This window comes from Salvelinus namaycush, chromosome 39 (genome assembly GCF_016432855.1).
Source record: "Salvelinus namaycush isolate Seneca chromosome 39, SaNama_1.0, whole genome shotgun sequence".
Taxonomy (NCBI): Eukaryota; Metazoa; Chordata; class Actinopteri; order Salmoniformes; family Salmonidae; genus Salvelinus; species Salvelinus namaycush.
Genome location: NC_052345.1, coordinates 5,699,865 through 5,771,953, shown reverse-complemented (window position 1 = coordinate 5,771,953; position 72,089 = coordinate 5,699,865). Strand labels below are relative to the sequence as shown.

Below are 72,089 nucleotides of genomic sequence, written 5' to 3'. Positions count from 1 at the left end.
TGACAGAGGTGTTACAGCCTGATGACAGAGGTGTTACAGCCTGATGACAGAGGTGTTACAGTCGGATGACAGAGGTGTTACAGCCGGATGACAGAGGTGTTACAGCCTGATGACAGAGGTGTTACAGTCGGATGACAGAGGTGTTACAGCCTGATGACAGAGGTGTTACAGTCTGATGACAGAGGTGTTACAGCCTGATGACAGAGGTGTTACAGTCTGATGACAGAGGTGTTACAGCCTGATGACAGAGGTGTTACAGCCGGATGACAGAGGTGTTACAGCCTGATGACAGAGGTGTTACAGCCTGATGACAGAGGTGTTACAGTCGGATGACAGAGGTGTTACAGCCTGATGACAGAGGTGTTACAGTTTGATGACAGAGGTGTTACAGCCTGATGACAGAGGTGTTACAGTCTGATGACAGAGGTGTTACAGCCTGATGACAGAGGTGTTACAGTCGGATGACAGAGGTGTTACAGTTGGATGACAGAGGTGTTACAGCCTGATGACAGAGGTGTTACAGCCTGATGACAGAGGTGTTACAGTCTGATGACAGAGGTGTTACAGCCTGATGACAGAGGTGTTACAGTCTGATGACAGAGGTGTTACAGCCTGATGACAGAGGTGTTACAGTTTGATGACAGAGGTGTTACAGCCTGATGACAGAGGTGTTAGTCGGATGACAGAGGTGTTACAGTTTGATGACAGAGGTGTTGCAGCCTGATGACAGAGGTGTTACAGCCTGATGACAGAGGTGTTACAGCCTGATGACAGAGGTGTTACAGCCGGATGACAGAGGTGTTACAGCCTGATGACAGAGGTGTTACAGCCGGATGACAGAGGTGTTACAGCCTGATGACAGAGGTGTTACAGCCTGATGACAGAGGTGTTACAGTCGGATGACAGAGGTGTTACAGTCTGATGACAGAGGTGTTACAGTTTGATGACAGAGGTGTTACAGCCTGATGACAGAGGTGTTACAGTCTGATGACAGAGGTGTTACAGTCTGATGACAGAGGTGTTACAGTCTGATGACAGAGGTGTTACAGTCTGATGACAGAGGTGTTACAGTCTGATGACAGAGGTGTTACAGCCTGATGACAGAGGTGTTACAGCCTGATGACAGAGGTGTTACAGCCTGATGACAGAGGTGTTACAGCCTGATGACAGAGGTGTTACAGTCTGATGACAGAGGTGTTACAGCCTGATGACAGAGGTGTTACAGTCGGATGACAGAGGTGTTACAGCCTGATGACAGAGGTGTTACAGTCGGATGACAGAGGTGTTACAGCCTGATGACAGAGGTGTTACAGTTTGATGACAGAGGTGTTACAGCCTGATGACAGAGGTGTTACAGTCGGATGACAGAGGTGTTACAGTCGGATGACAGAGGTGTTACAGCCTGATGACAGAGGTGTTACAGCCTGATGACAGAAGTGTTACAGCCTGATGACAGAGGTGTTACAGTCGGATGACAGAGGTGTTACAGCCTGATGACAGAGGTGTTACAGTCGGATGACAGAGGTGTTACAGTTTGATGACAGAGGTGTTACAGCCTGATGACAGAGGTGTTATAGCCTGATGACAGAGGTGTTACAGCCTGATGACAGAGGTGTTACAGCCTGATGACAGAGGTGTTACAGTCTGATGACAGAGGTGTTACAGCCTGATGACAGAGGTGTTACAGCCTGATGACAGAGGTGTTACAGCCTGATGACAGAGGTGTTACAGCCTGATGACAGAGGTGTTACAGCCTGATGACAGAGGTGTTACAGCCGGATGACAGAGGTGTTACAGCCGGATGACAGAGGTGTTACAGCCTGATGACAGAGGTGTTACAGTCTGATGACAGAGGTGTTGCAGCCTGATGACAGAGGTGTTACAGTCGGATGACAGAGGTGTTACAGTCGGATGACAGAGGTGTTACAGTCGGATGACAGAGGTGTTACAGTCGGATGACAGAGGTGTTACAGTCGGATGACAGAGGTGTTACAGCCTGATGACAGAGGTGTTACAGCCTGATGACAGAGGTGTTACAGCCTGATGACAGAGGTGTTACAGCCTGATGACAGAGGTGTTACAGTCTGATGACAGAGGTGTTACAGTCTGATGACAGAGGTGTTACAGCCTGATGACAGAGGTGTTACAGCCTGATGACAGAGGTGTTACAGTCGGATGACAGAGGTGTTACAGCCTGATGACAGAGGTGTTACAGTCGGATGACAGAGGTGTTACAGCCTGATGACAGAGGTGTTACAGTCGGATGACAGAGGTGTTACAGTCTGATGACAGAGGTGTTACAGTCTGATGACAGAGGTGTTACAGTCTGATGACAGAGGTGTTACAGCCTGATGACGGAGGTGTTACAGTCGGATGACAGAGGTGTTACAGCCGGATGACAGAGGTGTTACAGCCTGATGACAGAGGTGTTACAGTTGGATGACAGAGGTGTTACAGCCGGATGACAGAGGTGTTACAGCCTGATGACAGAGGTGTTGCAGCCTGATGACAGAGGTGTTACAGCCTGATGACAGAGGTGTTACAGCCTGATGACAGAGGTGTTACAGTCGGATGACAGAGGTGTTACAGCCTGATGACAGAGGTGTTACAGTCGGATGACAGAGGTGTTACAGTCGGATGACAGAGGTGTTACAGCCTGATGACAGAGGTGTTACAGTTTGATGACAGAGGTGTTACAGCCTGATGACAGAGGTGTTACAGTCGGATGACAGAGGTGTTACAGTCGGATGACAGAGGTGTTACAGCCTGATGACAGAGGTGTTACAGCCTGATGACAGAGGTGTTACAGCCTGATGACAGAGGTGTTACAGTCGGATGACAGAGGTGTTACAGCCTGATGACAGAGGTGTTACAGTCGGATGACAGAGGTGTTACAGTCGGATGACAGAGGTGTTACAGCCGGATGACAGAGGTGTTACAGCCTGATGACAGAGGTGTTACAGCCTGATGACAGAGGTGTTACAGTCTGATGACAGAGGTGTTGCAGCCTGATGACAGAGGTGTTACAGCCTGATGACAGAGGTGTTACAGTTTGATGACAGAGGTATTACAGCCTGATGACAGAGGTGTTATAGCCTGATGACAGAGGTGTTACAGCCTGATGACAGAGGTGTTACAGTCTGATGACAGAGGTGTTACAGTCTGATGACAGAGGTGTTACAGCCTGATGACAGAGGTGTTACAGCCTGATGACAGAGGTGTTACAGCCTGATGACAGAGGTGTTACAGCCTGATGACAGAGGTGTTACAGCCTGATGACAGAGGTGTTACAGTCGGATGACAGAGGTGTTACAGTCGGATGACAGAGGTGTTACAGCCGGATGACAGAGGTGTTACAGCCTGATGACAGAGGTGTTACAGTCTGATGACAGAGGTGTTGCAGCCTGATGACAGAGGTGTTACAGTCGGATGACAGAGGTGTTACAGTCGGATGACAGAGGTGTTACAGTCGGATGACAGAGGTGTTACAGTCGGATGACAGAGGTGTTACAGCCTGATGACAGAGGTGTTACAGTCTGATGACAGAGGTGTTACAGCCTGATGACAGAGGTGTTACAGTCGGATGACAGAGGTGTTACAGTCTGATGACAGAGGTGTTACAGCCTGATGACAGAGGTGTTACAGCCTGATGACAGAGGTGTTACAGCCTGATGACAGAGGTGTTACAGCCTGATGACAGAGGTGTTACAGCCTGATGACAGAGGTGTTACAGTCTGATGACAGAGGTGTTACAGCCTGATGACAGAGGTGTTACAGTCTGATGACAGAGGTGTTACAGCCTGATGACAGAGGTGTTACAGTTTGATGACAGAGGTGTTGCAGCCTGATGACAGAGGTGTTACAGTCGGATGACAGAGGTGTTACAGCCTGATGACAGAGGTGTTACAGTTTGATGACAGAGGTGTTACAGCCTGATGACAGAGGTGTTACAGTCTGATGACAGAGGTGTTACAGCCTGATGACAGAGGTGTTACAGTCGGATGACAGAGGTGTTACAGCCTGATGACAGAGGTGTTACAGCCTGATGACAGAGGTGTTACAGTCGGATGACAGAGGTGTTACAGCCTGATGACAGAGGTGTTACAGCCTGATGACAGAGGTGTTACAGCCTGATGACAGAGGTGTTACAGCCTGATGACAGAGGTGTTACAGCCTGATGACAGAGGTGTTACAGCCTGATGACAGAGGTGTTACAGCCTGATGACAGAGGTGTTACAGCCTGATGACAGAGGTGTTACAGCCTGATGACAGAGGTGTTACAGTCGGATGACAGAGGTGTTACAGCCTGATGACAGAGGTGTTACAGCCGGATGACAGAGGTGTTACAGCCTGATGACAGAGGTGTTACAGCCTGATGACAGAGGTGTTACAGTCGGATGACAGAGGTGTTACAGTCTGATGACAGAGGTGTTACAGTTTGATGACAGAGGTGTTACAGCCTGATGACAGAGGTGTTACAGTCTGATGACAGAGGTGTTACAGTCTGATGACAGAGGTGTTACAGTCTGATGACAGAGGTGTTACAGTCTGATGACAGAGGTGTTACAGTCTGATGACAGAGGTGTTACAGCCTGATGACAGAGGTGTTACAGCCTGATGACAGAGGTGTTACAGCCTGATGACAGAGGTGTTACAGCCTGATGACAGAGGTGTTACAGTCTGATGGCAGAGGTGTTACAGCCTGATGACAGAGGTGTTACAGTCGGATGACAGAGGTGTTACAGCCTGATGACAGAGGTGTTACAGTCGGATGACAGAGGTGTTACAGCCTGATGACAGAGGTGTTACAGTTTGATGACAGAGGTGTTACAGCCTGATGACAGAGGTGTTACAGTCGGATGACAGAGGTGTTACAGTCGGATGACAGAGGTGTTACAGCCTGATGACAGAGGTGTTACAGCCTGATGACAGAAGTGTTACAGCCTGATGACAGAGGTGTTACAGTCGGATGACAGAGGTGTTACAGCCTGATGACAGAGGTGTTACAGTCGGATGACAGAGGTGTTACAGTTTGATGACAGAGGTGTTACAGCCTGATGACAGAGGTGTTATAGCCTGATGACAGAGGTGTTACAGCCTGATGACAGAGGTGTTACAGCCTGATGACAGAGGTGTTACAGTCTGATGACAGAGGTGTTACAGCCTGATGACAGAGGTGTTACAGCCTGATGACAGAGGTGTTACAGCCTGATGACAGAGGTGTTACAGCCTGATGACAGAGGTGTTACAGCCTGATGACAGAGGTGTTACAGCCGGATGACAGAGGTGTTACAGCCGGATGACAGAGGTGTTACAGCCTGATGACAGAGGTGTTACAGTCTGATGACAGAGGTGTTGCAGCCTGATGACAGAGGTGTTACAGTCGGATGACAGAGGTGTTACAGTCGGATGACAGAGGTGTTACAGTCGGATGACAGAGGTGTTACAGTCGGATGACAGAGGTGTTACAGTCGGATGACAGAGGTGTTACAGCCTGATGACAGAGGTGTTACAGCCTGATGACAGAGGTGTTACAGCCTGATGACAGAGGTGTTACAGCCTGATGACAGAGGTGTTACAGTCTGATGACAGAGGTGTTACAGTCTGATGACAGAGGTGTTACAGCCTGATGACAGAGGTGTTACAGCCTGATGACAGAGGTGTTACAGTCGGATGACAGAGGTGTTACAGCCTGATGACAGAGGTGTTACAGTCGGATGACAGAGGTGTTACAGCCTGATGACAGAGGTGTTACAGTCGGATGACAGAGGTGTTACAGTCTGATGACAGAGGTGTTACAGTCTGATGACAGAGGTGTTACAGTCTGATGACAGAGGTGTTACAGCCTGATGACGGAGGTGTTACAGTCGGATGACAGAGGTGTTACAGCCGGATGACAGAGGTGTTACAGCCTGATGACAGAGGTGTTACAGTTGGATGACAGAGGTGTTACAGCCGGATGACAGAGGTGTTACAGCCTGATGACAGAGGTGTTGCAGCCTGATGACAGAGGTGTTACAGCCTGATGACAGAGGTGTTACAGCCTGATGACAGAGGTGTTACAGTCGGATGACAGAGGTGTTACAGCCTGATGACAGAGGTGTTACAGTCGGATGACAGAGGTGTTACAGTCGGATGACAGAGGTGTTACAGCCTGATGACAGAGGTGTTACAGTTTGATGACAGAGGTGTTACAGCCTGATGACAGAGGTGTTACAGTCGGATGACAGAGGTGTTACAGTCGGATGACAGAGGTGTTACAGCCTGATGACAGAGGTGTTACAGCCTGATGACAGAGGTGTTACAGCCTGATGACAGAGGTGTTACAGTCGGATGACAGAGGTGTTACAGCCTGATGACAGAGGTGTTACAGTCGGATGACAGAGGTGTTACAGTCGGATGACAGAGGTGTTACAGCCGGATGACAGAGGTGTTACAGCCTGATGACAGAGGTGTTACAGCCTGATGACAGAGGTGTTACAGTCTGATGACAGAGGTGTTGCAGCCTGATGACAGAGGTGTTACAGCCTGATGACAGAGGTGTTACAGTTTGATGACAGAGGTATTACAGCCTGATGACAGAGGTGTTATAGCCTGATGACAGAGGTGTTACAGCCTGATGACAGAGGTGTTACAGTCTGATGACAGAGGTGTTACAGTCTGATGACAGAGGTGTTACAGCCTGATGACAGAGGTGTTACAGCCTGATGACAGAGGTGTTACAGCCTGATGACAGAGGTGTTACAGCCTGATGACAGAGGTGTTACAGCCTGATGACAGAGGTGTTACAGTCGGATGACAGAGGTGTTACAGTCGGATGACAGAGGTGTTACAGCCGGATGACAGAGGTGTTACAGCCTGATGACAGAGGTGTTACAGTCTGATGACAGAGGTGTTGCAGCCTGATGACAGAGGTGTTACAGTCGGATGACAGAGGTGTTACAGTCGGATGACAGAGGTGTTACAGTCGGATGACAGAGGTGTTACAGTCGGATGACAGAGGTGTTACAGCCTGATGACAGAGGTGTTACAGTCTGATGACAGAGGTGTTACAGCCTGATGACAGAGGTGTTACAGTCGGATGACAGAGGTGTTACAGTCTGATGACAGAGGTGTTACAGCCTGATGACAGAGGTGTTACAGCCTGATGACAGAGGTGTTACAGCCTGATGACAGAGGTGTTACAGCCTGATGACAGAGGTGTTACAGCCTGATGACAGAGGTGTTACAGTCTGATGACAGAGGTGTTACAGCCTGATGACAGAGGTGTTACAGTCTGATGACAGAGGTGTTACAGCCTGATGACAGAGGTGTTACAGTTTGATGACAGAGGTGTTGCAGCCTGATGACAGAGGTGTTACAGTCGGATGACAGAGGTGTTACAGCCTGATGACAGAGGTGTTACAGTTTGATGACAGAGGTGTTACAGCCTGATGACAGAGGTGTTACAGTCTGATGACAGAGGTGTTACAGCCTGATGACAGAGGTGTTACAGTCGGATGACAGAGGTGTTACAGCCTGATGACAGAGGTGTTACAGCCTGATGACAGAGGTGTTACAGTCGGATGACAGAGGTGTTACAGCCTGATGACAGAGGTGTTACAGCCTGATGACAGAGGTGTTACAGCCTGATGACAGAGGTGTTACAGCCTGATGACAGAGGTGTTACAGCCTGATGACAGAGGTGTTACAGCCTGATGACAGAGGTGTTACAGCCTGATGACAGAGGTGTTACAGCCTGATGACAGAGGTGTTACAGTCGGATGACAGAGGTGTTACAGTCTGATGACAGAGGTGTTACAGTCGGATGACAGAGGTGTTACAGTCGGATGACAGAGGTGTTACAGCCGGATGACAGAGGTGTTACAGCCTGATGACAGAGGTGTTACAGTCTGATGACAGAGGTGTTACAGTCGGATGACAGAGGTGTTACAGCCTGATGACAGAGGTGTTACAGCCTGATGACAGAGGTGTTACAGTCGGATGACAGAGGTGTTACAGCCGGATGACAGAGGTGTTACAGCCTGATGACAGAGGTGTTACAGCCTGATCCAGCTGAAAGGTTCCTCCAGCAGCAGTTTCAACAGCCAGAGGAAGTCCTTGGAACTGACGACCCATTGGTTGGTAAATATCATAATGGGATCATTTGCATGTCAATCTCTTTCTCCAGACAGCAGCGCTTAACTTTGGGCCTCTTCTTCTCCCTCCCTTACACACCTCCCCACACACACCCACACACACACACACACCCTAAACACACAGCCAGGCAGGCTGCTTGCATGCTCGTCCTCCCTCTCCTCTCCCGCTGGGCTGAGTCTTAACCTAATGGGATAGCCATGGTGGAAGTCTCTCCCATAATGGAATAATGAAATCAGAGAGGACCCAGGGAAAGGTTACCCCTCTACAGCATCCTCAATCTGCAGACTGCAGAGTCTGTCCTTCCCCGGGGAAAGAAGGGGGGGTGGGGGGATTAGGAGAGAGAGATATTGGGAAGGAGGAAGAGGGTTGTTAGGTGCGACTTTCTGTCCTGTGTTTCAGAGAGAGGGAGAGAGTAGAGAGAGAGAGAGAAAAGGTGGAATGGGGGAGGAGGAGGAGCTACAAGCTCTCACAGTCTCACTTCAAAATTAGACGTTTATACCATCTTTCTCAAACGGAACATTTCTAAGTTTTTCCAAACGTTACATTTCTCAGTGTTTAAGGTTACGTTTAGGCATTAACTCTGAAATTTTTAGGTTAGGGTTAAGTTTAGGCATTAACTCGGAATTCTTAAAGTTAGGCATTAAGTCCGAATGGTTAAGGTAAGGGTTAAGGTTCGGGATAGGCTTAAAACAAAAATATCTAAAAACAACTTTGTATTGCTGGATTTGAACATACAACCTTTGGCATCCACCGTCCCAGTCCACAACACCAGAGACAAACTGAAACCTACTTCAACGTAACAGCGCTCACTGTTGCCCCTAGTGGCCGGTTCCCACATCATCTCCCGACGTCCTCAGACATGGATGGACGTGGAACACTGACTTGTATCACGGGTGACCTGGCTGCGAGGAGTATGTTGAGAGAAGGACAGAGGGATAGTGGGAGAAGGAGTGAGAGAGAGAGAGAGAATGGGAAAGGATAAGTGTGGGTTGAATGTGTTGGTTTAATCAAAACACCACCAGCCAGCCATCTTCCATGCATTGACTCATCACCATTAGACTGGCGAACAGGAACTGAATGGACCGATGGAAAGGCCAAACTTAACATCATTGAAGAGCATAGCTTTCCGAGATAGATTCACACTGCAGCAGTTGCTGTTTTTCTTCTATACTCTAGTGAGCTGTTTGTAATAAAACCTGAAAAATGACTGTGTATATACTTCAGGAATAAAACGAGACAATGGAAACGTTGAGGGAGACAAACACATGATGTACTTGGCCCAACTGGGAAATAAAAAGAAAACGCCACCAATGGCACAACGGAGGAGCGCGCTCCATCCATGCTTGTGTGTGTGGGTGTGTCGATGTGTGTGTGTCTGTGTTCATGCGTGTGTGTGTGCGCAATCGTCAGGATTTCATAAGGGACAGGAAGTGGGAGCGGTGACGAGTGGAAGGGCTGTGAAAACGACAGAGGGAGGATTCCCACAGCACTCCTCCTCTCCTCTCCTCCTCTCTTCCTCCTGTTCTCATGTGGGTCCACTCAGCACTTTAAGAATCACACCATATATGTCTCCAAGGGCCACCGGCTCTAACTCAGGAATTGCAGAGAAATGAGAGAAGGAGAGAGAGGAGGAGGGGAAGAAAGAGATATAGAGACAGACTGAGACAGAGACAGAAAAAAAGAGTGTGAGCGAGGGAGACTGAGAGACTACAGTCTCCCTTTCCTCCCTCCCTGCCTTCGCTCTTCCATCCCTTCCTCCCTCCTTTCCTCCATCCCTTCCCCAATCCATTCCAGGTCATTAGCAGCTCTTTCAACCTGTTCTCTCTCTCTCTTTAATCTTCTCCTCTTCCCCTCTAATTTGCACAGAGAGACACACCGCCAATGACTTCCTGGCTAAATGGTTAATTCTGCTGCACAGGACAGGAAGAACGTTTTAAGGAAGCGCACAGTCAGTAAGGAGAGATGGGGGGGTGAGAGGATCAGAGAGAGAGAACAGAGACAGAGACAGAGAGAGAGAGAGAGAGAGAGAGAGAGGGGGGGGGGTGAGAGGATCAGAGACAGAGAACAGAGACAGAGACAGAGAGAGAGAGAGAGAGAGAGAGAGAGAGAACAGAGAGAGAGAGAGAGAGAGAGAGAGAGAGAGAGAACAGAGAGAGAACAGAGAGAGAGAGAGAGAGAGAGAGAGAGAGAGAGAGAGAGAGAGAGAGAGAGAGAGAGAGAGAGAGAGAGAGAGAGAGAGAGAGAAAGGAGAGAGAGAGGAAGGAAACAGAGAAGGAAAGAGATATAGAAAAAGAGAGAGAGAGAGAGAGAGAGGGGAAGATAGAGACAGCAGTCTGAGGGCCTGTGGCTGTTGGTTAATGACAGGTTAGCTGAAAGACCAAAGCAAACAGTTTCATTATGAGAGGAGAGGTGACATGCTGAGTGTGTGTCTCTTCTTTATGTCTCTCTCAGTGTGTGTCTGTGTCTCTTCTGTATTGCACTCTCTCTATCTAGGTCTCTGTCTGTCTGTCTGTCTGTCTGTCTGTCTGTCTGTCTGTCTGTCTGTCTGTCTGTCTGTCTGTCTGTCTGTCTGTCTGTCTGTCTGTCTGTCTGTCTGTCTGTCTGTCTGTCTGTCTGTCTGTCTGTCTGTCTGTCCCTCTATGTGTCTCTCTTTTTTCTCTCTGCCTGTATCAATTGTATCACTTTCAGTCCTTTACCTGTCTCTCACTCTGTCTGCCTGTCTGTGTGTGTGTCTCTCACTCCTTTACCTGTCTCTCACTCTGTATGTCTGTGTGTCTCTCACTCCTTTACCAGTCTCTCACTCTGTCTGTCTGTGTGTATGTCACTTCTTTACCTGTCTCTCACTCTGTCTGTCTGTGTGTCTTTCACTCCTTTACCTGTCTCTCACTCTGTCTCTCTCTGTGTCTCTCACTCTGTCTGTCTGTATCTGTGTCTCTCACTCCTTTACCTCTCACCCTGTCTCTGTCTGTCGTTCTGTCTGTCTCTCGCCCTGTCTGTCTGTCTGTCTGTCTGTCGTTCTGTCTGTCTCTCGCCCTGTCTGTCTGTCTGTCTGTCTGTCTGTCTGTCTGTCTGTCTGTCTGTCTGTCTGTCTGTCTGTCTGTCTGTCTGTCTGTCTGTCTGTCTGTCTCTCACTCTGTCTGTCTGTCTGTCTGTCTGTCTGTCTGTCTGTCTGTCTGTCTGTCTGTCTGTCTGTCTGTCTGTCTGTCTGTCTGTCTGTGTCTCACTCCTTTATCTGTCTCTCACTCTGTCTGTCGTTCTGTCTGACTCTCACTTTCTGTCTGTTTTTTGTCTGTCTGTCTGTCTGTCTGTCTGTCTGTCTGTCTGTCTGTCTGTCTGTCTGTCTGTCTGTCTGTCTGTCTGTCTGTCTGTCTGTCTGTCTGTCTGTCTGTCTGTCTCTCACTCCTCCTTGAAAGTGCTTGTATGTGCGTGTTTGTGTGTGCGCTTGGACATGCATGCGTGACTTTGCCTTTGCCTTTGTGTTTCTGTCTCCCTGTGTGTGTGTGTGTGTGTGTGTGTGTGTGTGTGTGTGTGTGTGTGTGTGTGTGTGTGTGTGTGTGTGTGTGTGTGTGTGTGTGTGTGTGTGTGTGTGTGTGTGTGTGTGTGTGTGTGTGTGTGTAAGGGTGTGTGAGGGGCAGGGTGTCTTTCTTTCCTCTTTCCCATTGTCACCAGATGTCACTTCATGGGAACATACTGAAACAATGGTCACCACAAGCAAAAGGCCAATTGCCTGGGGACAGAGAGAAGTCACTCTCTTCCAACAGGTTTCCATTTCCTACAGGGTGTGTGTGTGTGTGCGTGCGTGCGTGCGTGCGTGCGTGCGTGCGTGCGTGCGTGCGTGCGTGCGTGCGTGCGTGCGTGTGTGTGTGTGTGAGAATGAAAATATAGTCACAATGAAAACAGTCACAATGAAAATGCGAGTTGTAGCCTACCAGCAGAGTATTGGGACTGGGGCTGTAGCCTAGCAGCAGAGTATTGGGGACTGGAGTTGTAGCCTAGCAGCAGAGTATTGGGGACTGGAGCTGTAGCCTAGCAGCAGAGTATTGGGACTGGGGCTGTAGCCTAGCAGCAGAGTATTGGGGACTGGAGTTGTAGCCTAGCAGCAGAGTATTGGGGACTGGAGTTGTAGCCTAGCAGCAGAGTATTGGGGACTGGAGTTGTAGCCTAGCAGCAGAGTATTGGGGACTGGAGTTGTAGCCTAGCAGCAGAGTATTGGGGACTGGAGCTGTAGCCTAGCAGCAGAGTATTGGGGACTGGAGTTGTAGCCTAGCAGCAGAGTATTGGGGACTGGAGTTGTAGCCTAGCAGCAGAGTATTGGGGACTGGAGTTGTAGCCTAGCAGCAGAGTATTGGGGACTGGAGTTGTAGCCTAGCAGCAGAGTATTGGGGACTGGAGCTGTAGCCTAGCAGCAGAGTATTGGGGACTGGAGTTGTAGCCTAGCAGCAGAGTATTGGGGACTGGAGTTGTAGCCTAGCAGCAGAGTATTGGGGACTGGAGTTGTAGCCTAGCAGCAGAGTATTGGGGACTGGAGTTGTAGCCTAGCAGCAGAGTATTGGGGACTGGAGCTGTAGCCTAGCAGCAGAGTATTGGGGACTGGAGTTGTAGCCTAGCAGCAGAGTATTGGGGACTGGAGTTGTAGCCTAGCAGCAGAGTATTGGGGACTGGAGCTGTAGCCTAGCAGCAGAGTATTGGGGACTGGAGTTGTAGCCTAGCAGCAGAGTATTGGGGACTGGAGTTGTAGCCTAGCAGCAGAGTATTGGGGACTGGAGTTGTAGCCTAGCAGCAGAGTATTGGGGACTGGAGTTGTAGCCTAGCAGCAGAGTATTGGGGACTGGAGTTGTTTTAATACTGTATCACAAAGAAGAGAGTGAGAATATCCTTTAAGCCCAAGATAATATACAGGAAGTCTTTCAGGAAGACCTCTTAGCCAAACAAAAGAAAATGGGCCTGACTGACTGATATCTGATAGAAGACATAGTTGGAGAGATTAACATCTAGGATACAATCCCTGACAAATCAGAGAGACTCGTAGGTCTATAGCTTGTTGGGCCCATGGGAAAACAAGCTAAATTGATTAGCTGACGTGACTGCTAGCTTGCTAGCTGGTGTCAACGGGAGGTCATGTGAAGTGAAATACTCCCACCAAAAAACACTTTGTCACTCCCACTGTTGTGTTGCTTTTATGAGAAAGCGCTGTCATGATGGACGATGTTTTGAACATGGTCTCTGAATGCCCGCGGGATAGAACACACAGACACCTGTACAAGCTAGCTTGTATTGGCTTTACATAGTGTGGCTGTCAGTCAATGAAACAAACAGAGACAAAGCCTGTAACTTATTTGTTTTCAGGAAGGGGCAAACAGGATTTGCATGTGTGTGTGTTTGTGTGTGTGTGTGCTTCTTTACGCGTGTGTGTGGTTCTTTGAGTGTGAGTGTGTGTGTGTGTGTGTGTGTGTGTGTGTGTGTGTGTGTGTGTGTGTGTGTGTGTGTGTGTGTGTGTGTGTGTGTGTGTGTGTGTGTGTAGAGCAGACCTCCATCGTCCATCGCTCACACATAAGCCGGGAATTAAAGTCAATAATCATTACAATCATGTAATTGAGCATGGACAAAACAACAACACAACAACTAAGAGGAAACCTAGTGCTTTTTACAGCACGAGATAGTTATTTTTACCCGGTACATAGTCTACATGTTGAGACAGAGCTCTCTCCTCTTTGAAATCTACTTCAAACACACACACACACACACACACACACACACACACACACACACACACACACACACACACACACACACACACACACACACACACACACACACACACACACACACACACACACACACACACACTGAGGGGTTAAACAGGGTCCCTGTAAACAACACCAGTGGACAAGAGGACAGACCAAAGAGGAAGAACAGAGTTGATTTACACACCTGTTTTAAATGGGCTTTGGGGTCAAAGGGTGTTGGGAGTGTGACACTAAAACAGAAGAGTACTTTTGAGGGCTTGTGGGGGGTCAAATATAGGACTTTAGGGACGTAAAAAGGCCTGTTGAGTGAAAGCTCTTTATACGTCTCAATCGTAACAGAGGTGAATCTGAAGGGTCGTCCATGTTTCCATCAGAAGACTTCAATGCAAATCAAATCCAATGCTATTCGTCACATGCTTCATAAACAACAGGTGTAGACTAACAGTGAAAAGCTTACTTACGGCCCTTCCCAACAATGCAGAGAGAAAGAAAATAGACAAAGAAAAGTCAAACGTAATACTAAAAGTAATGATAGTGTAGATACACAATGAGTAGCGATAATGTGGCTATATACACAGGTACTAGTGCCGAGTCGATGTGCAGGGGTACGAGGTAATTGAGGTAGATATGTACATATAACTAGGAACAAAGCGACAGATCGTAAACAGCAGCAGCGTCATGTGACATGTCATGTGATGAGTTCTCTCTCTCCCTCTCTCTCCCTCTCAGTGAGTTAAAATGTCGGTAGCTAGCTAACTGACGAATGTTAGCTAATTACCCATAAACACCCAGTGCTGTAGGTGTCCTCGGAGGAGGATGATGTGAATCGCTGACATTTACCAAAATGTCACTGAGGTTTTGCAGGGAAGTAATAATAAAGTTTGTTTTGCATTGTGTCAATGTATCTCTCTTTCTTTTTTCTTCTTCTTCTTATTTTTTTCTTTCTTTCTTTCTTTCTTTCTTTCTTTCTTTCTTTCTTTCTTTCTTTCTTTCTTTCTTTCTTTCTTTCTTTCTCTCTGTCTCTCTGTCTCTCTGTCTCTGTCGCTCTCTCTCTCTCTCTGACTTACCCTCTGTAGAGGTTTCCTCTTAGTTGTTGTGTTGTTGTTTTGTCCATGCTCAATTACATGATTGTAATGTTTATTGACTTAAATTCCTGGCTTATGTATGAGCGATGGACGATGGAGCTCTACTCTAAACATAGACACATACACACACTCTTTCTTTCATTCTCTCTCTCACCCCTCTCTCCCCCTCCCCTCTCTCTTACTCAGTCTCTCTCTCTCTCTCTCTCTGTCTCTCCCTCTCCTCTCTCTCTCTCTCTCTCGCTCCGCCCCCCTCTCTCTCTCTGTCTCTCCCTCTCCACTCTCTCTCGCTCTCTCTCTCTCTCGCTCCCCCCCTCTCTCTCTCTCTGTCTCTCTCTCACTGTCTCTGTCTCTGTCTCTCCCTCTGTCTCTCTCTCTCTGTCTAACCCACTCTTCATTCCCAAACTCATAACTATGTGTTATTGTGAGCCATGTGGATATTATATGTTCAATGTTGTTTTTTATGCTCCTTTGCTGCAAAACCAATTGCCCCCTGGGACAAATAAAGTTGAAACTTGATTATTACTGTGTTTTATATTGTACCAATGCATCTCCCCCTCTCTTGCTACCTCTCTCTCTCCCATCTCTCTCTCCCTCCCTCTATCCCTCCTGCCCATCTCCCCCCCCTCTCTCTCTCTGTATCTCTCTCTGTGTATCTCTCTCTCTCTCATTTGAAGGTTTCATTTCATCAATGCTTCTATTATGTCCCTTCCACAGAGACACTGAAGTGTGAGGATGACAAAAAAAATTACGCAAAAACGGGTCAGGAAACAAGAGGCTTCCGGTAAATTCACCAGCGGTGGACAAAATGATGGGATCCTGAGACTAAATGCTAACCACCTACTCAGACATTAACAGCGATTGTTTCCCCAACATAACTACTGAAGGTGTATCATGCCCCCAGTTTCCATTACAGCCCACTGTTTTTCATCAAAACAAGTTAATTGATATGGCATGACTCATTTAATGTGTTTTGACAAGAATTCCGGGCTGCAATTTTCATTACAAAAACAACCCTAATATCCCCAATTTAGACATTAGTCTTGGCATAGCATTTCAACACGTTTAGGGACAATCTGAAATGGCCCCCTATTTCCTAGTGCACTAGTATCACCCTAGTAGTGCACCCTATAGTGCACTACTAGGATGCCATTTCAACAGTCTGAGTCTGTCCTTAGGGCTCGCTGTAAGGGATGAGCTGGTTGTTATGGTCGCCAGTTAAGCCTAGAAGAATGAGCTGTAGTTATTGGAATAGTTGACCTGGGTTCTCCACTGGTGCCCTGGTGTTGGGGGATCCAGCCTGCATGGTTTGTTCGTCATCATCCATGGCTTAAGGCAAGGGTGTGTGTGTGTGTGTGTGTGTGTGTGTGTGTGTGCGTGCGTGCGTGCGTGCGTAGGCGTGCGTGCGTAGGGGTGCGTGCGTAGGCGTGCGTGCGTAGGGGTGCGTGCGTGCGTGGGGGTGCGTGCGTGCGTGGGAGTGTGTGTGTGTGTGTGTGTGTGTGTAGGAGTTTGTGTAAGCTAGGCTCCCTTGTTTTGTCACGGGAACTACCCTTTAATTAAAGAACATAGAGCTTGTTTTAATTGAAATGATAACTTGGAGGGGAAGGGTTGACCCGTGTCATAAGAGGAGGGTTGTAAACAGCATGATTCCACCCCTTGGTGGTGGGTCAGTTGTGTGTGTGTGTGTGTGTGTGTGTGTGTGTGTGTGTGTGTGTGTGTGTGTGTGTGTGTGTGTGTGTGTGTGTGTGTGTGTGTGTGTGTGTGTGTGTGTGTGTGTGTGTGTGTGTGTGTGTTTTGTAAGAGGCATGGTTCCACCCTTTAGTGGGTCAGTAGTGTGTCTTTGGCTTTTTCAGACACCACTCAATCAGCCCCAAGCCATGGCCTTCTCATAAGCCTTTCTCCCACACTGGAGACCAGCGCTGTCTGTCTTTCTGTCAGTCTGTCTGGGAAGTTATTTTGATTTACTGATTTTTTATTTAACCTTTATTTAACTAGGCAAGTCAGTTAAGAACAAATTCTTATTTGCAATGACGGCCTACCAAAAGACAAAAGGCCTCCTGCGGGGAAGTGAGCCTGGGATTTAAAAAATGAAAAAATAAATGCAATATAAATATAGGACAAAACAGACATCACAACAAGAGAGACACAACACTACATAAAGAGAGACCTAAGACAACAACATAACAGCAAAACATGACAACACAGCATGGTAGCAACATAACATGGTAGCAGCACAAAAACATGGTACAAACATTACTGGGCAAAGTCAGCAGCACAAAGGTCAAGAAGGTAGAGACAACAATACATCATACAAAGCAGCCACAACTGTCAGTAAGAGTGTCCATGATTGAGTCTTTGAATGAAGAGATTGAGATAAAACTGTCCAGTTTGAGTATTTGTTGCAGCTTGTTCCAGTCGCTAGCTGCAGCAAACTGAAAAGAGGAGCGACCCAGTGCTTTGCTTTGGGGACCTTTAACAAAATGTGACTGGCAGAATGGGTGTTGTATGTGGAGAATGAGGGCTGCAGTAGATATCTCAGATAGGGGGGAGTGAGGCCTAAGAGGGTTTTATAAATAAGCATCAACCAGTGGGTCTTGCGACGGGTATACAGAGATGAATAGTTTACAGAGGAGTGTAGAGTGCAGTGATGTGTCCTATAAGGAGCATTGGTGGAATATCTGATGGCCGAATGGTAAAGAACTCATAGAATTAGGAATTTGAAACTCCTATATAAGCTACTCGTATATAGGCCTACTAATATTCTGGAGCGTTTTATTTATAGACCCATTCATTTCATAAATGCAACACCTTTAAACAAGGCCCCTGAGCCAGAGCAGACCAGACCAGGGCAGCTAGCTCTGTCCCTCAAATGGCTTCCATCCTTTCCTTCCTCTTTTCCCTCTACGCAGCAGGGCATGACAGAGAGGGGACGGACTCTGTCGTGGTTCCCTTGTGCGTTGGACTTAAAACTTTTCTCTGTGAACCTTACATCAAACACCCATGGCCCACTGCTGCTGCTTTGAAGTGGTGTGTCTGTGTGTGTGTGTGTGTGTGTGTGTGTGTGTGTGTGTGTGTGTGTGTGTGTGTGTGTGTGTGTGTGTGTGTGTGTGTGTGTGTGTGTGTGTGTGTGTGTGTGTGTGTGTGTGTGTGTGTGTGTGTTTGAAGTAGATTTCAAAGAGGAGAGAGCTCTGTCTCAACATGTAGGGTAAAAAGAACTATCTCGTGCTGTAAAAAGCTAAAAGGCTCCTGGGAAATGGGCAAAGAATCAAGGGTAATCAGTTCCTTCCATTCCAGGCAGTCACACAAAAAATGGAGTACTTTTCCCTCTTTTTCAAAGGAATGCTCCTTCCTGGTTGAAGTTCAAGAAGACTGGAGTTTTTTCAGCCTATTCAGGCACATGTGCCGAATACAACAGGTGTAGTAGACCTTACAGTGAAATGCTTACTTACAAGCCCTTAACCAACAATGCAGTTTTAAGAAAAATACCTTAAAGAAAATAGAAATAAAAGTAACAAATAATTAAAGAGCAGCAGTAAAATAACAATAGTGAGGCTATATACAGGGGGTACCGGTACAGAGTCAATGTGCGGGGGTTAGTTGAGGTAATTGAGGTAATATGTACATGTAGGTAGAGTTATTAAAGTGACTATGCATAGATAATAAACAGAGAGTAGCAGCAGAGTAAAAGAGGGGGGGGGGGCAATGCAAATAGTCTGGGTAGCCATTTGATTAGATGTTCAGGAGTCTTATGGCTTGGAGGTAGAAGCTGTTTAGAAGCCTGCTGGACCTAGACTTGGCGCTCCGGTACCGCTTGCCGTGCGGTAGCAGAGAGAACAGTCTATGACTGGGGTGGTTGGAGTCTTTGACAATTTTTAGGGCCTTCCTCTGACACTGCCTGGTATAGAGGTCCTGGATGGCAGGAAGCTTGGCCCCAGTGATGTACTGGGCCGTACGCACTACCCTCTGTAGTGCCTTGTGGTCGGAGGCCGAGCAGTTGCCATATCAGGCAGTGATGCAACCAGTCAGGATGTTCTCGATGGTGCAGCTGTAGCACCTTTTGAGGATCTGAGGACCCATGCCAAATCTTTTCAGTCTACATGTTGCACACACCTGGACCTGGTCCAGAGAGACAACAATAGTCTGAATGTAGACAATATGAATGGGTGTGTGTGACCTATCCTCCCAATTGCTGATAATATTAAAGTAATCCTTCATTCACATTACCTTAGTGATATGAACAAAACAGCCTACATGAGTCAAAAAGAACACCAAAATATAATCGTATTACATACAGTGCTTACAGCCACCTTATCCACCAACTCTAATAGTTTTCATTATGTTGCTATCATAAAGAAATATTGGAGTAATATTGTCTGTAGTCTACAAAATCTGAGGGCCAAAGAGACGTAGAGACAACCGTCGGCAGGAACATACCTTGAAAAGCCGGCGTCAGGACCATGCGGCGTTCATCAGGCAGATGCAGGCTCTCCGTGTGCCCCATGCGCCACAATCCTCCAAGCACGGTTTCGTGCCTTGTAACCTGCATTCATAAAAGCCCTATCACCAGCAAGAAGCAAAGCAGCCTCTACTGCTAGCTGCCTTTCAGTTTATTTTCCTCCTGGAAAAGCAGCCGGCAAAAGCAGTCCAAGTGAACAAAAATGGCCAGAAGTGATAGGCAGAAAAGAGAGTTGAAGAGCGAATATGTGTTTCTGGACTCCGAAACGTCTATGGATCGGCAAGATTTTGATATGTCTAGTTGCTCTATCAATGACGTCTTCAACTCCAGAGACTGCGCTTCTTCTCCATTGAGTCAGATTGATACTTTTCTGAAAAACGTTCAGGTTTTGCTGGAAGCAGCAAGTTTTATCGAGAACGCCGAGAGGAAGGATGGAAGTAAGTTTATTTTGTGTAACGGTTTCCCCCCCAGTAATATTCAGGGAAACAAGAGTTTCATTGTCAACAGACGCGAGACAACAAAGGGCTGAGTTCATTCAACTGATCGACTTATTATTCTCATGCATGCATTATTATGCACTCGCACTGATATTGCACTGCACTAATAACCTAATATTATGAATGTAATACATTATCTATTACTTTCCATGTAGCCTAGATTTCTGATATGATTAAGATATATTTATTTTTGTTGGTTGTACGTTTTTCTACCCCTCAAAAGCATAATTTGCTTTGCACCTGCTCACTGTAACAATTTCATAATTTAGCCTACATTTCTATTTCACCATATAGGCCAGGCCACTGACAAAGCCTAGATTGATTAAACCCCACATTGGTTTTGGGTGTGGGTGCACAGAACATTGTATTGGCCATTACTTTGAGATTAGATATATCTGACCAAAGCATCGCAGCGCCCTCCAACTCATTTTTGGGTGACGTCATAGTGCCCCGCATCCTTCTCTGTAGCCTAAACAGCTCGATTGTTAGGGGGGAGAGATAGGCCTATTGTTAGATGTTTGCACATATTTCAAATAGGATGCCTTTTCTCACATTTTTGACGCTAGCTTAGAGCACCTGGTTTCAGTTGTATTGCTTTATATTTCTGTTCATTGTGCAATAGTTTCACAATCTGTAAATCTCAATCTCAAAATGATTTTGTTGATTAGATGCCTACTTTATTAGATTTTTAAAATAAAAAATACTTTCTTTTGTACACTATTTATGTATCAGGTTATTGCAAAAAGTGTAATATAATAAGTACGTTTCAAAGTTACAGAAAATTGATTACTATTCTCTTATTATAGAACAAATAATGAGATCTTTCGTGCAACATTTTCATCTCTCCTTTTTTCCTACCCGATTGTTGTTGCTTCCTGATACTTGCGGGTTTTCCACATGGCGCGAAATCCCTTTGTGATTGGTCAAGTGCAAGTTCGCATGAGATGCCTGTCACAAGGTATCACCAATCGAGCGTCTCCTTTGCGGTGATGTAATTTGTTGCTGGGCCTGGCTTCAGTCGGCCGGTACACCCCCACTCTGGTGTTGATTCATGGGACTTGCAGTCTTTTTTGCCAGAAATGAATGCGAGAAGAGATATGGTCATCGAGAATAGCATACAGACCGGGTTTCAACTACAGTCCAGTGGACAATATTCATGTTTGATGTATTTGGTCTGGAGTGATCAGTAACCCATTCCTGCTTTTAAACCAATTATAGGCCAGCTAATAACGTCGTATAACAACTTAATAACATAGGAGTACCAGGCTATTAGAATATGGCTTATTCATATCATTTAGTCTCTTTCCTTTAAATTTCCAATTAAAAGTAATTATTTCAATAACATGAAACGTTGTACGTGGACAGTAGCACCGTGCAAAGTTTCATTGCAGCCATAGCATAAGGGTCATATTTTCAGCGTAGAGATCAATAGAATAAAGACTAAATATCCCATAAAGCTTTGCGTCGAGACCAGCCCCCAGCTTGTGCTAGGTCTCCGCCCCTCAGCTGTGGAGCTAGGTAAACAAACTGGGAGGAGTGAACACAGGCAGCAGCAGGGACTTTTCAGGCTTTGGGTGGAAATTTGATGTCGTTTATATTCATTTTATACCATTTGTAACTGTTTTTCCTGAATACTTTGAATACTTTTCCACACTCGTTTTTCGATTTTTGAAACGGCTGAAAACCTGAATCACTAGGCTGCAGCTAGCTACCTGTGTTTCATATTAAAACTGGGCAGATTTTTTTCGACAGGGCTTTTAAATACAAAGCCAGCAAACAAAATAGCTAACAAGACAAGACATTCATGAAGTAACGTTTTGTGTTATACTCAACGAGGAACAATTATTCCGATTTTGGAACTTGAACCGCAATACTACCTGTCTTTGAAATAGTATCACAAGTTGCAGAAACGTTTAGCTAACGTTCGCTAGCTCCAGCAGAATGACGGCAGTGCAGTTGATGAACATCCAGAGGTTATTGGAAGCGGCAGAATATCTAGATAGAAGGGAGAGAGGTATGCAAAAGAAAAACACTTTAGACATTTGTGGATAGATTAGTTTAATTTGATTATGTAGGTTAATTTGTGTCGTTTCAGAGTTTTAAATAATTTGCTTGTCATGTTTGACAACTTTAAAATACACCACAGACAAATGTAGCTAGGCTATGTAAGTGTTCTGTGTGTGTGTTGATGCTGTTTTCAAGCGTCATCACCGAAAAACAAACGATTAATTCCGTTAACGGTAGATATGTGGGTGGCATGAGTTGCCCCATATATTTGGATGATCAACATTGTAAATATTTTTCCGTTGTTTACAAAATGTTGCATATGGTGGGGACGGTCCAACTCGCCCTAACCACAATTTTATTTCAACAGAGTGTGAACACGGATATGCATCGACGTTTCCGTCGTCAATTCAGAACACGAACTACCAGAGGCAAAATAAATTTCGAAACAAGAAGTTCCACAATAACCATAACAGGTAAGAAAAACGGCACTTTTGTTGATCAATAGCTTTATGCATGCGATGCCAATGTGTTATTTGCCTGGGTATGTATGTTGATCTAAACAAATGAATGAACTGTCATTCAGTTGACTTTCTCTATAATAAGCTGAATGACCGATAACAATGCTGCCATAATGTGATATCACTCGACTGTCAGTGCAACTTTGCAGCCTAACAGCTGGTAAAACAGCCTAGATGTGGTTGCCACAACACCACTTGAGTGTCTTAACCTACTTCTGCCCTCTGTCGCAGCATGTAAGCTCACTTATAGAACACCGTGGCATGTTATAAGTGGGAGTTAACATATATTCAGAGAAATTGTCCAAGCATAAAATATACACGTGGATTAAAGACCGTGTAGCCTACAGAGAGTGAATGTTAGGGCACTCTTTGCTTGGGGCATGGGGTAGCACTAGCAGCTCGAGCTGCTATCATCAGCTGATTGTCAAATGGATGGAGGTTAGGGACTGGGATAAAGATAGAGATGGAAAAACAGACGAACACCACAGGGTTTAAAATTATTTTATGTACAAAACAAATCATACTTGGTTATAATATAGTCGTTATTACAGTCTTACAACTGTTTGCCATTTTACCATGTTGAAACATTCGTTATTTCTATATGTTGCTATACTCTTCCTAAGCTATAATATTTGGTTAGTTTTGTCCCCAACCCTGAAGGGAAAAAGCTCCTATTTGCTGCTGGTGTTGTATGCAGGCAGGCTGGTGTTGTATGCAGGCACGAGCAAGGTGAATACATAGAACCTTTTAAAAGACTGTCGATGTGACTTTATGATTTCCCCCCCCCCATTTGTATGTGTAATCTGATTATAAATGTCTATGCAGTTTAATCTAATGTATAAACGTTAGCCTGCACTTCAATAGCCAATCTATTTGAGAATGACATTCTACAAAGAGCCTTAGACGAGATTGATACTACTGCACGTAATGCTCTTTCAGAGGAAAATGCATTGAAGACTAGAGGCTGTATAGGCTTTAATAGCGTAAGGTGGTGTTTTCGGGTTAAGAACATGAACAGACTATTGTCCTCTACTTATACATCCATCATGGACAGCCAGCCATGATTCAATCCTACTGAGAGACTGAGAGCCCTTTTCATCTTAAACATGAGAGGAATGAAAAACAGGAACCAACATTTGACTCTATAGCTATAGTGTAGCCTAGTTATGCATGGCAAAGATAGTGATCAGATTGGCTCCGGTGTGTGTGTGGCCAGGTAAGGCCTCCTCGTGTGTAGCATGTTGAGTCTTATAGGTGATGGGCTTATCTCTCTCTCTCTGTCCCTCTTTCACCCTATACAGCCGGAACATGTTTATCTCATCTTGCAGGGATCCTACGTTCCTCCATTCAAGTCATCCGTATCTGTTGAGCTATAGCTACAGACATTCTGATCGCTCTCTGATAGCTGATTTGATGTGTCCTGTAACCTACTGTAGAGGGTGATTATACGCTATTGTCTACTGTATAGGCTAGTGCAGCGTTTCCCAAACTCGGTCCTCGGGACCCCACAGGGTGCACGTTTTGGTTTTTGCCCAAACACTACAAAGCTTGAACCAGGGTTCAAATACTATTTGAAATGTTTCAAGTAGTTTTAGAGTTTGCTCAAACCTGCTTTGAGTAAGGATGGGCATTTGAAATGATTTCACTATTCAAATAATATCACCATTTTTTGGGGGGGGGATATCCGGATAGTTGAAATTCTAAATAATCTTGACCAATGATGCAAAATTCCACAACAGCAGACAGTGCACAGTTGTTTTCATGGTGCTGTTTTGTTTTTTGTTGGCTAACAGTAGCCTGGGCTAACAGCAACAGTGGAAGAGAAGTCTGATCCTCGCCATCAGGATACTGTGTTGTGTATTGATCTAGGTCATGTCTGGTGGACCCTCCGTTGGTGCGTGGCGGGCTGGGGATGTCACTGATTCAGACTGTTGGTAGTCAGCCGCTGGCCACCATTAGAACAATAGCAGCAGACACAGTTTGTCTGCACCCCTTTAATAGCTCTCCATCGTTTTTTTACAGGGGAGAAATAAACTTGCAGGAGCATAAAGTTTTAACGTTGTATACGAGAAGGCTTTGTACAGTTTATGAGCTGAGCTGTAAATTGTGTGGTATTTACACAAATAAATGGAGTCTGGCTCCTGGCTGGCTGGTGGACTATAGGCTCTATAGATAAAAACGGTTTAGATTCATCAAGATACGCTTGTGTGTGTGGTGGGTGTAGGTTGTGTGTCTATGATTGTGTGTGTAGCCTAACACGCAGAGCCCAGCACGGTTGTTTATTTATACCACAGAGTTGCAAAATGTTCTGGGTGAGGATGACGTTTTTCTACATAATTATTTAAAGTTTGCACAGGAAATTGGTTACATCTTTGGCCTTGCTCGGCAATGATGGCAGGCTTAGCAGAGACCGGGTTCCCTGGTCCTGAGACCCTGTTAATGAGAAATGACTGTCACAGTTCGGTTGTTAACCCAGTCTTGCATACACAATAAGCACAAGAGCAGCAGCGGTGGTAATGTATTCTAATGGAGACATATGGTATTTTTTATTTACATCAATAATTAAACATTTTTAAAAAAGGATTTGGAGTCGATCTGAAGAGGCGCCAACTCCCAGAATCCCTTGTAACCTGGCAGCGTCTTTTTTCCTCCCCCTCTGTCTTTCTTCTTCCTCTCTTCCGCGCTCGTCCCTTGTTCCCTATAGCAGAACAGCGAGCTATCCAATCAGGTCAGCCTCTGCAGGCGGAGGCCATTTTTTTTGTGTGTGAAAATTTTGCGACTGTAATACTCCCCCTCCAATAAAGAGAAGTGCCTATATGACCTGGGAACCAATAAATGGTTCCTCCCTGTGGCAAGTGGGTTGAGGAGCTGAGGAGGAGTTTGTTTAAAAAGACACACACACACACACTCTCATACACACACACACACACACACACACTGGGCGGGCAGGCAGGCCATTTAGGCCGAGGCAGGAGGGCCTGATTATCTTCAGTGTGTTGCCATACAAAGAGGCTCTTAGGGGGACCAGCTGAATCACTTTGCATTATTAACACAGCACTGAGTCTGAGGCCTGGACTGACACACACACACACGCCACACTCTCAGGCAGCCATATACATGGGGCTACATGGGCTATGCACTGTTGGAGGAAGAGGAGGTTGAAGTGTGTGACGATACAGGCCCTTTGTATGGGACTGAAGCCTGGCCGGGCGTATCGACCAAATTCACAGTTCATGGTGCACACTGACTCTCAGGATCGGTCTTGGTATGGTACATCACAGTCCAGCCGGTCTGTGTGTGTGTTGTTGGAGGTTTGTATAGTACTTCTCAATTGGGATTAATTGATCAGACCAAGTCAAAGTAATTGCAGTATGCCACCAATATACTGTTGCCCTCAACTGAATCCGTGGCTGTTTGTTAAAATAGATAGGCCTATTGACTTTTGAATTGAAGCTTTTTAAATTATTGGATGTGTTGAAATGTCACAGGTCTTTGCGATGTGTTGGTGCCTTGGTTAACAAGTTCCTTTCTTGTTTTTCTGTTTGCAGGTCGACACATAATGAGTTGGAGAAGAACAGGTGAGTTGGTCTTTCATTTTCATTCTTATTAGACTTAAAACAAAAAGTAAACTATACTGAAAAGTCCAACTAGCCCCTCAAATTGCACTGCAAAAGCACTTGCTCTTAGCTTGCCAGTTTGGAGCTTTCCACCAGGCAACTTTACCCAGCAACAGGTTATTAAAACCAAAAGTAAGATTTGACCTAGTTCCTCTTAATCTAAGGACATTCTCTCTCCTATACTCCGCCTCTCTCTCTCTCTCTGCCCTCTCTTTCTCCCTTTCTCTCTCTCTGTGTTGTCTCTCTCTGCCCTTTCTCTCTCTCTGCCCTCCCTCCCCCTCTCTCTCTGTCCTCTCTCTCTCTTCTCTCCCTCCTCTCTCTATGTTGAGTCTCCACTGTACAGTACATTGGGTTCACTACTCTACAGTACATTGGGTTATGCAATGGGGCCATTGCTAAGGGCTTTGAGTTACACAGTTACAGCCAGGCAGGGCAGGGTTGGGTGCAAGCACAGCAGACTGGGCCTGAAACTAGAGGCATTTTCAGTGTATCAAATGGCTCCCTATTCCCTACAAAGTGTACTACTTTTCATCCGGGCCCATAGGGCACTATATAGGGAAAAAGGTACAATTTAGTCCCTGGTCAAAAATAGTGCGCTGCATAGTAAATAGGGTGCCATTTCAGACACCCAGGGTTTCATGGTTGCGTTGTACAGACAGAACACAGTGGATCCTTAGAAGCCCATATCAGATTTGGAGTTCAACCACCCACTTTGGAGTGTTTAGACTTCATCAATCGCCTGAGAGGAGAGGAAGGTCTGGAAGGGTTCACCTGGAAACCATCAATAATACGAGGCGAGACTGCGAAGGAGTTCTGGTAAAAACAAGCCCACTCATCTCATAATGTAGCCGCAAGCAATCCGTTTAATTACGTACCACCTCCTTGTTTATTTTGTGACTTGTCTAAATGACAGGGACATTGGGAGAGGAGATGTGTTGGATGACCAACTAACTAGTTAAGCAGACATGGTTATGATGTCATATCATCTCATGACTGTCCTGTGTTCTAGTGATACCATGCCATCCTACCATCCTGCCACAGAAACTGGTTCTGGCAGATAGTGCCCACATGGTTTTGCATCGTCAGTGCTGACGCAGCGTGTGGCCCTGGTGGCTCTGTGTGGGTTGTGGCCGAGATAAGTGATGAGGGTTGGAGGAGAGAGGAGACGTACAGATGTAGGATCTTCATTTGAGCCAGTTTGCTACAGCAGGAAAATAATCCTGCAGCAACTGAAAATGTGAATGAATATGTGGATTATAATTAATGGATGTTTTTGTAGGTTAAATCAAGTTTGAAATGTCAAAGTGGAAATTACAAACTTCAGAAGCCTTTTTAAACCTCAAATACACTACAAGTAAAAAAAAAAAAAAAAAAAAAGGAAAGATCTCCTACGACAGGGTGATCAAATTAAGATCCTACATCTGTAGGCTTTTACTGGTGTAACTAACTGATGTGCTTGTCTAGCTGGTTTCGAACATCCCGTGCTCAGTGCAGTATACTAAAACAGCACTGTAGCAGCCAAGTGCACCTGCTAGTTGCTGTTGACAAGGTCTTCAACCTACCACATGACATTTAGACCTAGGCCACAGTGAGTAGTGTTTTTGCTGGGTAGATTAAGCCTAAAACAAATCAATATTAAATGAGAGAAATTAGTTTCATTAATGGAGCAATCGTAAACCGTCCCTTTAAGAAAAAACATTCAAAACTCTGAATATAACTTCTAATCCCTATATTTGCATGCTGTAAGCCAATAACATACTTTATATGTCACGGGCCTACTAAGCCCGTTTGGCAGTGAATTGTCAAAGCAAGCCCTGCTGCACTCTGGATTCTGGAATGGAACACTCACCAGTTCCATTTTGTCAAGTTTATCAAACGGACTAGTTCCATTCTTCTTGCTACCGCAGCAGGTCCGTGAGGTGATAACCCGGTAGTGACAGAGCCGTGCGGCAGACAGAGATGACAGGGTAGGAGATGAAAGGGACCTGAAACCCAGAAACCACATTCCAGATGCTCACATACTGTAGCAACAGCCTCCACTACCACCAGACTAGATAACGCCTCGGTTTCACCCTCTTTGATTATTTAGCTGTCTCTTATAAACCAGTTTGGCTCATACATGCAGACGTGAAATTATAGACTACTGCATTAGAGCTAGAGTTTAAACTGGTTGGTTTAGCTTGTTTGTTAGGGTATGCTGGGTGCTTCCCAAAGCGTCACTTAACATTACACAAGACAAATAGTACCTAAGACAAATTATAAACTGGGTGGTTTGAGCCCTGAATACTGATTGGCTGAAAGCCGAGGTACAGTTGAAGTCGGACGTTTACATACACTTAGGTTGGAGTCATTAAAACTCGTTTTTCAACAACTCCACAAATGTCTTGTTATCAAACTATAGTTTTGGCAAGTCGGTTAGGACATCTACTTTGTGCATGACATAAGTAATTTTTCCAACAATTGTTTACAGACAGATTATTTCACTTATAATTCACTGTATCACAATTCCAGTGGGTCAGAAGTTTACTTACATTAATTTGACTGTGCCTTTAAACAGCTTGGAAAATTCCAGAAATGATGTCATGGCTTTAGAAGCTTCTGATAGGCTAATTAACATCATTTGAGTCAGTTGGAGGTGTACCTGTGGATGTATTTCAAGGCCTACCTTCAAACTCACTGCCTCTTTGCTTGACATCATGGGAAAATCAAAAGAAATCAGACAAGACCTCAGGAAAAGAATTGTAGATCTCCACAAGTCTGGTTCATTCTTGGGAGCAATTTCCAAACGCCTGAAGGTACCACGTTCATCTCTACAAACAATAGTACGCAAGTGTAAACACCCTGGGAACACGTAGCCGGTATACCGCTCAAGAAGGAGATGCGTTCTGTCTCCTAGAGATGAACGTACTTTGGTGTGAAAAGTGCAAATCAATCCCAGAACAACAGCAAAGGACCTTGTGAAGATGCTGGAGGAAACCGGTACAAAAGTATCTATATCCACAGTAAAACGAGTCCTATATTGACATAACCTGAAAGGCCGCTCAGCAAGGAAGAAGCCACTGCTCCAAAACCGCCATAAAAAAGCCAGACATCAGTCAGGAAGTTAAAGCTTGGTCGCAAATGGGTCTTCCAAATGGACAATGACCCCAAGCATACTTCCAAAGTTGTGGCAAAATGGCTTAAGGACAGCAAAGTCAAGGTATTGGAGTGGCCATCACAAAGCTCTGACCTCAATCCTATAGAACATTTGTGGGCAGAACTGAAAAAGTGTGTGCGAGCAAGGAGGCCTACTCACCTAACTCGTGTACACCAGCTCTGTCAGGAGGAATGGGACAAAATTCACCCAACTTATTGTGGGAAGCTTATGGAAGGCTACCCAAAACGTTTGACCCAAGGTAAATAATTTAAAGGCAATGCTACCAAATACTAATTGAGTGTATGTAAACTTCTGACCCACTGGGAATGTGATGAAAGAAATAAAAGCTGAAATTAATCATTCTCTCTACTATTATTCTGACATTTCACATTCTTAAAATAAAGTGGTGATCCTAACTGGCCTAAGACAGGGAATTTTTACTTGGATTAAATGTCAGGAATTGTGAAAAACTGAGTTTAAATGTATTTGGCTAATGTGTATGTAAACTTCCGACTTCAACTGTATATCACACCGTATGACAAAACCTTAATTTATTTATATTTTTTAAATAAAATAAATAAAAAATCTCCCCTTTTCTCCCCAATTTTCGTGGTATCCAATCGCTAGTAATTACTATCTTGTCGCATCGCTACAACTCCCGTACGGGCTCGGGAGAGACGAAGGTCGAAAGCTACGCGTCCTCCGAAGCACAACCCAACCAAGCCGCACTGCTTCTTAACACAGCGCGCCTCCAACCCGGAAGCCAGCCGCACCAATGTGTCGGAGGAAACACCGTACACCTGGCCCCCTTGGTTAGCGCGCACTGCGCCTGGCCCACCATAGGAGTCGCTGGAGCGCGATGAGACAAGGATATCCCTACCGGCCAAACCCTCCCTAACCCGGACGACGCTAGGCCAATTGTGCGTCGCCCCACGGACCTCCCGGTCGCGGCCGGCTGCGACAGAGCCTGGGCGCGAACACAAAACCTTAATTTTGACTGTTCTAATTACTTTGGACAACCAGTTTATAATAGCAATAAGGCACCTCGGGGGTGCCACGGCTAAGGGCTGTATTGTCCATATACCACACCTCCTCAGGCCTAATTGCTTAATTATACCATTCGATTGTTTGTTTGTGGGGTGCTTCCTTGCTAGAGTAGTATGTCAGTTAGCATATTGCTTACCAAATAGCCTAGCCCCTAATGCACCACTTAGTATTCTACTAACTAAACCCTACCATTAGCTTGTTTGCTATGCGTGATGCTAGGCTAAGTATTGTATGTACGGTATACATGCTGCTAGTGAGGGATTCAATGACAGTAGTCCCTATTGAACCAGCTGCGTGTTCAACTGGCCATGCTGTTTTATGATGTCTCTGTTGATGGGTAATCAAGAGGGCCAGGCTTTTACTCTGGGACATAAATCTAGAGATGCCGTCTCTCTCACCGCTCCCTATTCATTTCATATTGTGTATTAGGCCAATAATACACCAGACAATAATAAAAACTCCCGAAATGATATTGGTGCTGGTGGTTGGGTGTCTCTAGACTCTGCCGCTGATGAAATGATATTTAGTTTTTACCCTCTATGCTTTATGACAACGGGTTGTGCAAACAGACTCTCTCTTAAACACCTTTCAGCAAACAGATGTCTGTGGTATATTAAGGGTACAATCTGCAATATTTACTGCAGTTCAATTGCCATTTCAATTACCCACTACCCATTGATTCTTGAAGTGGTCAGGGCTGCAATAGGAATGGCTGAAATAGGAATTCAGGGTTGTCCCTTTGCACTCATCTTTTCCCCATTGCGTCTGTCTGTCTGTCTGTCTGTCTGCCTGCCCTTTGGTGGCATCCTGTCTGGTAAGGATGTGCATCGTTCCCTTTCAAAGTGAATCGATACGTATCTAGATACATCGGCTCTGATACAGGAATTACATGTTTTAGTTTGAAACAATTTGTTGCGATTGGGATTGATGAGAGAACGATACGATACACCAACATTTTCCTTTCTAAATTAAAATCTGCTGCTGATGGAGCTCATGAGCTGAGCCTCTCTGAGCTGGATCTCGTGTGTGTGTGTGTGTGTGTGTGTGTGTGTGTGTGTGTGTGTGTGTGTGTGTGTGTGTGTGTGTGTGTGTGTGTGTGTGTGTGTGTGTGTGTGTGTGTGTGTGTGTGTGTGTGTGTGTGTGTAAATAATGTATGTCTATGGTGTATACTATGTAGGCCTCTGATCTGAGCCATAAGGGAGACTAGGCGTCTCCCACCCCACTATCAGATTAGGGGGGTAATGTGTTTTTTGTGCCGTCACTTTGTTTGAGCTAGTAATGTAAAATCTCCAAATCCATTGGACGTTTTCAGTGGGCTTGAGTTTGAGTTTATTTTTATTTTTACAGGGACAGTGCACATTAATCAACGTTTCAGTAAAAGTGCCGGTTTTAGCCAGCCGGCTAATTTTCAACCGCAGTCCCTGGGCAGGTTATTAAAAACAATTACAATATAGACAATAGCAACATAGAACAAGCAAGACATAGCAACATAGGACAAGCAAGACATAGCATACAGACAGAGCAACATAGGACAAGCAAGACGTAGCATACAGACAGAGCAACATAGAACAAAAAGCAGCAAGACAAAATTCATAAAAGCAACAAAGTGTTTCCAGACCTCACAAGTTACAGACAACAGACATGGAAAGCGGCAACACACAGCTAGGGACCATGTTCACAAATCTGATTGACCTTTAGCCATGTCTTCAAGCATTTTGTGAAAGTGTGATATGTGGTGCAGTTATGTGTGTCTGATGGCAGTGTTTCTTTTCTCCTTCTGCAGATGAGATTTGTGTCTCTGGTAACTTGCTTCTATTCTGGTTCAACACAACTTTCAACAGTGCATAGATAACAATAACCTAGCAAATTCCACGGGTTGTCACGCAACTAATAAAGCCTAATGTTTGCGCAAGATCAGGAACAGCCGCCTACCTGGCGCTGGTCAGCACCTCCAAGCTGGGCACAGTGAGCAGTTTGACTAGGCTTGGTTGTTCTGCATGAAAAATAACTTGTAGGTCAATGACTGTCAACACAGTAACATGTTTAGTTTGACGCTGAATCAGAGGACGCATCAGTTGTCACAAAATATGAGAGGTATTTTCAGAAGGTAAAAACTAATATGAGCAAAACTTTGTAGTGAACCGGCGATTCGTTACGTTTGAATACATTTTCTGACCGGTGAATGCTACATTTGAATCGGTTTGGGGTCCGCGAAGCCACGCAGTCTTATCTTAATCATTTGAATCGGGAACGATGCGTATCGGTGTCTTGTTATATCCCTACTGCCTGGTGTTTGTTTTGGCTGGCCCACAGTCTGATGAGAATGGCCATGGCTCATTACCAGGGGACTTTGGAATGGTGTGGGACAGAACGACGGCTGCTTCTGTTGTCACTCAAAACATTATTTTGTGTCTGCATTTTTTTGTGTCTGCATTTTTTTGTGTCTGCTCGCGTTATATATTGGATAGCATGCATGTGATGTTCTGAACAATGCTGATGAGGCTTCTAATATAAAACTGTATACCATGGCATTGTTGAATACTCGTTTCTGATTGGCTTGAAGGGCATTCTCGAGTGTGCATTATTCCCCTATAACACACAGTATATCAGCACGGTAGTATGTAATGGCTTTAGTTCATTCTTACATGTTCTATGTTTGAGCTGCTTTTAAAAGCAAAAGTCAGATTGAAAACATTATTGGCAATGTTGAATTGGATTTTCATAATAGCAAGCTAGGACTGATGGTTTGGTTAGCTTAATTACCAAGTCTATTTGTCTGGTTACCAAGGCAACTACTGTAGCTATCTAGTTAACTAAGCTACTTCAGTGGATGTTAAACACATTTCTACATACAAATGAACACATTTGTAGCTGCAAATGTGTTATATTATAGCCATGGTATAAAAGAGGTAGTCAACTCTGGGTTCTATGCGTCCTCTGAAAAAGAATGCAACTCCGTGGGAGGTCAGTTTCTCTCCGCCAGCGCGTAATGAAACACACCTTCCACGTCGTTAATTATTTTCCATTGGACGCATAGCCCCTCATTGATTATCCCTTACGTGTTGCATTCAATTGAACATAAGTTCAGAAGAACCTCATGTCTTCTCTCAGCTGAGTATTCAGAATGACTTTAGGGGAGCACAATAAGACAATGAGACACAATACCAAAGTTGTGACTTCACATTGAAAGCTGTTTTCGTTTTTAGGCCCAGGCTTTAGTACTCTCACGTGCTCAGGCCTACATCCTTCATGGCGTGTGAGAGCATAGTTTGCCCCAATTCTCCTCCGACCATAGCAACAACAATACCCACCCTCCCTGTTGTCAGGCCTTGCAGCCAGGCCCAAACTGGCCCTAGTTGGGCTTCATCCCAAATGGCAACATATTCCCTATATAGGGCACTACCCTATCGGCTCTGGTCAAAAGCAGTGCACTAAATAGGGAATAGGGTGCGATTTGGGACCTATTTGTTCCTAACCAACCAACGTGATGCCTTGTAAGCTTTTCTTGGCTCAGAAAAGCAGCTTAAGGGACTTGATCTTTGGTCTGGCGAGCACAGCAGAGTCAGAGTGGAGCACAGCAGTGTCAGAGTGGAGCACAGCAGTGTCAGAGTGGAGCACAGCAGAGTCAGAGTGGAGCACAGCAGAGTCAGAGTGGAGCACAGCAGAGTCAGAGTGGAGCACAGCAGAGTCAGAGTGGAGCACAGCAGTGTCAGAGTGGAGCACAGTAGTGTCAGAGTGGAGCACAGTAGTGTCAGAGTGGAGCACAGTAGTGTCAGAGTGGAGCACAGCAGAGTCAGAGTGGAGCACAGCAGAGTCAGAGTGGAGCACAGCAGAGTCAGAGTGGAGCACAGCAGAGTCAGAGTGGAGCACAGCAGAGTCAGAGTGGAGCACAGCAGAGTCAGAGTGGAGCACAGCAGAGTCAGAGAGTCAGAGTGGAGCACAGCAGAGTCAGAGTGGAGCACAGCAGAGTCAGAGTGGAGCACAGCAGAGTCAGAGTGGAGCACAGCAGAGTCAGAGTGGAGCACAGCAGAGTCAGAGTGGAGCACAGCAGAGTCAGAGTGGAGCACAGCAGAGTCAGAGTGGAGCACAGCAGTGTCAGAGTGGAGCACAGCAGTGTCAGAGTGGAGCACAGCAGAGTCAGAGTGGAGCACAGCAGAGTCAGAGTGGAGCACAGCAGAGTCAGAGTGGAGCACAGCAGAGTCAGGGTCGAGCACAGCAGAGTCAGAGTGGAGCACATGCTGGGGGCTGGAGCACTTTCCCCTCTGGTCAGCCAGAGCCGCTATTCTAACCGCTAACTTCTGTTTTGGTAAAAGAGTTCATTAGGCATTTCTAGCCGTTAGCATTAGCAAAGCTAGCAAAGTTATATTCTGTTATAGGAGTTAGTTAGCGGTTAGCATAGTGTAGCGTTAGCTGATCTGGCTGTGAGAGGGTGCAGGGTGAGTAGAGACAGAGAACACCTGTCTCACGAAGGGCCTGACTGAATGACACATATTTAGCCAATCGCGTGCACTAATCCACTAACATACACAAACCTAGATGTACTGTGTACACACAGTCCTACATCAGCTCATTATACACACACACACTCCGTGGAGGAGACACAGGAGAATCTCTAGGTCATCCTCTTTACGCACGTCTTTCTGACTGCCCTATATTCTCCCTCTGCTGAGTCGCTCTGTAAGAACACGCTGGTTTAGTGAGCACACACACACACACACACACACACACACACACACACACCCTCCAGCTGGATTAGGTGCCGGACACTCGTCCTTTCTTACCTGACCTTTGACTCCGGATATCTTTTCACCTCCTTGTTGTGCCCTTACACAGGGGATGTTTGTGTTTATACAGGATATTTGCATTAGCGAGTACAGCATTCCAAGATGTGCAGGATACGGGAGGGCCAGTTTGTTGAGGGATTACACACTGATGTTTGTTTAGAAGGATAGAAATAGAACCGTGTGTTGATTGTTTTTGGAATATCTCCCTGATAAGGCTGTAAAAAGCTTTCAAATGGCACAAATTGATACAGACAGTGCTTTCAATCAAATCAACACCTCTCCCTCGTTAGCCTTTTACCACAACTAATACCTTATGTGGTGGTATTTGAACAAGCACCCCGTAACGATAGTGGGTCACGCTTCTAGACAGTCCAAACCCACATCCCAAGTGGCTGTTTAGTTGGAGTGTTCCAGGATGGAATGCACTAATGTTCCGTTCTCTCCGCTACTGCTGCTGCTGCTAGTCCAGATTTGTGTCCCAACTGGCACCCTATTCCCCATGGGCCTTGGTCAAAAGTAGTGCACTACATAGGGAATCGGGTGCTATTTGGGACGCACTCTAGAGCAGTGTGTCAATCCGTTAGCATTCCAGCTAACCAAATCATCCACCGTTAAAGGAAGAACTAGAAGCCTGTTGGAAATGAACCACTTCAATAAATCTGTCTGGGGTCTATATTTAGACAGCTAGAGGGAAAACTGCTCAGTTTCCACCAATCATGGCTTTTTAAGGATTGTTGCACTCCAATCAAAATGCCGTATCTTCTGACGACATCATATCCTTCCTGGTTGGTTTGCGTGGGCGGTGGAGTGTCATTGTTTACAGTTAGTGGTCCGGAACAGGGACAGAACTAGCTTATAGGGTCCTGGGTTGGTGAACTACTGTATCTAGCCACTGTTACAAGGCAGGGTTAAGTGGATATGCTTTTAGGCTTTGAGGTGGGGGTGGGGAGACAGCTGTGTGTGTGTGTACAGTATTAGCATAAACCAGAGCAGAGTGAGATGAGAGAGGATAGCAGGGATAGCAGAAGGACAGTCGTGCCCCAGAAGCCAACATCTGGTTGGTTGGATGTCGGAGGGATCTCCCTCGGTTTTATCTGTTTCAGCCCAACGCGGTGTTTTAGGACAGTAAAGCCTTCTGGGTATTGGAGTTTAATCTAAAGCTCCTCTGACCTCAGGTCACTATAGAAGGGGGGGATGGCGGCATGGGAAGATAGGGAGGCATGGGACGAGAGGGAGGGATGGATGGTGATAGAGAAGAGATGAATGGATGGAAGAAGGGGAAGCGGGGAACGATAAAGGAAGGAATACGGGTCACCATGGAGATAGAGATTGAGGAGGGAATGCCACACTTCTTGTTTTGAGTAGTAGAGGGTTTGTGGACGCCAGAATCACATGATTCTGAGGTCATGTGATATAGGGGTCTGCTCTCTCATTCTCTCTCTCCTGTCCCTCCCTCTATCTCTCCTCTCTCCTCTCTCCACCCCTCCATCCCTCTCTCCAGTGGACCAGATTAAAAGCTACAGAGCAGAGAGATGTTAGGCACGTGTGAACTAATCCATGTGTGTTAGTGATGGGCCTGGCTGGCTTCAGCCCCTTAGTCCCAGTCTCACTGGGATCCTGCCTGCTATAACCTCCTGGACACTGCACAGCTGGCATAGCCTGCATAACCCCCTCCTCTACCTCCTTTTCCTCTAATCATCCCCCACTCTAACTATTTCTGTCTCTCTCTCTCTCAATGCAAAAGGCCAAAGCAAGTGACATAGACAATAAACAAGTATCTCTCTCTCTTTCACATGCCTACTTTTCTCTCTTTCTTCAAGCTCTCTCTTTCTCTTTCACTCACTTGTTTTTTACTGTACACCAGCTCTCTATCTGTTACATTCCACCCTCTCTCTTCTCTCGCAATGTTTCCTTCTCATCCCTCCCTCCCTCTCCGTGTTGCTCTGTTGCCATGCGTCATTGCAGATTCCTCTCTGTGGTTTGGCATGGGTTCAGTGAGCAGGCGTGACGTGAGGTGGAACAGATCGACTACAGTGTATATCTGCCCGCCAATTATCCGACAATTGGATTTATTTACCAACCAACCCTCTTCTGTGTGTGTGAGTATGTGATGTGGTGCGGGGTTCCCTGATATTCCAGGTATCCCGTGTTGATTCAACCCCTCTCCACGCCAGCTGGTTTGGAACGCAGTTCCACTGTGGCTCCAGACTAAACAACCCAGTGGTGGTCGGGATGGATCCACAGGATGTGCTGCTCTCGACCAGCCAATCAAATCTCAAAGGAATGAAGAAGTCTAAAAAGGGAATGATTGATAGCCAAAAGAGAGAGAGAGACACACACACACACACACACACACACACACACACACACACACACACACACACACACACACACACGCGCACACGCACGCACGCACTACTCTCTCAGACGAATATAGGCCTGTCCTGCCAATGTTATCTTTACACTAAAGGACTGGCGGACGCTTTACTGTTATCTATTATAAAACATAGACAGATGGGAGAGAGGGATGGATGTAGGGAGAGAGAAGGGGGGGGGGGGGCATACAATAAGTAGTGGGGGAGGGAGAGGTGGGGAGAGGGAGAGGTGGGGAGAAGCAGAGAGGGGGAAAAAGAGATGGAGAAAGAGAGACCGAGAGAGAGAGGGGGGAGAGAGAGAGGTGGGGAGAAGCAGAGAGGGGGAAAAAAGAGATGGAGAAAGAGAGAGAGAGAGAGGGGAGAGACCGTCATTAAAGACCTAACTCGTCCGTCTCTGTGTAATCTGCCCAGAAACTAGCATCTGAAGCCTACAGAAATGTATGGAATGCTGCGTCGTTAGCTGGGCTACTAAAGACAGAGTGCTCCAGCTCTTAGTGGTCGAGATAACATAGACAGCATCCTTGTATAGTGAAAACCCTCATTAAGCCAATAGGACAAAAGAGAACAAACACAAGGACATGAAGCTTGTCTAGCTGGCTATTGACAGAAAGAAACGATCTGGGACTCTTAGACTGGTACTTAGTAAATGAGAGAAAGAGAGAGATCCCTCCTTCGCTGTCTTCTTCTGAGTCGGGGACGTCTTATGAGGACAATCGTCCTTTTGAGTTCTTCACTGACAGGCAATTGTTATATATGTAACAAACAGCACTGAAGAATGAAAGGAATGTGGAATGTGTTCACTGTAGAAGTGTGTTACAGCCTACTGCACTCACTGGGGATCTTAGAGACTGATTAGTAAGTCTCGGGAGTCGGAATTCCCTCTCGGAATTAAGTCGGATGGTGACCCAAATTCCATGTCGGAATGACAGAGAAACATTGGGAATATAGCTATTCTGTGGAGGTGGGATTTATCACTTTGAGTGTGTGGGTATGGCGGTACTCAGTGTGTGTGTGTGTGTGTGTGTGTGTGTGTGTGTGTGTGTGTGTGTGTGTGTGTGTGTGTGTGTGTGTGTGTGTGTGTGTGTGTGTTTGTGTGTTTGTGTGTGTGTGTGTGTGTGTTTAAGCCCAGAAACGTGGCAGATCACGATGTCACCACTCACCACTGGGCAAGATATTACAGTCCACCGCTCGCCAGGAATATCAATGTGTTTCTTTATTTACATTCACGTCTTAGCTGTCACTCGGATTTACTTCCAATTTGCTTTGAGGGGGGACAGTGACACTTCCTATTGTCCTATGGGAAGGTGGCTCTGTGTCGATCAGCTGTATGGTCTGTCATTGGAGTAGAATAAGTAGCCTTTTACTAAGGAATCAAATAGGGAATCCCAAAGTAATGAATTGAATCAAATAGATCATAACATGTTTCTTTTGCTCTTTGATTATCTTGGCAGTATGGTTCTTTAGGACATTCTGTTCCATTTAGAAAATCATGTGTTTGCTACAAATAAAACATTTTATAAACTGGGTGGTTCGAGCCCTGAATGCTGATTGGCTGAAAGCCATGGTATATCATGCTGTATACCAAGGGTATGACAAAACATTTATTTTTACTGCTCTAATTACGTTGGTAACCAGGTTATAATGGCAATAAGGCACCTCGGGAGTTTGTGATATATGGCCAATATACCACGTATATGGGCTGTGTCCAGGCACTCCGTGTTGCATCGTGCGTATTGGCCATATACCACACCCACTCAATCTAGTACAGAACCTCGAAGTGACATTGACTGACTTCCTGGTGTGGTCGTCCTGTGGGAAGGCGGTGATATGTTGTGATGAAGGTGCTTTTGGGAGTTAACCATGTGGGTGCTTCAAAACAAAGACTACTGGGAGTTACTACCATGTGTTACTACCATGTGTTACTACCATGAGTTACTACCATGTGTTACTACCATGTGTTACTACCATGAGTTACTACCATGTGTTACTACCATGTGTTACTACCATGTGTTACTACCATGTGTTACTACCATGAGTTACTACCATGAGTTACTACCATGTGTTACTACCATGTGTTACTACCATGAGTTACTACCATGTGTTACTACCATGTGTTACTACCATGAGTTACTACCATGAGTTACTACCATGTGTTACTACCATGTGTTACTACCATGAGTTACTACCATGAGTTACTACCATGTGTTACTACCATGTGTTACTACCATGTGTTACTACCATGAGTTACTACCATGAGTTACTACCATGTGTTACTACCATGTGTTACTATCATGTGTTACTACCATGTGTTACTACCATGTGTTACTACCATGAGTTACTACCATGAGTTACTACCATGTGTTACTACCATGTGTTACTACCATGAGTTACTACCATGAGTTACTACCATGTGTTACTACCATGTGTTACTACCATGAGTTACTACCATGTGTTACTACCATGTGTTACTACCATGTGTTACTACCATGTGTTACTACCATGTGTTACTACCATGTGTTACTACCATGTGTTACTACCATGTGTTACTACCATGAGTTACTACCATGAGTTACTACCATGTGTTACTACCATGTGTTACTACCATGAGTTACTACCATGAGTTACTACCATGTGTTACTACCATGTGTTACTACCATGTGTTACTACCATGTGTTACTACCATGTGTTACTACCATGTGTTACTACCATGAGTTACTACCATGAGTTACTACCATGTGTTACTACCATGTGTTACTACCATGAGTTACTACCATGAGTTACTACCATGTGTTACTACCATGTGTTACTACCATGAGTTACTACCATGTGTTACTACCATGAGTTACTACCATGTGTTACTACCATGTGTTACTACCATGTGTTACTACCATGTGTTACTACCATGTGTTACTACCATGAGTTACTACCATGAGTTACTACCATGTGCTTTAAGCATGGAGAACAAACCGTCCATTAGGCTACGTGACCTATTGAGTCAGTTAGTTGGTCAGGTGCTGCTGGCACAACATGTGACCTGCACCATAGCAGTCACCACGTGACAGCACAGTGAGCAGTCGGCCTAAATGAAAGAGAAAGAGAACAACACACACACACACACACACACACACACACACACACACACACATACACACACTGAACAACGCAGGGCATCCTTACCAGAAAAACAACATCGCCATTGTGTTGGTAGCGTAGCTAGCAGACAAAAGTGATTCAACATTGGAGCCTGTGTTCGTGTGCATGTGTGTGTGTTTGTGACTATGAGGATACAGTAAGCTATCTGAGTTGTGTGTTTTTATAAGACGGGTGGGCGTGCACGTGACAGAGAGCAGGGTTCATGTACTCACACGGCTGCATGTATGTCATTGTTATGTACCATGTATGTGGGCTGTGTGAAGAGGGACTGCCACATGCATATTGCATTTCACCATCTGCAAAATGTACGGGGGTGGATCAACGCTCTGCATGTTTGGCCCATATATTCATTCTAGATTATTCCATATGATCTACAGGGGCGTAAAGCGATCTCCCAAGAGTACACAGCTAAGCCAACATGCCCTGTTTGATATTGTTTGTGCTTAAATTATAGATTTAACCTACACTTGAGTGTACAAAACATTAGGAACACCTGCTCTTTCCATTACATAGACTGACCAGGTGAATCCAGGTGAAAGCTTCAATCAGTGTAGACGAAGGGGAGGAGACAGGTTAAATAAGGTTTTTTAAGCCTTGAGACAATTGAGACCTGGATTGTGTGTGTGTGCCATTCAGAGGGTGAATGGGCAAGACAAAAGATTTAAGTGCCTTTGAACGGGGTATGGTAGTAGGTGCCAGGCGCACCGGTTTGACTGTGTCAAAACTGCAACGTGGCTGGGTTTTTCCCACTCAACAGTTTCCTGTGTGTATCAAGAATGGTCCACCACCCAAATGACATCCAGCCAACTTGTCACAACTGTGGGAAGCATTGGAGTCAACATGGACCAGCATCCCTGTGGAATGCTTTCGACACCTTGTAGAGTCCATGCCCCGATGAATTGAGGCTGTTCTGAGGGCAAAACGGGGGGTGCAACTCAATATTAGGAAGGTGTTCCTTATGTTTTGTACACTCAGTGTATATTTAAAAAAATGTCCACTTCATTGAAATCATAGAGAACATCTATGTGTGTTTGGTGTGTATAGCTCTCAATTTTACTGTTCAGTAAAATACATAAAATAGTTCCAATCTATTTGGATTTAGGCTGTGGCTTTGGGGCCTCGGATAAGGCTGGACGAAGCTGGAGAGAAAGACGTGGTGGGTTTAATTTCCCTTCCTGTCCCTGGAAAGAGACATGGTGATATTGGTCAGCGTCATGCTAACAAGAGACCATGTTCATAATGATCATGGCTTGCGTCCCAAATGGCACTCTATTCCCTATGTTGTGCACTTCTTTTGACCAGGGCCTATCGGGTTCTGGTCAAAAGTAGTGCACTATGTAGGGAACAGGGTGCCATTTGGGGCATAGTTCATAATGACCATGATGTCTCCATTTCCTGACTGCCTTGTCGGCTTGGAGATTTACCACCGCGCTCCACCAAGGATCTGGAATAGTACAATATCCTCTGTGCGTGCCAAATGATGCCCTGTTCACTACATAGTGCACTACTTCTGGCCTATGTGAAGGATCTGTAATTAGTTGAATATCTATGTGAAGGCTCACTTGTCAGCTCGCTACATAAATAACTAGGTCATATGGGAGGTGGGGTTGAGGGTGTGGGGCACAGTAGCAATGTGATCTATCTTGATTAATCAGGAATGAGTGTTTTAATGACATTACCCTCTATTCATAAGCCTGCATCATTGAAATTGACCTAGCGCCAAACCAATATATTGTTTTAAAACTTTTCCTGATGTTCTATACCGTCCTGATCACATCCTTCAAATGTATGGCGTGCTATCTGTAGCCAGGGTCTGAACGGTCCCTTTAAGAACATATGTAATGTATATCAGACATCTTGGATGGCCCGTGCCGTCAAGTCGTTCATTATTTAAGACTTATTCAAAAGTTCCAGGAAATCTAGGCCACCTATAGTGGATAGCTCCTTTATCTCTCTGCCTCGTGTGTTCCACCCAATACTGTCACAACTAGCAGGACTCAATGTCCTCCTCAGCCAGATCAGTGTTTTACACATGGAACAAAAAGACATTTCTAAAATAAGCTCTTTCTTTTTTAGGTTTGGGGTTATTAGACTACACTTTGGCTCTAGCTTTTCCCTGTGTTTGTTTCTCAAACAAACCCACCTTTAATTAGCCTTAGCTGCAAAACATTACAGAAGCTACTATTTAAGCTACTCTATTAAACTGGGAGACAACATCATGTGTTAATGTGATGCTGCAAGCCACAGACCATAATGAAACAGTCTACACAAAGACCACTCACATCTAACCTCTAACCTCACAAAGACCACTCACTACCTCTACTACACCAGTTACATCACAACCATAATGTAACAGTCTGTATAAAGACCTCTCACTACCTCTACTACACAACCATAATGTAACAGTCTGTATAAAGACCTCTCACTACCTCTACTACACAACCATAATGTAACAGTCTGTATAAAGACCTCTCACTACCTCTACTACACCAGTTACATCACAACCATAATGTAACAGTCTGTATAAAGACCTCTCACTACCTCTACTACACAACCATAATGTAACAGTCTGTATAAAGACCTCTCACTACCTCTACTACACAACCATAATGTAACAGTCTGTATAAAGACCTCTCACTACCTCTACTACACAACCATAATGTAACAGTCTGTATAAAGACCTCTCACTACCTCTACTACACAACCATAATGTAACAGTCTGTATAAGGACCTCTCACTACCTCTACTACACAACCATAATGTAACAGTCTGTATAAAGACCTCTCACTACCTCTACTACACAACCATAATGTAACAGTCTGTATAAAGACCTCTCACTACCTCTACTACACCAGTTACATCACAACCATAATGTAACAGTCTGTATAAAGACCTCTCACTACCTCTACTACACAACCATAATGTAACAGTCTGTATAAAGACCTCTCACTACCTCTACTACACCAGTTACATCACAACCATAATGTAACAGTCTGTATAAAGACCTCTCACTACCTCTACTACACCAGTTACATCACAACCATAATGTAACAGTCTGTATAAAGACCTCTCACTACCTCTACTACACCAGTTACATCACAACCATAATGTAACAGTCTGTATAAAGACCTCTCACTACCTCTACTACACCAGTTACATCACAACCATAATGTAACAGTCTGTATAAAGACCTCTCACTACCTCTACTACACAACCATAATGTAACAGTCTGTATAAAGACCTCTCACTACCTCTACTACACAACCATAATGTAACAGTCTGTATAAGGACCTCTCACTACCTCTACTACACCAGTTACATCACAACCATAATGTAACAGTCTGTATAAAGACCTCTCACTACCTCTACTACACAACCATAATGTAACAGTCTGTATAAGAACCTCTCACTACCTCTACTACACCAGTTACATCACAACCATAATGTAACAGTCTGTATAAGGACCTCTCACTACCTCTACTACACAACCATAATGTAACAGTCTGTATAAAGACCTCTCACTACCTCTACTACACCAGTTACATCACAACCATAATGTAACAGTCTGTATAAAGACCTCTCACTACCTCTACTACACAACCATAATGTAACAGTCTGTATAAAGACCTCTCACTACCTCTACTACACAACCATAATGTAACAGTCTGTATAAAGACCTCTCACTACCTCTACTACACCAGTTACATCACAACCATAATGTAACAGTCTGTATAAAGACCTCTCACTACCTCTACTACACAACCATAATGTAACAGTCTGTATAAAGACCTCTCACTACCTCTACTACACCAGTTACATCACAACCATAATGTAACAGTCTGTATAAAGACCTCTCACTACCTCTACTACACCAGTTACATCACAACCATAATGTAACAGTCTGTATAAAGACCTCTCACTACCTCTACTACACAACCATAATGTAACAGTCTGTATAAAGACCTCTCACTACCTCTACTACACCAGTTACATCACAACCATAATGTAACAGTCTGTATAAAGACCTCTCACTACCTCTACTACACAACCATACTGTAACAGTTTGTATAAAGACCTCTCACTACCTCTACTACACCAGTTACATCACAACCATAATGTAACAGTCTGTATAAAGACCTCTCACTACCTCTACTACACAACCATAATGTAACAGTCTGTATAAAGACCTCTCACTACCTCTACTACACCAGTTACATCACAACCATAATGTAACAGTCTGTATAAAGACCTCTCACTACCTCTACTACACAACCATAATGTAACAGTCTGTATAAAGACCTCTCACTACCTCTACTACACCAGTTACATCACAACCATAATGTAACAGTCTGTATAAAGACCTCTCACTACCTCTACTACACAACCATAATGTAACAGTCTGTATAAGGACCTCTCACTACCTCTACTACACAACCATAATGTAACAGTCTGTATAAAGACCTCTCACTACCTCTACTACACCAGTTACATCACAACCATAATGTAACAGTCTGTATAAAGACCTCTCACTACCTCTACTACACAACCATAATGTAACAGTCTGTATAAAGACCTCTCACTACCTCTACTACACCAGTTACATCACAACCATACTGTAACAGTCTGTATAAAGACCTCTCACTACCTCTACTACACCAGTTACATCACAACCATAATGTAACAGTCTGTATAAGGACCTCTCACTACCTCTACTACACAACCATAATGTAACAGTCTGTATAAAGACCTCTCACTACCTCTACTACACAACCATAATGTAACAGTCTGTATAAAGACCTCTCACTACCTCTACTACACCAGTTACATCACAACCATAATGTAACAGTCTGTATAAAGACCTCTCACTACCTCTACTACACCAGTTACATCACAACCATAATGTAACAGTCTGTATAAGGACCTCTCACTACCTCTACTACACAACCATAATGTAACAGTCTGTATAAAGACCTCTCACTACCTCTACTACACCAGTTACATCACAACCATAATGTAACAGTCTGTATAAAGACCTCTCACTACCTCTACTACACAACCATACTGTAACAGTCTGTATAAAGACCTCTCACTACCTCTACTACACCAGTTACATCACAACCATAATGTAACAGTCTGTATAAAGACCTCTCACTACCTCTACTACACCAGTTACATCACAACCATAATGTAACAGTCTGTATAAAGACCTCTCACTACCTCTACTACACAACCATAATGTAACAGTCTGTATAAAGACCTCTCACTACCTCTACTACACCAGTTACATCACAACCATAATGTAACAGTCTGTATAAAGACCTCTCACTACCTCTACTACACCAGTTACATCACAACCATACTGTAACAGTCTGTATAAAGACCTCTCACTACCTCTACTACACCAGTTACATCACAACCATAATGTAACAGTCTGTATAAAGACCTCTCACTACCTCTACTACACCAGTTACATCACAACCATAATGTAACAGTCTGTATAAAGACCTCTCACTACCTCTACTACACCAGTTACATCACAACCATAATGTAACAGTCTGTATAAAGACCTCTCACTACCTCTACTACACAACCATAATGTAACAGTCTGTATAAAGACCTCTCACTACCTCTACTACACCAGTTACATCACAACCATAATGTAACAGTCTGTATAAAGACCTCTCACTACCTCTACTACACCAGTTACATCACAACCATAATGTAACAGTCTGTATAAAGACCTCTCACTACCTCTACTACACAACCATAATGTAACAGTCTGTATAAGGACCTCTCACTACCTCTACTACACAACCATAATGTAACAGTCTGTATAAAGACCTCTCACTACCTCTACTACACAACCATAATGTAACAGTCTGTATAAGGACCTCTCACTACCTCTACTACACAACCATAATGTAACAGTCTGTATAAGGATCTCTCACTACCTCTACTACACCAGTTACATCACAACCATAATGTAACAGTCTGTATAAAGACCTCTCACTACCTCTACTACACAACCATAATGTAACAGTCTGTATAAAGACCTCTCACTACCTCTACTACACCAGTTACATCACAACCATACTGTAACAGTCTGTATAAAGACCTCTCACTACCTCTACTACACCAGTTACATCACAACCATAATGTAACAGTCTGTATAAGGACCTCTCACTACCTCTACTACACAACCATAATGTAACAGTCTGTATAAAGACCTCTCACTACCTCTACTACACAACCATAATGTAACAGTCTGTATAAAGACCTCTCACTACCTCTACTACACCAGTTACATCACAACCATACTGTAACAGTCTGTATAAAGACCTCTCACTACCTCTACTACACAACCATACTGTAACAGTCTGTATAAAGACCTCTCACTACCTCTACTACACCAGTTACATCACAACCATAATGTAACAGTCTGTATAAAGACCTCTCACTACCTCTACTACACCAGTTACATCACAACCATAATGTAACAGTCTGTATAAAGACCTCTCACTACCTCTACTACACCAGTTACATCACAACCATAATGTAACAGTCTGTATAAAGACCTCTCACTACCTCTACTACACAACCATAATGTAACAGTCTGTATAAAGACCTCTCACTACCTCTACTACACAACCATAATGTAACAGTCTGTATAAAGACCTCTCACTACCTCTACTACACAACCATAATGTAACAGTCTGTATAAGGACCTCTCACTACCTCTACTACACCAGTTACATCACAACCATAATGTAACAGTCTGTATAAAGACCTCTCACTACCTCTACTACACAACCATAATGTAACAGTCTGTATAAAGACCTCTCACTACCTCTACTACACAACCATAATGTAACAGTCTGTATAAAGACCTCTCACTACCTCTACTACACCAGTTACATCACAACCATAATGTAACAGTCTGTATAAAGACCTCTCACTACCTCTACTACACAACCATACTGTAACAGTCTGTATAAAGACCTCTCACTACCTCTACTACACAACCATAATGTAACAGTCTGTATAAGGACCTCTCACTACCTCTACTACACCAGTTACATCACAACCATAATGTAACAGTCTGTATAAGGACCTCTCACTACCTCTACTACACCAGTTACATCACAACCATAATGTAACAGTCTGTATAAGGACCTCTCACTACCTCTACTACACCAGTTACATCACAACCATAATGTAACAGTCTGTATAAAGACCTCTCACTACCTCTACTACACCAGTTACATCACAACCATAATGTAACAGTCTGTATAAAGACCTCTCACTACCTCTACTACACAACCATAATGTAACAGTCTGTATAAAGACCTCTCACTACCTCTACTACACAACCATAATGTAACAGTCTGTATAAGGACCTCTCACTACCTCTACTACACAACCATAATGTAACAGTCTGTATAAAGACCTCTCACTACCTCTACTACACCAGTTACATCACAACCATAATGTAACAGTCTGTATAAAGACCTCTCACTACCTCTACTACACAACCATAATGTAACAGTCTGTATAAAGACCTCTCACTACCTCTACTACACCAGTTACATCACAACCATACTGTAACAGTCTGTATAAAGACCTCTCACTACCTCTACTACACCAGTTACATCACAACCATAATGTAACAGTCTGTATAAAGACCTCTCACTACCTCTACTACACAACCATAATGTAACAGTCTGTATAAAGACCTCTCACTACCTCTACTACACCACCATAATGTAACAGTCTGTATAAAGACCTCTCACTACCTCTACTACACCAGTTACATCACAACCATAATGTAACAGTCTGTATAAAGACCTCTCACTACCTCTACTACACAACCATAATGTAACAGTCTGTATAAAGACCTCTCACTACCTCTACTACACAACCATAATGTAACAGTCTGTATAAAGACCTCTCACTACCTCTACTACACCAGTTACATCACAACCATAATGTAACAGTCTGTATAAGGACCTCTCACTACCTCTACTACACAACCATAATGTAACAGTCTGTATAAAGACCTCTCACTACCTCTACTACACAACCATAATGTAACAGTCTGTATAAAGACCTCTCACTACCTCTACTACACCAGTTACATCACAACCATAATGTAACAGTCTGTATAAAGACCTCTCACTACCTCTACTACACCAGTTACATCACAACCATAATGTAACAGTCTGTATAAAGACCTCTCACTACCTCTACTACACAACCATAATGTAACAGTCTGTATAAAGACCTCTCACTACCTCTACTACACCAGTTACATCACAACCATAATGTAACAGTCTGTATAAGGACCTCTCACTACCTCTACTACACCAGTTACATCACAACCATAATGTAACAGTCTGTATAAGGACCTCTCACTACCTCTACTACACAACCATAATGTAACAGTCTGTATAAAGACCTCTCACTACCTCTACTACACCAGTTACATCACAACCATAATGTAACAGTCTGTATAAAGACCTCTCACTACCTCTACTACACAACCATAATGTAACAGTCTGTATAAAGACCTCTCACTACCTCTACTACACAACCATAATGTAACAGTCTTTATAAAGACCTCTCACTACCTCTACTACACCAGTTACATCACAACCATAATGTAACAGTCTGTATAAAGACCTCTCACTACCTCTACTACACAACCATAATGTAACAGTCTGTATAAAGACCTCTCACTACCTCTACTACACAACCATAATGTAACAGTCTGTATAAAGACCTCTCACTACCTCTACTACACAACCATACTGTAACAGTCTGTATAAAGACCTCTCACTACCTCTACTACACCAGTTACATCACAACCATAATGTAACAGTCTGTATAAAGACCTCTCACTACCTCTACTACACCAGTTACATCACAACCATAATGTAACAGTCTGTATAAAGACCTCTCACTACCTCTACTACACCAGTTACATCACAACCATACTGTAACAGTCTGTATAAAGACCTCTCACTACCTCTACTACACAACCATAATGTAACAGTCTGTATAAGGACCTCTCACTACCTCTACTACACGAGTTACATCACAACCATAATGTAACAGTCTGTATAAAGACCTCTCACTACCTCTACTACACAACCATAATGTAACAGTCTGTATAAGGACCTCTCACTACCTCTACTACACCAGTTACATCACAACCATAATGTAACAGTCTGTATAAAGACCTCTCACTACCTCTACTACACAACCATAATGTAACAGTCTGTATAAAGACCTCTCACTACCTCTACTACACCAGTTACATCACAACCATAATGTAACAGTCTGTATAAAGACCTCTCACTACCTCTACTACACAACCATAATGTAACAGTCTGTATAAAGACCTCTCACTACCTCTACTACACCAGTTACATCACAACCATAATGTAACAGTCTGTATAAAGACCTCTCACTACCTCTACTACACAACCATAATGTAACAGTCTGTATAAAGACCTCTCACTACCTCTACTACACAACCATAATGTAACAGTCTGTATAAAGACCTCTCACTACCTCTACTACACCAGTTACATCACAACCATAATGTAACAGTCTGTATAAAGACCTCTCACTACCTCTACTACACAACCATAATGTAACAGTCTGTATAAGGATCTCTCACTACCTCTACTACAGCCTCAGTAGCTGCAGGAGGTGACAGTTGAAAAGGGCAGTGGTAAAAACACCAACCACAATAAACGCTTGCTGCCTGTCTGTGTGCACAGCCGAGCATCCTTTCAACCGTCTTTTCAACCTCTCTTCAAACCATTTTTCAACATCTTGTCAGGGCAGTTTTTTATTTATTTCCTTTCAAACTCTCTCTTGATCAGATGAAAGAGAAAGAGAGAAGAGTAAACGAGGAGCCTGTGGAGGGATGAATAGAGAGAGAGAAGGAGTGCGTAGGCCAAGAGCTGTGAGCAGTGCTTGGGGCGATTCTGCCGGGTTACAAAAGAGGGTTTTGAAGTGCGGATGGCCTTTTTCTCTGAAGGGTTAGCCCTTGTGTTGGAGGCAGGTTTGCGTGTAGGAAAGAGAGGAAGATTGATGGATAGAATGGAGAGAGGTGGAGGTTAGAGAGCGTGGAAGACCATCTCTCCACACTATTTGTTTATTTGTATCATCATGCAATCAGCTTCACAAACTACAACATTACGCATCCATTAACCTTTGTTGTCATTCAAAATCCTAGCTTTGATTTCCTGTGTGTGAGTTCTGAGGACTTCGTGGTAGCATCAGCAGGCTAGCAGCACGCGTTATGTAATCTGCATGATGCAGATGGGAGCCCCATTCACGTAAAGCTAACACTAGGTAATGCTATTCATGGAATGACCCGGAGAACAGGGCTCTTTGGCAGGCTAACGTTAGCACACGTTCTAGGCTATCAATAGCTAAAGCAACAAGGCTCATTAGCGGGCTAACGCTAGGCTATTCATAGGAGTGGCGCTAATGTTATCCAACCCCCTGCAGTGCTAAATTAGCTTAGCAGGTTATCTATACCCAGCACACTATTGACACTGAGGTTAGCGTCCTGGCATGATCCTTCCTGTAGCTAACTCTGGTGTGTGTGGTGTTGCAGTGTCCTACCACTGCAAATTAAATCCAATGCCATTTATGTAAGGAGATAGGCCTAGCAGGGTTCATTCCATTGCATTCGGGAAGTAAACAGAAATTCTAATTCCAATTTTTACTCTGCATTTCAGTTTACTTCCCAGTTTGACTGAATTGAACCCAACCTTGTGTCACGCTTTTCCGAAATAGAACCCAGAAGCAGACCAGGACAAGGAGAGTAGGAAGAAGGTGAGTATTTATTTACAAGTGTAAATGTAGAGGTAGAAAGATCCAGGTGGCGGAGCGGGCAGCGGCGGTGAGTTGATGGGAGTGAATAGGTAGATCCAAGGGAGTAGCGGAAGCCACCGATGACCAGGCAGGAATGGGGTAAGTGATCCGGGTGAATAACTGTAGACAGAACAAACGGAGGTAAGTTCAAGGCAAGCAAGACGTACAAAACAACAAAACAAACTCTATCAAACTGGAGGCTGATTCGCTGGCACAACATACTGTTCATGGCTAACGATCCGGCAGGGAATGGATGTCAGGTCCGAGCTTATGAAGTGGAGAGGTGCTGATCAGGACCAGGTGTGCAGATAGCTGATGGGATACAGGTGCGGGTAATCAGAGATCTCCCAACTAGCTACGTCGCCCGGCAACCAGACAGGGTGCGTTCCAGGACACCGGAAAAACACTCCAGGACAGAACACAGGCAAAAACAGACTCAGGAAGCGGGATTCGTGACACCTTGAGGCCGAGTCCTCGTTACTAGGTCTATATTCCCTGTTTGACTGAATTGAACCCAGCCTTGAGGCCGAGTCCTCGTTACTAGGTCTGTATTCCCTGTTTGACTGAATTGAACCCAACCTTGAGGCCGAGTCCCCGTTACTAGGTCTATATTCCCTGTTTGACTGAATTGAACCCAACCTTGAGACCGAGTCCTCGTTACTAGGTCTATATTCCCTGTTTGACTGAATTGAACCCAACCTTGAGGCCGAGTCCCCGTTACTAGGTCTATATTTCCTGTTTGACTGAATTGAACCCAGCCTTGAGACCGAGTCCTCGTTACTAGGTCTATATTCCCTGTTTGACTGAATTGAACCCAACCTTGAGGCCGAGTCCCCGTTACTAGGTCTATATTCCCAGTTTGACTGAATTGAACCCAACCTTGAGGCCGAGTCCCCGTTACTAGGTCTATATTCCCAGTTTGACTGAATTGAACCCAACCTTGAGGCCGAGTCCTCGTTACTAGGTCTATATTCCCAGTTTGACTGAATTGAACCCAACCTTGAGGCCGAGTCCTCGTTACTAGGTCTATATTCCCTGTTTGACTGAATTGAACCCAGCCTTGAGACCGAGTCCTCGTTACTAGGTCTATATTCCCTGTTTGACTGAATTGAACCCAGCCTTGAGACCGAGTCCTCGTTACTAGGTCTATATTCCCAGTTTGACTGAATTGAACCCAACCTTGAGACCGAGTCCCCGTTACTAGGTCTATATTCCCAGTTTGACTGAATTGAACCCAACCTTGAGGCCGAGTCCTCGTTACTAGGTCTATATTCCCTGTTTGACTGAATTTAACCCAACCTTGAGGCCGAGTCCTCGTTACTAGGTCTATATTCCCAGTTTGACTGAATTGAACCCAACCTTGAGACCGAGTCCCCGTTACTAGGTCTATATTCCCAGTTTGACTGAATTGAACCCAACCTTGAGGCCGAGTCCTCGTTACTAGGTCTATATTCCCAGTTTGACTGAATTGAACCCAACCTTGAGGCCGAGTCCTCGTTACTAGGTCTATATTCCCAGTTTGACTGAATTGAACCCAACCTTGAGGCCGAGTCCCCGTTACTAGGTCTATATTCCCAGTTTAACTGAATTGAACCCAACCTTGAGGCCGAGTCCTCGTTACTAGGTCTATATTCCCAGTTTGACTGAATTGAACCCAACCTTGAGGCCGAGTCCTCGTTACTAGGTCTATATTCCCAGTTTGACTGAATTGAACCCAACCTTGAGGCCGAGTCCTCGTTACTAGGTCTATATTCCCAGTTTGACTGAATTGAACCCAACCTTGAGACCGAGTCCCCGTTACTAGGTCTATATTCCCAGTTTGACTGAATTGAACCCAACCTTGAGGCCGAGTCCCCGTTACTAGGTCTATATTCCCAGTTTGACTGAATTGAACCCAACCTTGAGGCCGAGTCCTCGTTACTAGGTCTATATTCCCAGTTTGACTGAATTGAACCCAACCTTGAGGCCGAGTCCTCGTTACTAGGTCTATATTCCCAGTTTGACTGAATTGAACCCAACCTTGAGACCGAGTCCTCGTTACTAGGTCTATATTTCCAGTTTGCTAATTTGTGCTCAGGAGGCCCCAAAGGAGATTACAGTGCAGAATGCCTGTGTTTAAAGTCCCACTCGGTATTTAAGCCGACAAACAACTCATTCATTTTTTGTCACCTATTAGGGCTTGAGCCCAGGTCTTTGACCCGACCGATAAAAAACTTCCCAGCATGCTTTAGGGATTACCACCATTAACTCTTAAACCTAACTGGTAAATAACCACGCTTTAAAGGTTTAGGAACATTTAACCCTTGGTGGACATTGTGTATGGACTGTGACAGAATGATAGGGACATACTTCTCTATCTCGTTCTCACTCTCTCTATTTCGCTCTGTTTGTCTCTACCTCTTGTTTTTCTCCACCTCTGTCGATATCTGTCTCTACCTCTCTGTCAATCTCTCTCTCTACATCTCTGTTTTCTCTCTCCCTCTCTTTCTCCTTCCACCTCTCGTGCTCCTTCTTGCTCCTCTCTCTATCTCTCTGTCCCCCACATCTCTCTCCATCACTCTCTGGAGGAGGGAGAGAAGAGGGAGAAGAGGGGAAGGAGAGAGATATTAACCTTAGTTACATTGACCTTGCGTGTGTAGAAATCAAGGCTGAGAAATGTGCTTTGAGAAGTCATCACATGGGTGTGGATGGGTCTGTGGTTAGCTGCTGTGACTCACTATCAGAATAGGCCTACGCATTCAAACTTTATCCAGCCAAGTTCTATGTGTGAAAGAACAGGAGGCTGTGACTATATATACCTACAGTGATTGTGGTTAACTAGCCTACTCATGAAGAGGTTAACCTTCACTTGAGACGGATAGACAGATAGGTCTGTGAACGGTGCCTGCTGTCTTCCCCCCCCCTCCCTCCAGTAAGCGAGGGTTATCTAGGGTCAGCTGCTGAGACTGCAGCATGGTTGTCTTTATCAGTGAGAAGTGAAGTGGAGAGGGGAGGGGGGAGTGGAGGCCTGTAGAACTACTGTCTGGAGGAGCTCCATTCACCTCACACGCTGTAGCCTGACAGGCATGTCTAGACTTGTCTAGGATACCCCCCTCCCTTCTTTTCTTTCTCTCAGTGTTTGTGTGTTGTGTTGTGTTGTGTGTGTGTGTGTGTGTGTGTGTGTGTGTGTGTGTGTGTGTGTGTGTGTGTGTGTGTGTGTGTGTGTGTGTGTGTGTGTGTGTGTGTGTGTGTGTGTGTGTGTGCATGCGCGAGAGAGCATGTGTGTTCAGCCAGCTCAGCTTTACTGACGTGCTACAGCCATCTTCCAGGTCAAATAGTGTGATAACCCAGAGGTCTCCAAACCTGTCTGTAACCTGCTGTTAACACTATACAAGCAGCACTCTCCTAGCCACGCCAGCCTCAGCCTCGTGTGGGTGCTAGCAAGCAAGCTAGTAGTGCTACGTATCAACAGCCATTGTCAGCCAATCCAGTAGAGGTTGGAAGCTATGGTGAGCTTCGATTGGTCACTAACGTCACGCGACATCCCAGAGGATTTGAATAAAGTTCAGCTTTCCCCAACTTAAGTCCCGCCCTGTTCGGCTCCCTGGCTTTCCTTCCGTTTGAAGTGAATGGCTTCCGCTGTTTCACCGTGCGATGCCGCTTCCCAGTGTAAACTCAGGGTAAGGCCTGAGGCACCGCTATACAGAGGACACCCACACACACGCTAGAGATCAGAGAACAGACATGAATCTGGATCGTCCATCTCTGTGTAGGCCTGCTGGGTGAGAGGAGATGGTCACACACTACGTGCCTGCACTAGGATAACTGTGATAAAGACAATGTGGGCTGGCCTGCCCTGTGAATGGGGCTGTTTACTGTCAGAGACAGAGACAGACAGATATTTATCATATATAGAGACGTACGTGTGTGTGCGTGCGTGCACACACACACACACACACAGACAGACACACACACACACACACACACACACACACACACACACACACACACACACACACACACACACACACACACACACACACACACACACACACAGAGGAGAGTCGTTTCTGAGTAGTTGCTGGTGTCTTTAGGTTGTAATCTAGCCTCAGGGCCGAGACACTTTGGATGTCCTAGTCTGAGTAGCATAATGCCCTAGGTTAGCTAAAATACCTCTTCACTGCAGCATAATGCCCTAGGTTAGCTAAAATACCTCTTCACTGCAGCATAATGCCCTAGATTAGCTAAAATACCTCTTCACTGCAGCCTAATGCCCTAGGTTAGCTAAAATACCTCTTCACTGCAGCATAATGCCCTAGGTTAGCTAAAATACCTCTTCACTGCAGCATAATGCCCTAGGTTAGCTAAAATACCTCTTCACTGCAGCATAATGCCCTATGTTAGCTAAAATACCTCTTCACTGCAGCATAATGCTCTAGGTTAGCTAAAATACCTCTTCACTGCAGCATAATCCTCTAGGTTAGCTAAAATACCTCTTCACTGCAGCATAATGCCCTAGGTTAGCTAAAATACCTCTTCACTGCAGCATAATGCCCTATGTTAGCTAAAATACCTCTTCACTGCAGCATAATGCTCTAGGTTAGCTAAAATACCTCTTCACTGCAGCATAATCCTCTAGGTTAGCTAAAATACCTCTTCACTGCAGCATAATGCCCTATGTTAGCTAAAATACATCTTCACTGCAGCATAATGCCCTATGTTAGCTAAAATACCTCTTCACTGCAGCCTAATGCCCTAGGTTAGCTAAAATACCTCTTCACTGCAGCCTAATGCCCTAGGTTAGCTAAAATACCTCTTCACTGCAGCCTAATGCTCTAGGTTAGCTAAAATACCTCTTCACTGCAGCCTAATGCTCTAGGTTAGCTAAAAGTCCCCTTCACAGCAGCATAATGCTCTAGGTTAGCTAAAATACCTCTTCACTGCAGCCTAATGCTTAGGGCTCAGACAATTTCATTTACATTTTATTAATAAAGCAGTTGCTGTTATCTAGAGTGACTTACAGCTAAGTGCATTCATCTTAAGATAGCTAGGTGAGACACCGATTTCCTGGTCAGGTCATGTGGTCAGCCATGGAGGGCGGAAGTAAAACTGAGTAGGGTGCAGGAAACACCATTACACCTCTCTCTCTCTCTCTCTCTCTCTCTCTCTCTCTCTCTCTCTCTCTCTCTCTCTCTCTCTCTCTCTCTCAGTATCATCTGGACCTATGTGTTGTCTTGTTATCTACTGTATCTGTCTCCAACCTCTCTCTCTCTCTCTCTCTCTCTCTCTGTGTTCCTCTCTTCCAGGAGAGCCCACCTGCGTCTGTGTTTGGAGAGGTTGAAGGCCCTCATCCCTCTGGGAAAAGACTGTAACCGTCACACTACCCTGGGGCTGCTCAACAAAGCCAAATCACATATTAAGGTAACTATACCGCATGGACACACACACACTTATGACCTGTTCAAGTCTAAAATATACACACACACACACTTATGACCACACACATACACACTTATGACCTGTTCAAGTCTAAAATACACACATACACACTTATGACCTGTTCAAGTCTAAAATACACACATACACACTTATGACCTGTTCAAGTCTAAAATACACACATACACACTTATGACCTGTTCAAGTGTAAAACACACACACACACACTTATGTCCTGTTCAAGTGTAAAACACACACTTATGTCCTGTTCAAGTGTAAAACACACACACTAACATTCGGACCAAGGCGCAGCGTGATATGGGTTCCACATCTTTTTATTCGTGAAACGCACAAAGCAATAAAAAAAGCAACCGATACGTGAAGCTATGGAGTGCTCACAGGCAACTACACATAAACAAGATCCCACAAAACACAGTGGGGAAATGGCTGCCTAAATATGATCCCCAATCAGAGACTACGATAAACAGCTGCCTCTGATTGGGAACCATACCAGGCCAACATAGACATACAAAAACCTAGATTACCCACCCTAGTCACACCCCGACCTAACCAACATAGAGAATAAAAAGGCTCTCTATGGTCAGGGCGTGACAGCACGACTCAGGCCTGTACTCTACACAGACCGGTGCGCCATAACCAATCAGAGCTTCAATAGGCCTATATGCAAATAGACCATTTCCAAATATGGATTTGTGCCATTCACTTTGAACTGGACTGTTTTACAGCATGAGCGGCTGCGATCGTTATGCGCTTGTTTTGAGATCAAAGCGAGAGCTGCACGTAGCCAGGTGGGCACATTTGTTCATATTCTTTGCTAGTTAGTGAGTTATTAGCCCCGTTATAGATCATTTGTAGTCAGCAATGTGGGAGTGATTACTTCCTACATGAGAACAAAACGTGTACATTTCTTGGCATGTTTGAAAGCAAGTCGGGTCAAGAGCTTTTTTATGGCAGTTTTTTATTTGGAGACGGTCTTGAATAAGCTAAGTAGCCAATAGGCAGAGGGTAGCATCATTTGTCTGATTCTCTGTAATAATGGTATGGGAATAATAATGCATTTTATTTTGGAAAATGGTTTCTTGCATCAAACAACACAACAAATTGTTCAGGATTAACAGGTTAATGTCAAGCCCTGCGTGGGTTTTTCAAAAGTCTCATGGATTGTAGGCCTACATTGAACACCACACATTGGCTGCTACTGTAGGCTGAATGATAGAACAGCTATTTTCATGTTTAAATGTTATGTGATACATATTCTCCATATTTGTTTATGTTAGGCCACTCTGGCAGGCCTACATTATGATCAAAAAGCCACAGTAGTCTACTTGATCACTGTTAAAACTGTAACTAAAGCGGGTACAGCCTCAGTGTTCACAGTAAACGCAAGCTGGAAGTTGCACAGAATTTTCACAACGTTCAAGTTTGCGCTCGGCAGACCTGACATTTGCTCACTGCCGGAAAAAATGAGAGGGAACATTGCTCATAATGAGAAACATGTTGCTTGTTCTGAATCTATGGCCCGTGCAGCTTCCCCACTACTGACTGCCACCTGAATGAGGTTAACATGGGAATGACGATCAATAACATTGACCCTGACAATGACACAGAAACATGGAATGAAGGGTTGCATTGTTGTTGCATGTCTCTCGCTCGCTCTTTCTCTCTCTCACCCTCTCTCTTTCACTCTCTCTCGCTCTTTCTCTCTCTCCCCCTCTCTCTCTCTTTCTCTCTCTCCCCCTCTCTCTCTCTCTTTCACTCTCACCCCTCTCTCTCTCATTCTTTGTCTCATCTCTCTCTCTCTCTCTCATTCTCACCCCTCTCTCTCTCTCTCTCTCTCTCTCTCTCTCTCTCTCTTTGTCTCATCTCTCTCTCTCTCTCATTCTCACCCCTCTCTCTCTCTCTTTGTCTCATCTCTCTCTCTCTCTCTCTCTCTCTCTCTCTCTCTCTCTCTCTCTCTCTCTCTCTCATTCTCACCCCTCCCCTCTCTCTCTCTCTCTCTCTCTCTCTCTCTGTGCTGTAACTGTCAGCTTTAGTCTTTATCAAGTATTGACGTGACTCTGTGTAACAGCAGTAGTAAACAAACGCATCGTAAACAAAACACTGATACAAGATAAACAACGGCAAGTCTGGAAAGACAGGACGTTACTTCTGTGTTGGGCTGTTGGGTGATTTCCCTTCCAAAGGTTAGAGTTAGCTTATAGGTCAGGAGACAGGATACTAAAGTCTGACATTGGAGTTGTAGCGTTTGGAGAATTGATTGGCGGTTTCATTGACTCCTCTATCTCTCATCCTCTCTCCTCGTCCCAATGTTTAGTCTACTTCCTTATCTGTATCTCTCCCTCCATCCCCCTCTCCCACTGTCACTATCCCTCTGAGAATATCTTCTCTATCAACCTCACCCGCTAAAATATATACATTCACATCTATTCATAACCACGCTCTCTCGTCTCTTTCTTCTCTCCTCTCCCTCCTATAGAAACTTGAACACACCTGGTAAAATATCCTGTTAAATAGATAAAGGAACACAAAGGATAGCAACTCGTCATCTCTCTGAGCGTGGAAGAGGCAGGTGCTCTTTGGAAACAGGTATACAAATACAGTTTGTTCAAGATAACTAAACACACTCTCTCCCTTCTCTCTCTCCTTTCTCTCCTCTCTCCATTCTCCTCTCCTGTCTCTCTCTCCTCTCTCTCTTCCTTCTCTCCTCTCTCTCCCTTCTCTCCTCTCTCTCCCTTCTCTCCTCTCTCTCCCTTCCCTTCTCTCCTCTCAATCTCTCCTCTCTCTCTCCCTTCTATCCTCTCTCGCTCTCTCCCTTCTCTCCTCTCTCTCTCCCCTCTCTCTCCCTTCTCTCCTCTCTCTCTCTCTCTCTCTCTCTCCTCTCTCTCTCTCTCTCCTCTCTCTCTCTCTCTCCTCTCTCTCCCTTCTCTCCTATCCCTCTCTCTCCCTTCTCTCCTCTCTCTCCCTTCTCTCTCTCTTCTCCTCTCTTCTCCTGTCTCTCTCTCTCTCTTCTGTCACTTCTCCTCTCCTCTCTCTCTCCCTTCTATCCTCTCTCTCTCTTTTCTCCTCTTTTCTCTCCCTCTTCTAGAAACTTGAAGAGGCGGACCGTAAGAGCCGTAACCAGCTGGACAGTCTGGAGAGGGAGCAGAGGCACCTCCAGCGCCAGTTGGACCTGCTGCAGGGGGGCACCGGGGCCGGGTTAGGAGGCACTGGGCCGGGGGAGGGAGAGAGGATACGCATGGACAGCGTGGGCTCCACCCTCTGCTCCTCCGAGCGCTCCGACTCGGACCAAGGTGAGCGACCGTGACCGCCGAAAGGGATCTTAGTCAGATTCCAGTCTTTATTTCAGTGTATCACACACATAAGCACATCAGTTAAAGAGACGTGGACTTTGTACACTTGTACCCTATTCTTAGGATAACCAGGATGGTTTGTTTCCACACAGAATCAAGCTAACTTCTCAGTTTAGTAGTGTTCCTGTTTAGTTCCAAGGAGCTCTTGTTTTGAGTGTGTTATTCCAACGTTCTGCTCTTCTCTTACTCCCTCTCTGTCTCTCTCTCTCTGTCTCTCTCTCTTTCTCTCACCTCCCTTGCCCTCTACAGAGGAGATTGAGGTGGACGTGGAGTCTACAGAGTTCTCGGAGCACGGGGAACTGGACTCGGTTTCTACGGCCTCCACCAGCGATCTAGACGACCACAGCAGCCTTCAGAGTCTAGCCAGCGACGAGGGCTACTCCAGCTGCAGCATCCTCAAACTCTCCTCAGCCTTCTCCGGATCCTCCTCATAGGAGATGGCTGTTGGGTGTAGACTCCTCCCCCCACCTCGGGGGGCTAAACCAACATCCAAAGACCAACCACCTGAACCTGGCCAGCGACGACGGTTACGAGGGCAAACGTTAATCCAGCGTCCTCGTCAAACTCATCGCCTTCTCTGACCGGCCGATTAGAGTTGTCTCCAGCTCCAGCTCCAACCTGCAAAAACCTTGGCCTCCCACCTCCATCCACCGACCCTGTTGTGTATCGTCATGTCACCCATCTACATGTATCATCGCCGACTACACCATCGCCATGGCATCCCTCAAGTGGCGCCCTGACGTCCTTCTAACTTCCTGTCTGTAACCCCTCCCCATCGCACCATCCGTCGCTCTGCTCCAACTCGCTGCTGAAACTCAACCCCCAGTCTGAGAAGAACCCCCCCCTCGGAACCCCTCAACCCCCTTCCGTCCCAAGCAGAAGGTCCAACCCTCCGCATCGTCCCGATAACAGGTACATGAAGAACAGAGATTGATCCAAACACAGAACCAACCAACCTTTATTTTGAGAATCTGAATAAGAGCAATGGTTTGAGATGAGATTTTTACTTGAGTGGCTTTATGAATGATTGAAAATGAAGATGAAAAAGGATGTATTTTTATGAACATGCTGGGATCAGCATTATCTTGGTTTTATTGCAGACATAATCGAAGGGAATAGACCACTTTTTTTAAATCAAACAATTGATTAAGTTATTTTAGAAACAAACAAAAAAACAACCCCATATTTTAGCATCAGAAATGCACTTACACTTCTAATATATATTAGAATATTTTATGATGACTTTTATTTGTTTTAAAACCCTGTTTGGTTCTATGTGTTTGAGTGTTTGCTCTGGTCTTGTGTCCGAAGTCAAGTCAATGTTCTGCTGGACTTAAAAACTCATTTGGGAACAAGTGGTAATTTGGACACAGACTCTGTGGAATGACAAGAAGTCTACTAGTCATATCAACACATTTTGGCCCTTGAACGACGTCCTTTTTTAGTTTAGATTTCTTGTCTTTGTGTTGTTGTTTTTTTACAACTGTGCAGCCACAGCACTGCACCCAACAGACACTTGAAATGGTGCTACCTGAAACAGCAACAACAAACCCATCAACAACGCAGCTCAAACGCTTGTACAACCAACGCTCCTTGTCTGCCGTGTCATACAGGACGTTTCCATCCCAACATGCATCATATGCATTCCCATGGAACGTGGTGCTCGGTGTGGAAATCAACCTTCAAATGGGTTTTTACAACAACGCAGCAGCAAGCTATCCTGCAGCTGCCTACCTTAGAGCTGTCTATGGAAACACATTGGCACAATTTAAAAAGACAGAATAGCAAGGAACGTTGGGCTATAGAGACAGCACCCATCCTTTCTCTCGATCCAGCAGTAACAAGCAATAACTATTTATAGTCGTTTTATTTTATTTTTAATTTCGACCATTTGACCTACTGGTTTTTTCCCCCTCTCTTTTCCAAGGCAACAGACCTGTGGCCGCCCCAAAAAAAGCTCATTCAACTTGGTTTGTTTTTTTGTACATAATTAGATGGCTTACAATTAGGCTTAATAAATTAACGATGAAAAAAGGAGTGTAAAAAAATAAAAGTTAGAAAAGTTGTGTATAGAAAAAACCTATTGCCTCTGTTGCTGTTTTTGACCTTGTGTTTTTGTGCATTTTAAATTATATTTTTGAAAAGATTTATTCTACTTCTCTGAGTGTGACTGGCAAGCGGTCAGTCAGTCGTCCACGTGGCATGAATTGGACAGTATTGCTTTGTTCATTTTGCTGGTTGAAACGTTCAAAAGTGACCATTCTGTAGCTGTCCCCCATCAACCCCAAGAGAAGTTCCACTTCATAGTACTTAACTTAAAGTTCAAGACACAACAACAAGAGAACAACAACTATATGGCTGTAATACAAAATGGCCGCCACCCCAGGACATCTTCTGTTCATAAATACAGCGTTTGTGTGGCACTCTTATTTATTCAAATTTGTTTGTTTTTTACTTTTATTTTGAAAACTCCTATATGGCATTCCACTGGTGGTATCTGGTGAGCTGTGGGGGAACTCGAGTCTGAAGTGACAACACCAAGGTGTATGATGATGTCATTGACTGTGTGTGTACATCCTTAGCCCTTGTTACTGAAGCGAACCCAACTTGCACTTTGAAAAGTCTTGTTTTCCACTGGTATTCACGTATCTCTTCATATGAAAGAACAATCCCACCCTGACCCTTGAGTTTTTGAAGTTTATATATTTATTAGCCTATTTCTCCATCCCTCACAGAACCAACACAGAACGAGGGGAAAAAATGAAAAAAGTTAACTTATTTGGTTTCTGTCTTATCTTATTATTCTCCCTATTTCTTTATGATTTTATCCCTTATTTTAAGATGTTATGTTTAAAAGTGAAACAATTTCTGTTTCCCAAATGGCACCCTATTCCCTACATAGTGCACTACTTTCGACCAGACTCTGTCGAAAGTAGAGCACTAAGTATGGAATAAGGTGCCATTTGGGAAACAGGCAACGGTGAATCGTAGTGAAATCAGTCAGGATACCAGGCTAATGTTGTTTTGTTAGACGGACACTTGAAATGTAATCAGCCCCCAAGCTGCTCCCAGTACTGAGCCTCTTATGCCTCCACGGTCCAGTTCCAAACTGACCCCAAGCTGTATGGTCATTTCTTCTCCTCTGATAGGCTGGGTGGAGTTTTTGTCATAACAGTTTACACCAAATCCAATAATCCTAGAATTTGCTAGGAGGGGATGGGGGTGTAGGGTCAAGGGATTGATTTTGGACTCAGCCTACAATAGCCAAGTCTAATTGGCAAATACTGAGCCAGCTACTATACAAAATGGGGGCTATCTAACTCCACACTCCTCTAGTAGGAAGACAAGTAGGAGTCTTTACTAGATTATGTTTTAGTCAACAAAATGTGTCTTACATTTACAAAAAGCCTCAGATTAATATTATTGAGAACAAAACGAAGGATATCATTCAAGGTGTACAGTTAGAGTGTAATCTTGCGGGATTTCATGATCTCCTCAAATCTTGATGGTTCACTGACGATGGTGCTTTCTCCATATAAACAAGCCAAACAACCTCAGAACACCAACAGTGTCCTCTTCTCTTTCACAGGGGGCAGATTACTTCACTCTTTCCTTCATTTACACTTTTATCGTCTAGCGCTTTTTGTCTGTCGTTTTTTGAACCTGCACTATGAGAAAAAAGGGCCCATATTTAATGAAAAACTGTGTTTTTCCCCAATACCCTCTCTCTTTTGTGTGTGTTGTCTGGTGTCCTTAGTGCGGCCATATAAGTGATACCTGCTTTTGGCTCTGTATGGCTAGCAGTATGTTGTTATATCCAGATTCGGGGTCTATTCTAACTCAATTCCTATCTGTTGAGTTCAAGATGGGAATTTCTTACCTGGTATCCAAACTGAATTCACATTCCATTTTGCGGATGGAATTTAGATGGAATTGACCTCCACCCTGAATAATGTCACTCCAGTGTACTAGGTATTGGTCTTATAGACAACGACTCGAAGGGGGGAAACGAATAGCCTGGGACCCAGATCTGTTTGTGCTGTCTTTCCAACTCCTATGGTCATTCTGGTCAAGACAGCACAAACAAATCTGGGAACCAGGTGAAGGCAGAATGAATGGGTCAAAGTAGATACAGCTATTCCCACCTCCAAACAGGACAGACCTAGCCTGGGTTAAACTAGGCTGAATGCTGTGATACGAGTTAGCGTAGCATTCAGTCTGGTTTAACCAGGCTATAGGAGAGACTATAGTCCCCTTGTTGTTCAGATGAACTCTGTGGCCATCAATCCTTTGTAGAACATGCTCTCTGATGATGATTCTCGCTGTGTAAGTTTGAAAATGCAATACTTACAATAAAACACCCAGATTTTCAAACCGGAACTTGTTGACTTTGTTGTCTACTATCTATCTATATTGTTCTTTTCAAGGTTGTTTTTAATCCATTCTCCGTTCATTTTGAGGAAGTCAGACACTTCTTATCGGTTGGGTTCCTGTCAGTCAGCCACACACTGAGTGTACGAAACATTATGAACACCTACTCTTTCTATGACATAGACTGAGCAGGTGAATCCAGGTGAAAGCTATGATCCCTTATTGATGTCACATATTACATCCACTTCAATCAGTGTAGATGATGGGGAGGAGACAGGTTAAAGAAGGACTTTTAAGCCTTGAGACAATTGAGACATGAATTGTGTATGCGTGCCAATCAGAGGGTGAATGGGCTAGACAAAAGATTTAAGTGCCTTTTGAATGTCAAGAACAGCAACACTGCTGAGTTTTTCACGCTTAACAGTTTCCTGTGTGTATCAAGAATTGTCCACCCACCACCCAAAGGACAACTAGCCAACTTGACACAACTGTGGGAAGCATTGGAGTCAACATGGTCCAGCATCCCTGTGGAATGCTTTTGACACCTTGTAGAGTCGATGCCCTGATGAATTGAGGCTGTTCTGAGCGCAAAAGGGGGTGCAACTCAATATTAGGAAGGTGTTTTTAATGTTTTGTACACTCAGTGTATCTTAAAGGGTGAACTGGGTTAACAAGACCCTGTGCAGATTACAGTATCTTAGTTTTGTCATATATTGTATATCATATATAGACTTTTGCCAGGCATTGTAAAGATCTGATTAACCTCTGCAGATATGCACAGATTTTGCATGACTGGAACGAGCCCAACTACGTGTCTCAAAGTTAACTGTGTAGATACACTATATAGCTATATATACAGTATATATATAGTTTGGGGTCACTTAGAAATGTCCTTGTTTTTGAAGGAAAAGCACATTTTTTGTCTATTAAAATAGCATCAAATTGGTCAGAAATACATGACTATTGTAGCTGGAAATGGCAGATTTTTTAAATGGAATATCTACATAGGTATACTGAGGCCCATTATCAGCAACCATCAGTCCTTTGTTCCAATGGCACGTTGTGTTAGCTAATTCAAGTTTATAATTTTAAAAGTCTAATTGATCATTAGAAAACTCTTTTGCAATTATGTTAGCACAGCTGAAAACTGTCCTGGTTAAAGAAGCAATAAAACTGGCCTTCTTTAGACTAGTTGATTATCTGGAGCATCAGCATTTGTGGGTTCGATTACAGGCTCAAAATGGCCAGAAACAAAGAACTTTCTTCTGAAACGCGTCAGTCTATTCTTGTTCTGAGAAATGAAGGCTATGCCTTTCGAGAAATTGCCATGAAACTGAAGATCTCGTACAAACCTGTGTACTACTCCCTTCACAGAACAGCGCAAACTGGCTCTAACCAGAATAGAAAGAGGAATGGGAGGGCCCGGTGCACAACTGAGCAAGACGACAAGTAGATTAGAGTGTCTAGTTTTAGAAACAGACGCCTCACAAGTCCTCAACTGGCAGCTTCATTAAATAGTACCCGCAAAACCCCAGGCTCTGTCGCAGCCGGCCGCGACCGGGAGGTCCGTGGGGCGACGCACAATTGGCTTAGCGTCGTCCGGGTTAGGGAGGGTTTGGTTGGTAGGGATATCCTTGTCTCATCGCGCTCCAGCGACTCCTGTGGCGGGCCGGGCGCAGTGCGCGCTAACCGAGGGGGGCGGGTGCACGGTGTTTCCTCCGACACATTGGTGCGGCTGGCTTCCGGGTTGGAGGCGCGCTGTGTTAAGAAGCAGTGCGGCTTGGTTGGGTTGTGCTTCGGAGGACGCATGGCTTTCGACCTTCGTCTCTCCCGAGCCCGTACGGGAGTTGTAGCGATGAGACAAGATAGTAATTACTAGCGATTGGATACCACGAAAATTGGGGAGAAAAGGGGATAAAATTAAAAAATTAAAAAAATAATAGTACCCGCAAAACACCAGTGTCAACATCAACAGTGAAGAGGCGACTCCGGGATGCTGGCCTTCTAGGCAGAGTTGCAAAGAAAAAGCCCTATCTCAGACTGGCCAATAAAAAAAGAAGATTAAGATGGGCAAAAGAACACAGACACTGGACAGAGGAAGATTGGAATAAAGTGTTATGGACAGACTAATCTAAGTTTGAGGTGTTCGGATCACAAAGAAGAACATTCGTGAGACACAGAAAAAATGAAAAGATGCTGGAGGAGTGCTTGACGCCATCTGTCAAGCATGGTGGAGGCAATGTGATGGTCTCGGGTGCTTTGGTGGTGGTAAAGTGGGAGATTTGTACAGGGTAAAAGGGATCTTGAAGAAGGAAGGCTATCACTCCATTTTGCAATGCCATGTCATACCCTGTGAGTGGTGCTTAATTGGAGCCAAATTCCTCCTACAACAGGACAATGACCTAAAGCACAGCTCCAAACTATGCAAGAACTATTAAGGGAAGAAGCAGTCAGCTGGTATTCTGTCTATAAGGGAGTGGCCAGCACAGTCACCGGATCTCAACCCCATTGAGCTGTTGTGGGAGCAGCTTGACCGTATGGTACGTAAGAAGTGCCCATCAAGCCAATCCAACATGTGGGAGGTGCTTCAGGAAGCATGGGGTGGAATCTCTTCAGATTACCTCAACAAATCAACAACTAGAATGCCAAAGGTCTGCAAGGCTGCAATTGCTGCAAATGTAGGATTCTTTGACCATAGCAAAGTTTAAGGACACAATTATTATTTAAATTAAAATAATTATTTATAACCTTGTCAAAGTCTTGACTATATTTATATTTACAACTCATTTCATGTATGTTTTCATGGAAAACAAGGACATTTCTAAGTGACCAAACTTTTGAACAGTAGTGTATATTTAAAAGTATGTGGACACCCCTTCAAATTAGTGGATTTGGCTATTTCAGCCACACCCGTTGCTAACAGGTGTATAAAATTGAGCACACAGTCATGCAATCTCCATAGACAAACATTGGCAGTAGAATGGCCTTACTGAAGAGCTCATTTAATTTCAACGTGGCACCGTCATATGATGCCACCTTTCCAACAAGTCATTTTGGCAAATTTCTGCCCTGCTATAGCTGCCCTGGTCTACTGTAAGTGCTGTTATTGTGGAAAGTGGAAACGTCTAGGCACAACAATGGCTCAGTCACGAAGTGGTAGGCCACACAAGCTCACAGAACGGGACCACCAAGTGCTGAACCGTGTAGCACGTAAAAATTGCCTGTACTCGGTTGCAACACTCACTACCAAGTTCCAAACTGCCTCTGGAAGCAACGTCAGCACAATAACTGTTCATCGGAAGCTTAATGAAATGGGTTTCCATGGCCGAGCAGTCGCACACAAGCCTAAGATCACCACGCACAATGCCAAGCGTTGGCTTGAGTGGTGTAAAGCTCGCCGCCATTGGACTCTGGAGCAGTGGAAACGCGTTCTCTGGAGTAATGAATCACCACACTTCACCACCTGGCAGTCCAACGAACTAATCTGTGTTTGGCAGATGCCAGGAGAAAGTTACCTGCCCGAATGCATAGTGCCAACTGTAAAATTTGGTGGAGGAGGAATAATGGTCTGGGGTGGTTTTTCATGGTTCAGGCCCCTAAATTCCAGTGAAGGGAAATCTTAACGCTACAGAATACAAAGACATTCTAGACGATTCTGTGCTTCCGATGTTGTGGAAATAGTTTGGAGAAGGCCCTTTCCTGTTTCAGCATGACAAAGCAATGTCCACACAGAAATGGTTTGTCGAGATCGGTGTGGAAGAACTTGACTGGCCTGCAGAGAGCCCTGACCTCAACCCCATCGAACACCTTGGGATGAACTGGAACACCGACTGCGAGCCAGGCCTAATCGCCCAACATCAGTGCTCGACCTCACTAATGCTCTTGTGGCTGAATGGGAGCAAGTCCCTGCAGCAATGTTCCAACATCTAGAGGAAAGCCTTCCCAGAAGAGTGGAGACTGTTATAGCAGCAAAGGGGGGACCAACTCCATATTAATGCCCATGATTTTGGAATGAGATGTTCGACGAGCAGGTGTTCACATACTTTTGGCCATATAGTGTATATCATAAGATAGCTCAAATGTATGCACTCCATGTACTTTAATTCACTTTATATTATAGCGTAGCCAGCTAGAGATTTAGTTCAGCCACTTGTGCCATGATTCTGTTGATGAGGTTCACATGGCTTGTGGGGAGGGTTAGAAGGCAATACAAACCACATGAACAAACCACATGAACATGATGCACTGCTACTACACCATATTGAAGTGGTCACATCTTGTGAAACATGGCTAGGAAGACCCAAACCTCCCAAGAAGAGCTGAACCATAAAATAACAAATTGAGATGTTCCTTTCAGCTGGACATAATTCTTCAAAAAGTTATATTTTGTCTTGGGATACGCATATGGAGAATATATGGCGGCTGTTTCATAAACAATCCCCTATGTTGTCGGCCTATGTCCTGGAATTCGTCTCTGGCCGCCTCACTGGACCCCAAAAAACTCAGGGTAAGGTTAAAATTCCTGGCCCTACCTATATGGATCATGTGTTCCTATCAGTAGTAATATCTGCCCCAAGCCATAAGACTCTTAAATAGTTAACCAAATAGCTACCAGGACTATTGGCATTGACCCTTTTTTTGCAGTAACTTTTTTTACTCGTCACATACGCTGCTGCTGTTGCTGTTATGATCTGTTGCTTTATTCCTAGTTATATGTACATACACTTGAAGTCGGAAGGTTACATACACCTTAGCCAAATACATTTAAACTCAGTTTTTCACTATTCCTGACTTTTAATCCTAGTTAGGATCACCACTTTATTTTAAGAATGTGAAATGTCAGAATAATAGTAGAGAGAATGATTTATTTCAGCTTTTATTTCTTTCATCACATTCCCAGTGGGTCAGTATTAGTATTTGGTAGCATTGCCTTTAAATTGTTTTCCTTGGGTCAAACGTTTCGGGTTGCCTTCCACATGCTTCCCACAATAAGTTGGGGGAATTGTGGCCCATTCCTCCTGACAGAGCTGGTGTAACTGAGTCAGGTTTGTAGGCCTCCTTGCTCGCACACGCTTTTTCAGTTCTGCCCACAAAGTTTCTATAGGATTGAGGTCAGGGCTTTGTGATGGCCACTCCAATACCTTGACTTTGCTGTCCTTAAACCATTTTGCCAAAACTTTGGAAGTGTGCTTGGGGTCATTGTCCATTTGGAACACCCATTTGCAACCAAGCTTTAACTTCCTGACTGATGTCTTGAGATGTTGCTTCAATATATCCACATCATTTTCCTCCCTCATGATGCCATCTATTTTGTGAAGTGCACCAGTCCTTCCTGCAGCAAAGCACCCCCACAACATGAGGCTGCCACCCCCGTGCTTCACGGTTGGGATTGTGTTCTTCGGCTTGCAAGCCTCACCCTTTTTCCTGCAAACATAACGATGGTCATTATGGCCAAACAGTTCTATTTTTGTTTCATCAGACAAGAGAACATTTCTCCAAAAGTACGATCTTTGTCCCCATGTGCAGTTGAAAACCGTAGTCTGTCTTTTTTATGGTGGTTTTGGAGCAGTGGCCTTTTCCTTGCTCAGCGGCTTTTCAGGTTATGTCGATATAGGACTTGTTTTACTGTGGATATAGATACTTTTGTACCTGTTACCTCCAGCATCTTCACAAGGTCCTTTGCTGTTGTTCTGGGATTGATTTGCACTTTTCGCACCAAAGTACATTCATCTCTAGGAGACAGAACACGTCTCCTTCCTGAGCGGTATGACGACTGTGTGGTCCCATGGTGTTTATACTTGCGTACTATTGTTTGTAGAGATGAACGTGGTACTTCAGGCGTTTGGAAATTGCTCCCAAGGATGAACCAGACTTGTGGAGGTCTACAATTTTTTTTCTGAGGTCTTATCTGATTTCTTTTGATTTTCCCATGATATCAAGCAAAGAGGCACTGAGTTTGAAGGTAGGCCTTGAAATACATCCACAGGTACACCTCCAATTGCCTCAAATGATGTCAATTAGCCTATCAGAAGCTTCTAAAGCCATGACATCATTTCTGGAATTTTCCAAGCCGTTTAAAGGCACAGTCAACTTAGTGTATGTAAACTTCTGACCCACTGGAATTGTGATACAGTGAATTATAAGTGAAATAACCTGTCTGTAAACAATTGTTGGAAAAATTACTTGTGTCATGCACAAAGTAGATGTCCTAACCGACTTGCCCAAACTATAGTTTGTTAACAAGAAATGTGTGGGGTGGTTGAAAAATGATTTTTAATGATTCCAACCTAAGTGTATGTAAACTTCTGACTTCAGCTGTATCTACCTCAATTACCTCGTACCCCTGCACATCGACTCGGCACTAGTACCTGTGTATATAGCCACATTGTCGCTACTCATTGTGTATCTATACTATTATTACTTTTAGTATTACATTTTACTTTTCTTTGTCTATTTTCTTTCTCTCTGCATTGTTGGGAAGGGCCGTAAGTAAGCTTTTCACTGTTAGTCTACACCTGTTGTTTATGAAGCATGTGACGAATAGCATTGGATTTGATTTGATTATGGACATCAACAATAAGAAGCATTTTGTTTAGTGTAACAGCAGGCTGTTGTGCTGTGTAAATCCTCACATGTACCATACTTAAGGAGGTGCTCCCCCCTAGTGGTTGAATGTAGTTGTGAACCTCTCATTTATACAGTGCATTCGGAAAGTATTCAGACCCCTTGACTTTTTCCACATTGTTACGTTACAGCTTTAGTCTAAAATTGATTAAATAGTTTCAATCTACACACAATACCCCATAATGACAAAGCAAAAACAGGTTTTTAGATATTTTGGCAAATTTATTACAAATTTACATAAGTATTCAGACCCTTTGCTATGAGACTCGAAATCCAGCTCAGGTGCATCCTGTTTACATTGATTATCCTTGAGATGTTTCTACAACTTGATTGGTCCACCTGTGGTAAATTCAATTGATTGGACATGATTTGAAAAGGCACACACCTGTCTATGTTTAAGTCCCACAGTTGACAGTGCATGTCAGAGCAAAAACCAAGCCATGAGTTCGAAGGAATTGTCCATAGAGCTCCGAGACAGGATTGTGTCGAGGCACAGATCTGGGGAAGAGTACTAAAACATGTCTGCAGCCTTGAAGGTCCCCAAGAACAGTGAAAACATCATTCTTAAATGAACACATCATTCTTAAATGGAAGAAGTTTGGAACCACCAAGACTCGTCCTAGAGCTAGCTGCCCGGCCAAACTGAGAAATGGGCCTTGGTCATGGAGGTGACCAAGAACCCGATGGCAGAACCCGATGACAGAACCCCAGAGTTCCTCTGTGGAGATGGGAGAACCTTCCAGATGGACAACCATCTCTTATTTTTTAATTTTTTTACACCCCTTTTTCTCCACAATTGGAATTTACAGTCTTGTCATTGTGTGTAGATTGATGAGAGGGAATTTTTTAAAATCCAT

At 44.5% G+C, this 72,089-nt stretch overlaps 1 protein-coding gene across 5 annotated transcripts; it reads left to right on the top strand.

Annotated features, from left to right (window-relative positions):
- Positions 1–19,516: 19,516 nt before the first annotated feature.
- Positions 19,517–64,617, top strand: mxi1 (max interactor 1, dimerization protein). Of its 5 annotated transcripts, XR_005473846.1 has the most exons (7): positions 19,517–19,861; positions 22,296–22,401; positions 25,995–26,024; positions 56,641–56,851; positions 59,973–60,177; positions 60,487–61,149; positions 62,165–64,617. XR_005473846.1 is itself a non-coding variant. In XM_038978799.1 (6 exons), the coding sequence occupies exons 1-6, from the start codon at positions 19,627–19,629 to the stop codon at positions 60,669–60,671; spliced, it is 972 nt and encodes a 323-aa protein (XP_038834727.1). In that variant the 5' UTR covers positions 19,517–19,626; the 3' UTR covers positions 60,672–64,617. The 5 variants fall into 5 exon arrangements, 4 of the variants coding, with proteins under 4 accessions (XP_038834727.1, XP_038834728.1, XP_038834730.1 ...); XM_038978799.1 differs by having other exon boundaries at positions 60,487–64,617; XM_038978800.1 differs by having other exon boundaries at positions 19,520–19,861; positions 56,737–56,851; positions 60,487–64,617.
- The last annotated feature ends 7,472 nt before the right edge of the window (positions 64,618–72,089 follow it).

What these genes read in the sequence shown, in the direction of transcription:
- mxi1 (XM_038978799.1), top strand. Translation starts at nt 19,627, where the DNA reads ATGGCCAGAAGTGATAGGCAGAAAAGAGAGTTGAAGAGCGAATATGTG. An exon ending in AATGAGTTGGAGAAGAACAG is followed by an intron (nt 26,025 to 56,640) that starts GTGAGTTGGTCT and finishes TCTCTCTCTCAG; the next exon opens with TATCATCTGGACCTATGTGT. An exon ending in AAGCCAAATCACATATTAAG is followed by an intron (nt 56,852 to 59,972) that starts GTAACTATACCG and finishes TCCCTCTTCTAG; the next exon opens with AAACTTGAAGAGGCGGACCG.